Source organism: Onychomys torridus, chromosome 5, assembly GCF_903995425.1.
Source record: "Onychomys torridus chromosome 5, mOncTor1.1, whole genome shotgun sequence".
Classification (NCBI taxonomy): Eukaryota; Metazoa; Chordata; class Mammalia; order Rodentia; family Cricetidae; genus Onychomys; species Onychomys torridus.
The window spans coordinates 82630623-82702462 of NC_050447.1; the positions used below are offsets into that span (position 1 = coordinate 82630623).

General features: G+C 44.7%; 2 protein-coding genes across 5 annotated transcripts in view; one reads left to right on the plus strand and one right to left on the minus strand.

Moving 5' to 3' along the window:
• Positions 1-18114: 18114 nt before the first annotated feature.
• Map3k8 (mitogen-activated protein kinase kinase kinase 8) lies at positions 18115-41490 on the minus strand. Of its 2 annotated transcripts, none has more exons than XM_036188180.1 (8): positions 40816-41132; positions 37003-37361; positions 31038-31205; positions 28495-28756; positions 26308-26414; positions 21255-21407; positions 20401-20647; positions 18115-19242 (listed from the first exon to the last, which is right to left on the minus strand). In XM_036188180.1, the coding sequence occupies exons 2-8, from the start codon at positions 37336-37338 to the stop codon at positions 19112-19114; spliced, it is 1404 nt and encodes a 467-aa protein (XP_036044073.1). In that variant the 5' UTR covers positions 37339-37361; positions 40816-41132; the 3' UTR covers positions 18115-19111. The 2 variants fall into 2 exon arrangements, with proteins under 2 accessions (XP_036044073.1, XP_036044072.1); XM_036188179.1 differs by lacking the exon at positions 40816-41132 and adding an exon at positions 41140-41490 and having other exon boundaries at positions 18173-19242.
• A 25340-nt stretch (positions 41491-66830) lies between these two features.
• LOC118584238 (mitochondrial poly(A) polymerase) overlaps positions 66831-71840 on the plus strand; it is a 21066-nt gene continuing 16056 nt past the window's right edge. Inside the window, exons 1-3 of one of the 3 annotated variants that reach the window (XM_036188340.1) lie at positions 66831-67005; positions 70565-70737; positions 71516-71749. In XM_036188340.1, coding sequence (XP_036044233.1) covers positions 66849-67005; positions 70565-70737; positions 71516-71749 — 564 coding nt within the window. In that variant the 5' untranslated portion in view covers positions 66831-66848. Of the gene's footprint in view, positions 67006-70564; positions 70738-71515; positions 71750-71840 lie in introns of those variants that run through there. The other 2 variants (XM_036188341.1, XM_036188343.1) reach the window with 2 other exon arrangements.

Genomic DNA, 71840 nt, shown 5'->3' on the forward strand with positions numbered 1-71840 from the left:
TAGAGAGCCACAGGTATGCATAGTGTAGATTTGGGGCTAAGGATAGTGTGTGTCTGTTGTGTGAAGAGAGAGCGAGCTAACAGGGAATAGTAATAACAAGCTAATTGGGAATAGTATGAGCTTTTAGAACCTCAAAGCCCACTCCCACTGACATACATCCTCCAATAAGACCACACCCCTTAATCCTTCCCAAACAATTTCACCAACTAGGTACCAAGCATTTAAATATATGAGCCTATGTGGGCCATTCTCATTCAAACTACCACAGGTGATTGGAATAACCTTCTGTCTACCTCCTCTCCCCAGATAGGGCACCAATGGCAAGCCAAAATGGGATTCCAACAAAGTCCAGCTTGACAAATTCAAGGCTTTAGGGGCTTACTCACTGAGCACAGGTGAAGGAAAACTTACAGAAAATTAGGTGTCCTGAATATATATACATGTATTTGAGAGAGAGAGCAAGGGAGAAGCGGGCAAGGAAGGAGGGAGGCAGAGAGGGAGGTAGAGAGAGAGAAAGAGAAAGAATTACATAATTAAGAAAACCCTGATCAAAGTGTGGTTCTGACCATCTCAGGTCCATTCTTGCTGTGGCTCTAACCACCCTATAAGGCAGTCTGTAATGTTGTCAGAGTTGTGTGAAAGTTTTTCTATGGAGACAAATTGTCCTCTGGTTTGGCATCAGGAACTCAGCCTTTCCCTTCCCAGCAGGGAATTCCTGGAAAACTATAGTTCTTTGGAGTCCATTGTTTCAGTAGTATGAGAAAAGGGTCACAAGGGCTTCACTTTAGAAAACCTCTTTTCCTGCCAGGGAAATCATAAGGTCCTAATGTGTCCATATAGGTTAGCCTGCTTAGCAAGCAGGTGGCGGAGCTGGAGAAGGGACATGGAGAGAAACATGTAGATCCCACAGCCTGGAGATCATCTCACGACAAAAGATTCATAGTACATGGACATTCTTCTCTTTTTTCTTTCTTGTTTCTTTTTGTTGTTGTTGTTTCTTTTCAAAACAGAGTTTCTCTGTGTAACAGCCCTGGCTCTCCTGGAACTCACTCTGTAGACCAGGCTGGCCTCAAACTCACAGAGATCTGCCTGCCTCTGCCTCCAGAGTGCTGGGATTAAAGGCGTGCGCCACCACCATCCAGAACACAGACCTATAATGGTGCTTCCCCCCCCCCCCCCGAGGTCCATTCCTTTGATAGGTGCAGGTAGCAAATGGGGTAGTCTATTTTCTTCCAGGGCCTGTTTCAAGCTCAGTCTCCTGCATAAGTATTAAACACATTGAGTGAAAATAAAAAGACACTACTTCTGATGGCTGGGAGAAGGGGTACAGGTGTCTGTCTCTCATAGCACTGTTTTGACTCCTGTCCAGAGTGGGATCATGGTTGTGGTAAGGCTACCATTAGGACCTCGGGAACTGTGAACTATGTCCTTTGCCCTATAGGAAGGCTGCTTATCTAGGGCACAAGCATGCGGGGCTTGGTAGCCCTCAGATCTCTAGCTGTACCTTGTCTAAGCTCAGCCACAGCCACAGCCCTATCATTCTCAGGAATTTTCTGGGATGTTTGGATTCTCCTCTTGAACTAGCCTAGTTTGGGTTGAAATGAGCCTCTCGTCATCACATTAGTACACACAGGCCAGAAAAATCACAGTGCCAGCCTTTGCCAAGCTGAGCACAATTCTGGTGGTGAGTCGCTGCAGAAACAGATGGTTGGCTATGGGTGTTTATGACCCAAGAGCTCTCACCTGGCTTTGAGACAGGTCTGGTGAGTATTGTGGGAGCTGGCAGCAGGATTTCTGGGGTAAGATGTTGAGGGAAAGGTAGAAGGTTGTGGCAGTTGGGGAGGGGCAGATGGAAGACACCAGGGCAGCACTATGTCCGTGAGGAGGGCAGCTGGGTATGAGTGCAACCCCAGTGGCCTTGGCTGTGAAGCCATCCCAGGCTTAACCACTCATCCTGGGAGCTTGTCCTTTAAAGCTTGACTGTAGCTGGTTTAGAATACTGGATGTCCAATTCACAGTGCATGGTTCCTGAGGTGAAACTCTGTGACATGGGGAAATTGTATCTAGGCAGCCAATGACCTTGTGTTTCTTCTTTCTAGTGTATGTTCTTAGACCTGTCTCCTGCAACAGTGGTGCTCAGAAAGTCCTAAGTTAAGCTGAATTTCAGGCCTCACAGGCTGCCAGCACCATTCCCTTAGCTAGTTTCCAAAGGGAGTCCATGCTGAGGGGCTTTCAGAAAGTGTCCTTTACTCCATGCAGCTCTCCCCAGCCACCCCTCCCCCTGGAAAGTGGAGAACCCAAATTTAGATCCACCTCACTGCCTACACAGACAGCTGCTAGCTTCCTTGGTCTCCTTTGCTTCGCCCAAGTGAAGGGGTTGCTCTAAGATGTTCATGTGTTCAGTAACCCATGTCTGCCCCAGAATCAGCACTGACCAATGAGCTCAGATTTCTCAGATGTAAAAGCGTACATCAGTCACAGGCCTTCAGAGTGACAGCTTCCTCCAAGAGCTTGCTAGCAGCCTTCTCTGCATTGATCCAGGCTTTAGTGATCCAAACTCCTTTGTCATCCTCTGCAGGACCCTAGTCAGGCTGTGACACACACTCATCCAATTGCCTGTAGGGACTTACTCAGGCCCCGGTTACACCCAATCCAGTTCGACTGCCATGACTCACTTGGTCTCCATCTGTGACACTTCAGAATCCTCCAAGGTCACCCCCCCCCCCCCCGCACCCCACCCCTGAGCTCACACGCTCTGCCAGGAACATGTGGCCCTGTGGCTCTGAGCTCACCAGACCTGACAGTGGATGCACAGTTCTGTTCTCAGCAGCTTTTCTGATTTCACCTTCCTGTTTTATAAATCCCTGATGGCTCTCTTTTCTGTCCTTCCAGCATGGACAGAGCTTTCTTTTTCTCTCATTCCAAAGCCACCACGTCCATCTCTCTCTGCTCTCTGGACAGCAGTTACCAATCTGCTTCCACGTGGGAACTTTGAACCCAAGGCTCCCTTCGGTTACAACCTATCTTCTTGTCTGTTCACTAGAGGACAATAGATTTTTACCTTTCAAATTGGTATATTTTGAGAGTGAAAGTAAGTGCTGCTAACACTTACACTAAAATAGCAGATGTAAGCCATGCTGGTCCCAAGGGGAACTTAGAGTGGCCCCCTGTGGCAGACCTGTGGCCAGCCTCCTGAGATGCCACAGCTCTCCTTTGTGAGCTCCACTTGCATCCGAGTCTTGCCAGAATGAAGAAGTCATTTGGCCTGCCTGCTACACTCATGTCTTTTTTATCACATGTACTGCAAGTCTCTGCCTGTCCCCTAGACCAGCTACAGTCACGCTTTAAAGGACAAGCTCCCAGAATGAGTGGTTAAGCCTGGGATGGCTTCACAGCCAAGGCCACTGGGGTTGCACTCATACCCAGCTGCCCTCCTCACGGACATAGTGCTGCCCTGGTGTCTTCCATCTGCCCCTCCCCAACTGCCACAACCTTCTACCTTTCCCTCAACATCTTACCCCAGAAATCCTGCTGCCAGCTCCCACAAAGCCAGGTGAGAGCTCTTGGGTCATAAACACCCATAGCCAACCATCTGTTTCTGCAGCAACTCACCACCAGAATTGTGCTCAGCTTGGCAAAGGCTGGCACTGTGATTTTTCTGGCCTGTGTGTACTAATGTGATGACGAGAGGCTCATTTCAACCCAAACTAGGCTAGTTCAAGAGGAGAATCCAAACATCCCAGAAAATTCCTGAGAATGATAGGGCTGTGGCTGTGGCTGAGCTTAGACAAGGTACAGCTAGAGATCTGAGGGCTACCAAGCCCCACATGCTTGTGCCCTAGATAAGCAGCCTTCCTATAGGGCAAAGGACATAGTTCACAGTTCCCGAGGTCCTAATGGTAGCCTTACCACAACCATGATCCCACTCTGGACAGGAGTCAAAACAGTGCTATGAGAGACAGACACCTGTACCCCTTCTCCTACTACTTCTTCAGAAGTAGTGTCTTTTTTTTTTCACTCAATGTGTTTAATATTTATGCAGGAGACTAAGCTTGAAACAGGCTCTGGAAGAAAATAGACTAAAGGCATCTACCCTGGAAGAAAATAGACTACCCCATTTGCTACCTGCACCTATCAAAAGAATGGACCTAGGGGAAAATCACCTTATTTTTTATGTCCATCATCCCATAAAGCCAGACTTCTTCCTTTTTCAAAAATAGGAGATTTCTAAGACATAACACCTATCCCATTTTCCCCAAGTCAGAACTTGAATTTGAAACAACAGCAGCAAAATCAAAACAACAATAATAACAACAAAAGTGTCTCTGACATAGAAAAAGAACATTGGAGGCAACCTGGGCCTGAGTCACCTCCACTCCAGGAAAAGAACCAACTAACCAGTCTCAACTAAATTGACCCATCTCTGGCCTCTGTTTCATGATTATCTGTGAATTTGAAGATGGCCACAGTGTGTGGGGGAGAGGCCACTAGACCTCACTCCTGTTACTAAGTTTTGTTTCCTGATTTCTTTTGGAATACAGAGAAACTAAGGCTGCAAGTGAGGACCAAAGTCACACACACTGTGTGTGTATGACTCATAGTTCATCATTGCTTATGTGTGAACTTAGAATAAGAAACCCCAGTGGCCCTGAGGTCATCCTTGGCTGGGAGGACCCAGCGGTTCTTGGCAACATCTTTGTCTGGATCCCTGTGAGACACCCTGCTTGGTCCAAAGTCTCCCAAGTATGCTGTTATCACTGCATCTGCCAGAAACAGGGCTTGGGGTGAGAACAGGAGCCCCAGTCCCTGCCACAGTCTCTGCTGAAGTCTTCAGTCAGCAATGGGGACCCTGCCTAAAGGAGGATGCTCATTTTGTTCCATGGAGTCATGTGATTATTGTCTAGCACAACAATACCTTTGATGGAGATAACTGATTTCAGCATAAGATCCAAAGCTCTCAGCCAAAACAGGCTTGGTATGTCTCCTGATACCTGCTGAAGCTGATTGGTCAAAACCAGCAGGAGGAGGAGGGAATAGTTTATAGGGGAATGGAGTTGCAGGGCTCTGAGCTCCTGGAGCCTGGCACTGCCCATCAAAGCCAGGGGAACCCACCCAGGGCTCCCTCTGCTTCAGGCCAGCCCACCCTCGTGTTCCTGCCTGCCTGCCTGCAGCATTCTAAGGGTGCAGCTTCCTTTAGCTCCCTTGCTGCTGTTACTGTTCCTTTGAGAAGGTCCTGATAACTTGTCCCCTCCTTACTGTCCCAGCCTCTTAGACAAGAGAGCTGTCCCTCACATGCACCTCCGCCCAGCTTCTTCTAGCACAACAAACAACTTCCCATTTCCGCCTGCTCACTGCCCGTTTCTCCAGTTCTTCCTGGGGTCAGGCTGTTGTGTCTCTTGCTCACTAGGTTAGTCACGGGCATGTCAACTTTCAGCTGAGTTTCACCATGTGAGTCCATTTCCTCATCTTCCCTCTGCCCCCGCATGTCCTTCACCTCTGACACCATTCCTTCTGACACCCTCAGCTCCCTGTCACACTAACTGGCATTCCCTCTGTCAAGGGAAGGGTACCCTTCTCTGAGCTTCCCTGGAATCTTCCTCCAGCACCTTGTCCCCTGCACACCCTGGGAGCCATACTTGTCCCCATGCTAACAGCACAATTGCTGCCATGTGATTTCCATAGACTCTCTGACCTGCTCCCCCGCTCACCACATCCAGGTGTTAATATTATGACCCGCCCCTTGGCGCCGCCCTGTGTCCTCACACAAAAGCCTCATTTTCAGGAAAAACTCTTCCCCTTCCTCTCTCTCATGAGGTGGGCACCCTCTCTCTCTCTTTCTCTCTTCCTTTTTCGTCTCTCCTTCTTTCTTACCTTTCTCTCCGTCTCTCTATTATAATAAAACATTTCTGCACTGATGCAGCATCTGGGTCATGAATAACTGTCCACTGCCGCCCGGCTGCGGTGCCCTCATGGCGTGGGTCCCCCCCCACCCCCCGCCGCTGCATTTGCCCAGCATGCCAGCATGGTTCCCTGCACACATGGGATACCCTGGCCCAGCCAGCTGGGGATCCCCAATACGTGCAAATTCATAACACTAGGAAGCCCAGCCTCCTCCCACCGCATGTTACCTTCTGCAAGCTATCCTTTGCTCCCACCTACACCCACACTCGGGTTATCCTTGGCTACTTTCTCAGCCTCCTAGACCTTTCCTCCAGTTCTTCCTTACCCAAGGATCCTGCTTCTCTCCCTCTAACCCCCTCCTTACCCAAAACAGTTCCTGCAAGCTTTGCTTTCTTTCCCAGGGTGGCCCCTGCCTGCCACTAACAGCATCAGCAACCTGTTTCATTTCCCCACTCAGTGTGAAAGCCTGCCATTGCTTTGGCCTGAAGCAGGATAGTTTATGGAACCGACTTCCCTTCCCCAAACTTCTCTAGCTTTTTTTTTTTCTTTTCTCAAAGCATGCTTACAGGCACTATGCTTGAAGCAGTTCCTAACTGCAAGGCTGAATTCAGATCCTTCCTCTTTTGGTCATATATATATATATATATGATAAAAAAGAAAAGAAAAAAGACTTAGCCACAATAGAAATGTTGCAATGAAAATACTAACATTTTTGTTTTATTTTGTCTGTTGTTCAAAGTGTGCTCTTATTTTAAAAATGTAATAAAAAAAATGTAATCATGCGGTGGTTGTTGATCTTGCATTTTCATTCCAGATTAAAAGTCATTAATTAAGTACTTAACACTCTTGACCAGTGTCTCCTCCTGCCCCATCCATAGAAACAGGGGAGTTGTGACACTGTGAAGAAGCCAGAGCTCTTACTCCCCAAATTAGTCTTATGATGGTGTTAGGAGAAGGTCCAAGCAAAATCTGAAAAATTCCAGGGTTCTCTTGTGCAATAGGGAAGGATATTCAAGGCAGACAGAGAGCTGGGTGAAGCCTCAAGGGAGGGGAAGAGGGAGGGAGGGAGGGAGGGAAAAAAGGAGGGAGGGAGGGAGGGGGGAGGGAAAAGGGGAGGGAAGGAGAGAGGGAAGGAGGGAGGGAGGAAAGGAGACAGGGAGGGAGGGAGGGAGGGATGGAGGGAGGGAGAGGGGAGGGGGGAGAGAGGGAGGGGGAGGGGGGAGGGAGGGAGGGAGAGAGACTTCAAAGGCTGCATCAGAAGGGCTGTAAAGGGTGGAAAGCCAGGCACTGAGCTTATGTTCTGTCAGAACAGCAAGGGAGAGTCCCCTTTAAGCACTCTCAGATTGGCTAGTTAGGCAGCTCTAACAGAGCATCAACAAACCCATTTTATAACTATCCTTCAGGATAGAATTTTTATGTCGGTAACATAAGATCCATATATGTGTGTTTTGAAAGCGACTCCAGTATTTTTCTGTTGTTACCAACCCTCACAACAACAGATAACATGGTGTAGCTCTCTCCACACCAGTTAAAACATTCAGGACACTATCTGAGTAGCCTAGCCTCTTCTGTGTACTCACTCTATCATTCCTTTGTTCCAACCCTAGTTCATATTTCATGTCAGTAATGAAAGTCACAAACTGGTGTCTTTGGTAGAGTTTATTAAGGAAGGCACAAAAAAGATAATGTATGTGAACCTAAAAGACAGTGTGCTAAGTGAAACAAGCTATAAAAAGACAAGTTTGGCATGACCTCACTCAGATATGGAATCTCTCAACACTGGTTCCATGGAAGGAGAGGCTGGAGCAATGCTTACCTGAGGCTGGATTGGGCTTGAGAGTGTTGAGGAGAGGTTGGCCATGGGCTACAAAGTTAAAGATAGATGGGAGGGGGGAAAGAATGAGAAGAGAGGTTCTAAATGTTCTCACCACAAAAAAATGACGAGTTTGAGAAATGGGTTCACAGTAATTACCCAGGTTTGATCATTATGCAATGTACGCATGGATGAAAGCGGCAGAAGTGACTCTGAAGTATGTATGAGTCATACGTATGGTCAGTATGTATTGTAGTTTGAGTTTCCTGCCTGGCCCACAGTCAGGACAAATCTCTCTCACCTGCCAGGCCCATAGACGCTCAGAACCAACCAAGTAAACACACAGAAACTTACATTGTTTACAAACTGTATGGCCGTGGCAGGCTTCTTGTTATCTACTTCTTCTATCTTAAATTAACCCATTTCTATTAATCTATACTTTGCCACATGGCTTGTGGCTTACCAGTGTCTTTACATGTTGCTTGTCATGGCGGCTGCTGGCAATGTCTCTCCCGTTCCAGCCTTCACTTCCCAGAATTCTCTTCTCTCTTGTCCCGCCTATACTTCCTGCCTGTCCACTGGCCAAACAGCATTTTATTTATACAGAGCGATATCCACAGCAATGTATCAGAAATTAAAACATTTTTTCAAAGGAAAAGCTAATATCTGAATATCTGCACATGACCACTGGTGTTCATCCACCTATATCTACTATAGAACTTCCAGAGGAGCCCTCCAGAAACTCTGAGGAACCTCCAAGCACTGCATTACACACCAGAGAGACCCCCTCAGTGCACCCACAGCCTTCCACAGTCAGGAGCAAGCACAGGGGAACATCCATAAGCCCTTGGTCTCCTGAGAGCTCATGCCACACTTTTTTAAGCACTTCCTCTTTCTCTGGGGCCTTTTCAAAGTTATTCCTGCTCGGTTCTTAATTACCATCAGTGAGAGTATAAGAAGAGGAAGGAAGCAAACAGTCCTCCTTCTTGAGTGGCCCAGCTGTTTTTGGTCAGATGTGCTGCTGGATCTGCAAATGAAACTTGGTGCTGAGGTTCCCATGGAGCTAACCAATGCTGTAATCACTAAAACTCACCTCTCAGCTTTGGCTTCAAAGAGCCAATGTGTAGGATTCTCAATGATGTCTGGGGAAAGTGGTACCCTCCATTTCTCTGTCATCTTTCCTGACCATGTGCTTCCTCTTACATTAAACGTATTTTGTTCATTGAGGAAACAGCTTGTTTTCACGGTTTATAATTTCTTAAGAACCAGGCTGCGTACAACAAAAACACCAAAACCCCCATACCAAATATTACAACTCTTCCAGAAATATGACACTAATAAGCAAACTTGTTTTCAGTCTCTTTTTAGTGTGTCTTCAAACCCTCTAAGTCCTATGAGGAATCTTACGTTCCTTTATGTACACAGAGGACTTCCACGAAATAGAGTTCTTTGTGCATTTGCTTATGTGAGGCATGTGGACCATAGACTCCAATACTTGAGACTTTTGTGAGTCACACTCCAATCTACCTGAGTCTGGGTAAAATTAAATAAGAGCAGAGTTCCAGTCCAAGACTCAAACTTTGATCTACAATTAAGAAGTATCCAATGACTTGAGTACCTCTCCAAACAAGGCCCCCCAGCACAGAGGCATGCGTCACATAATTCATCTGCAGGACAAATCATCTTAACACCTCTTTGCTTTCTTTGACAAAGTTATCTAAGATCATAGTTACAGAATGAAGTAGGTTACAATTACAGCCAGAAATGAAGAACAGACAGTGAAAACTTTTTTCAATTGACTTTAAAATAAATGCTAAAGTCAGTTAAAAACCAAAATAAATTAAATAAATATTGCAGTTCAAACAAGCAAAGACATGTGATTAATTTTAATTGCATGAAAAACTATCTACATATATTTGTCTGTGAAGTAAAGAACCATAAATTCATCTCTGTTTCCTAACTCTGATTCCTACAAATTTGTCAATGGCTTTGAGAAATCGTTCTTATTGTATTCATCTATAATAGCTTTGTCCATCTTTACTAGCAGTTGGCTGAGACTATTCCATATCAATTTTAATTTTCATTACATTTTTTCCTCTTGCTTGAAAAGTTAATTTATTTTTAATATTTTGTGTTCCATTTATTCATTTGTATGTGTAATGCTTGAGCACGTGAAAGCCACAGCGTATGTGTGGAAGTCAGAAGACACATGTAGGAGTTGCTACTCTCCATCATGTGGGTCCTGTGGATCGAACTCAGATCACCAAGGCTTAGTGGCAATCAACTTTACCTGCTGCACCATTTTACTGGCCTGTGTACCATAGCTAATAGCTATAAACTCTGTAAAGATACAGGCAGTCATGTGCAGAAGGCTCTGATGATGCCTTCAGTTTCCTTGGTCTCTAATAAATTATACCTTACATTAATGGGATCTTCCCATCTGATGGACACACAAAAGCTCATGCTCAGCTGACCCACATTCAGTGGCTCCAGTGGACATTGGGTACATTAGATATTTACATCCTACAAATAGGAAAGATGCCTCAAAATGAACTTGAACATCACTGTGGACACAGTGGCAGAACTGACATCATCACCCACTCAAGGATTTAACAGCCATTGAACTGCTTGCTGTCTATCCAAAGAATGTCAGTGTGCCTTGCTTTTACTACTATTTATAACTTGATTCTATTTCTCTGAATTCTGATTTTAATGATTTCAATGAATCCTGATTTTAATAGGTAGGAAAAAAAATCATCTTCTAAATGAATAGCAAGTCTTCAGCACTAGATTGAGATGTAGGGACCCAGGGTCCAATCCCCCCATAGCCTTAAAACAAAACAAGCAAGAAATGACCAAAAACCAGACTGCAATTTGACACACCTCCACCAGAACTGAAAAGGAGCAGCGAGGTTCAGACTAGCTAAAAATACAAGTAGGTACCAAAGATGCCATAGACATTCTCAGCATTGGTCATGATTTTTACTTGATAGATTTTATCAGCAGCTTTTAGGACCTTCTGTCCCATTGTCAGATGTTTACATTTTCTTTTTTCTTTCCTTCTTTCCTTCTTTCCTTTTTCTTTCTTTCTTTCTTTCTTTCTTTCTTTCTTTCTTCCTTTCTTCCTTTCCTTCCTTCCTTCCTTCCTTCCTTCCTTCCTTCCTTCCTTCCTTCCTTTCTTTCTTTTTTCCTGCTTTTGTTTTTGTTTTTTTGTTTTTTCAACACAGAGTTTCTCTGTGTAGCTTTGGAGCCTGTCCTGGAACTCAATTTGTAGACCAGGCTGGCCTCAAACTAACAAAGATCCACCTGCCTCTGCCTCCCAATTAAACTTAGGACTTTGTGCATGCTAGGCATACTTTTTTTTTTTATTTTTTTTTATGAAAGTACAAATGTGCACTCCCTTCTGACCTGCTCTTTGGACGCCCACCTCCACTGACTGCCCTTGGTACAATACTGCTCTGTCCTTTTACAGATAACACTGTTGTACATGGCAAGACTGGAGAAGTTTAAACAGTGAGTCTCCTCCCTCTCAGAGTGTTCCCACGGAAACCTGCATCACCTCCACCCACAGCACTGCTGGGAATGACCTGCAACTCTCTTTCTGCCAGTCATTGCTGTGGGTTCAGACAACAAGACCCCTAGATTCGGCCATGCGCATCTCTTCCCACTTTTTCCCTTTGGAAAACAGGACTATTTGCTCGACACTGTCAGCACCTGCACTACCACCAGTGCCCAGGTGCATTTCTGCATTTCCTTAGCAATTTCTCAGCTAGACTCCTGGGATATGGCTTCCCTCTTTTCTAAAGGACTGGTTCAGTCCAAGAGAAATGTTATTGTATGTTGCTTTCATCTCTACATTTAATAGCAGCTAAAGGGAATGTAGCCTACTTTATTTCCAAAGCTTTCAAAATACAACCCCAAATGCCAGTATTTCTCACAATCTTTCTCTTCCGCTAAAAGGCAGCCTCTTTTAGTGTTCCATACATTCTCTTTCCTGTTGCTGGTCATTTCTCTACCATTCTTCTCTAGCCAGCCAGCCACACTGTGCTCACACCTCCTGTTAGTCAGCTCTGTTGCTGGGACAAAATCATCCGAGACAGTCAGCTTTTAGGGATTAAAGGTTTATTTTGGCTGGTGGTTTCAGGGTCCGTGGTTACCTAACCCTGGTGTCCTGAGTTTGTGGTGGTACAGGGTTCCTGCAGGGGCAAAACCTTAGTGCTTTAACTCCTCCTGAAAGTTTCTACCCCCTGAAGGGCCCACTACCTCATCAAGCACCACACACAGGCAGGCAGGTTTCAACACAGCGAACATTACTACCATGTTACTAGGAGCCACGGAAGCTCCATTACCTAGAGCTCATTAGACTCAGGAGGTTCTCAGAAAAAGATTTAGATGAAGTGATAAACAAGGGTCATGGAAACTGGTTTTTCAAGAAACTTCCCAAAGGTATTTGGAGAAAAAAACCCAAAGCATCAAAGAATTAATGCTCCTGGGAAATACTTGACCTATGAGAGTAGACACGGCAAAGAACAAATTCTTTCTCCTTTCCCTTCAATGGAGTGTTCAGTGTTCACTGATCTCGCCTACATCTGGTGTCTATCTGCCTTGTCTTGTGCTATGATTCCCTAGTCCCTGGAACTGACCCTCCTATAAAACACATGCACTTTAGCTCCACTTCATGCTCTGTCTTCCCAGAAGGCCAACCATAGAACAACACTGAAGGAGGGGGTTCTTTCCTGTTCTGTGAGTTGCTACAGCCCATAGCACGTCCACTTCACATTCTACGTAGACGCACACGACGTCGACACCATTCATGTCCAGGCTTACCCGTGTCATGTGACCTGCTCTTGTGGTTCTCAATATCACTGCCTGATGAAATGATACATGCTTGAAGAGCACATTCTCCAGTTACTTTGTTTTAATATGTTACAGCAATGTAATAACATCACTTCTAAAAACTGAATTAACATATCACCATACTTGGATTCCTGTCTTGTTTGTTTGTTGGTTTTTGTTCGTTTTTATTTGATTGCTTTTGAGGCAGTCTCATTAGGTAGCCCAGGCTGGCCTTGACTTCATAATCTTCCTTCTTTAACCTCGCAAGTGCTGGGATTATAGGTCAAGCCGCCTTTGCTCAGCTTGGATTCCTATTTTAATAAGCTTTGGTAAAGAATTTCTTTCTTCCTTTCCCTCCAGCAATTTCACAGAGCAGTACAATTTAGTACACACTTGCTAACTCCAGTGCTAGGCAAGTTTGGAAGAGCTTTCCTTTGAGAATATTAGGACCTCAGATTGCCAAATTCATAGAGTTCTGAGATTTTTTCTCCTAAGTAGAACAGGAACACTCTGGTGTGGCTAACACAAAAAGCTCTGTCTGTGCTGGCTCGTCTTATGTCAACTTGACACAGCAACTAGAGTTACCTAGAAGGAGGGACCCTTCATTGAGAAAATGCCTTCGTAAGGTTGAGCTGCAGGCCAGCCTGTAAGGCATTTTCTTAATGAGTGATTGATGGGGGAGGGCCCTGCCCAGTGTGGGTGTGGCCAACCCCAGGCTAGTGGTCCAGGTTCTGTAAGAAAGCAGGCTGAGCAAGCCATGAAGGACAAGCCAGGAAGTGGCATCCCTCCATGGCCTCTGCATCAGCTCCTGCCTCCGGGTTCCTGCTCTGTTTAAGTTCCTGTCTTGATTTCTTTCAAATAATGAACAGTGACATTAGAGAGTAAGTCAAATAAACCTTTTTCTCCCCAAGCTGCTTTAGACATGCTGTTTCATCACGGCAATGGTGACCCTGACTAAGACAAGGTCCTTGAGTGTCACAGAGTCGGTTCATGAAGTGTGGCCATGGAGCTGCAGACACAGCATCCAAGACTCCTGGGCACACATGGTTTACATCCTCTCCCACTAACTTCAATGAGGAGGCCATGACTCAGTTTTCTGTCCCCAAACACTATCACTTCTCTAATATCATTTGGATTTGGCCTTCCTTCCCACCTCCTCCCTTGGGCCAATTCTGAATTACTATCGGTGGCACCAAGTGCAGCAGGTCTAGTCCTTCATTGTCATTACAAGAAAACCTTGGTCAGTCTAGCCACATAGCTCCTATCAACTCCCCACACCCCAAAGTTAACATGAGGACAGTGTGATGCCTTACTTGCTTCTGCTCTGGGATTTCCCAGGCAAAGGACACCAGAAGAAGCAGTAAGCAGAAATCAACAGTATGTTCTGCTAGTCAAATCCTGAGGTTAGAACTCAACAGCTCTGGTCCCCAACCTTGCTCTCTGAACAAGTAAAACTGGACTGGAGGCAGATTGATAATTTGTTTGCCATTCAATTCTCTTTCCTAAGAAACGAGTCATTGGCCAGATGTAACTCTACTCCTCAGTTTTCCGAAGAAATACAAAACGCACAAGGACAATCAAACCAGAGCCTCCTACTGTGTGCAAGGAATGACTGGGGATATCTTTGCCTCCAAAGGTAGACTCATGCCAAGGGCTGCTCTCAGTGAAATGCTTCTTTCTGTAATAGTTGGCGACTATTCTATCAAAAGGACACATAAATTTATGTAAATGATGCTACTGTGTGTTTGCTGTTGTAGAATCACCGGTTTGTATATTCATAGAAAAACCTGCAGCTACTTCCAGGGGAACATACTAGTGGATAAGGTTTGGGGGTGTAACAATAGTGGGTAGAAGCTGGATAGGCAAGTGCCAAACATTCTGCTCTCTCCTGCTTGCTGGTCAGACCTAATGAAGGTACTTCTTGGGTGTCAGTAAGAAAATTAGAATGATTTGGGTTTTTATTATTCTCCCTCTTTCTGGCTTTCCCAGGCAAGCAATCACAGGTAAGTCTATATAAAGAAGTTGAAAGAAGATGCTGTAAGCATCTCTAGGGCACTATATCACTCTTTAGACTTTCCTATTGGCATAAAAACTTTGGCAAGACCAAAGAAGAAACACCTAATCAGAGAGAGGAGGGGACATGTGAATATACACGTATCCGTGTACGAGTGAGTGTGTTTGCGGGGTGGGGGTGGGGGGTGGGGGGACATGTATCGTGTGCCATGTCCTTTTCATTCACACCTAAACCATCCAGAAGGTTTGAAGGTCACCTTTGCTGCCCTCACTCTTAAGGGCCCAGAGAAGGTTTTAGGAAGCAGATGGACCACGAGTGCCCTCTACTCCTAGCTTTAAGGCTTCAGGGCTGCCCATTAAAACCTTCCTTGTGCTGAAAATAGTCTTCCTTTTCATCTCCTTTGTTGTCTCAGAAGTATGTTAATTAGGCAAAAAAAAAAAATGCCAGGAGTATTTGTATTTATACATGATCCGCTATAAAGACATGTTCAAATAAAATGCTCTGTGAAATTCTACCTTCATGGGATTGAGGTAATGACTAGGTCCATAAAGTGCTTACTGTGATAAGCATGAGGACCTAAGTTCAGATTGCTGGCACTCACACAGAGAGCCAGAGGCATGCCTACAACTGCAGTACTGAGGCTGTAAAGACAAGCAGATTCCTAAATCTCCCCGGCCAGCCAGTGTAGCCAAACCAGTGAGTGCCACGTTCCAGGAGAGACTCTGCCTCAAAATAAGGTGGAATACGGTAGAGGAAGACACCCATTGTCTACCTCTAGCCTTCATGTGCATGAATTCACATATGCATATGTGCCAATATTCACTGTTCATACACATAAATGTTCACACATACATATCACACATGCACACATACACCACACACACACACACACACACACACACACACACTGCACCAAAAACAAATTTTGCATTCATATGGGAAGACGAAGTTTCATTTAATGTTTAGAATTAATGAATTAAAGATGATAATATCAATTCTTTACTCTCAAAATCTTGGGATTTTTTTCCCAGAATGGTCCAATTACAAGGTCAACCCAGGACATCTCCGTGCACAGTTGTACTGAGAGATTGCTCACGGCCAATTGAACATCAGTTTACATTTCCAGACAGCCATCTTCTAAAGTCAGTTACTGCTTTCTGGGTAACCAGGTCACCCGCTGTGTACACCTCTGGTTCTCCAGCTATGGTGGAGCAGATGTCTCTACTTTGGCCAAGGCATCAGAGAAGATCCTAGCATGGAAAATACGTGAAAGACATGCTTTCTTCTTCCAGGAAATACCAACAAGTGGCCCTTATCGCAGGAAATCAGTCACACAGCTTACTTCCTACCTAGGAAGTAGGAATCTGTAGCTCATGGGCCAGCTGGTGAAGAGGCAGTTGTTGCTCTGGGCAGTGTCCTACAGAGCAGGAGCACCATGCTCCCTTCTCATGCTGATCTACCCAGCCTTCCCTCCCCAGTGGCAGGCACAAGCCCTGCTTGTCAGATGGAGGTACTGACAAATGCCTGTCAGATGGATGGACTTCATGTTGGTCCTCTCTGGCCCAAAGAGAGCTGTAAGCGGCCAGCGGAGGTGCCTGATTATGTTGCTGCCAATGGTCATGTTCTTGAGCGTCACAGATGAAAGCTGTTTTTAAAAGCCGCTTTGTAGAGTTGAGAGTGTGGCTCAGTGTTGAGCACTTGCTTAGGGCGTGTGAGACCCTGGATTCCATCCCTCGCATCAAAATAAGTAATAAAAATTAGCTCTAAGGCAAAAATTAGAACGTCAGTTAGCTGCTTGACCAAACACATTTTTTTTTTTAGAGATAGATAATATAAATTGCGGCAGAGAATCCTCTAACAATTCCAAAATGGCGTGTGCTTCCTTTCTACTGGGATTAGACAGTTGAGGTGCCAGGATCTTTTTTAATCCTTGTGTGCCCTGCAGGACCCAGCACAACACTTTGCTTATAGTGGTTCCATCAGACTTCAATTCTCCATTAACAGACCTGACAGCTAACTGGGCACATCCTACCCGGCTGCCAGTGAACTTGGCAGGCAGCAATCTCCTCTCTCTCTCTCTCTCTCTCTCTCTCTCTTAGATTTTCAAGACAGGGTTTCTCTGTGTAGTTTTGGTGCCTGTCCTGGAACTTGCTCTGTAGACCAGGCTGGCCTCGAACTCACAGAGATCCGCCTGCCTCTACCTCCCTAGTGCTGGGATGAAAGGCCACCACTGTCTGGCTTCAGACCTGTAGCATATTCCTCAGGCCCTCCAGCAAACACAGGCTTTTGCCTTGAAGAATTATAGCACAGAACTGTGTCATCAACGGAAGATCAAGTTACTGCATTTTTTTCAGGCAGAGAACAATGCCAGGAGATCCCAGGGGACCTCCTAGTTCAGATGCCCTTAATAGAAACCTCCAAATCAAGGGCAGATCCAAGTCTTTTCAGGCCTCATTTGGGGTCACGGAGGGGTCATGCAAGTGAAGAGTTCTGAGGCTAAAGTTTTATCATCTTCTTGGTACCCACACCTCTGCACTCACTTAGGACACTGCATCCCACAGTGTGTGCCGAGTCTCCCCAGAGACTGTCCCTCACTTGCAGGTGATCACTCCCTGAGCATCAGACTCAAAATGGGCCTGAGTTTGGATTCAGAAAGTTCTAGTCTCAAACACCATCCTCACCTCTTAGTTGCTCTGTGCTCTTGAGAAAAACAAACAAACAACCTCAAAATGCTTCAGGTTTCCCTAAGAAGAGTGTATGTCGTGTGTGTGTGTGTGTGTGTGTGTGTGTGTGTGTGTGTGTGTGTGTGTGTGTGACAAGACACCATGGTATAGCTCTGGCATATTCCCAGGTCGTGGCGCTAGAGGGAGAGAGCAGCCTAGGGAAATAGATATCTGGGCCAGTATTCTTGAAGGGAATATTGGGCCCCAGTTTCTCTCTTCTCTCTGTCTCTCTCCTGGGAGCTTTCTCCACTGAACACTCCTGCTGTGAAATACTGCCTCACCATAGACCCAAAGGCAACAGAGTCAAGCACCTGTGGAGAGAAACCTCTGAAATCTTGAACCAAAAGTGCCTTCCTGAAAGCCGGGCATCTCTTCTCTGGCATTGTTTCACAGTGCTGGGATGCTGGCTAATGTACCCTGACAAGGTGCATTGTATCCAACACCTGTGGGAAGTTGCAGCCTCTCCACTTAGTGAATGAAGTCTCAGGTATTTGGTGAATGTGATTTGCCTTATACAAAAGCAAGTGAGGGATTAGCGTTAGCATTCATGAGTAAATAGCTGGCAAGCCTGCATAAAAGGTGGTCTAATTGTATCAACACAAGATGCAAGATGGAGTGGAATCCCACTTGTCCCACACCAGTGGCTAACGGTTGCTTGTCTGCCTCAGTGTACCCAAGGAAAGAGCGCTTACCAAGTCCCACGAAGGCGGTCCATAACAGCAGCAGAGGAGGCAGCAAGTGACAAAACTCTCGGTGCCTGAGACACATCATTCCAACATCTACCCAACCCCGTGACTCAGCTGAGAGGCACACGTTCTTCAAAAATTAAGACAAAATACTCAGTTCATCCAATTTATTCGACCAGTCGCATTGGACTAAACTGTTGAGTTTCATTTGCATAAATGTAAAAATATATTTTAAATAAGAATGCTCACACTTTACAATGTTAAAATATATATACATACATGTATATGAAAGATTCATGAAGGAATTTGGAATAAAACATACACAGTATGCTATTTTAATATAGAAACACTTTAAAGAAAATAGTCTCATTAATTACAAATGTAGCATCACCAAGAATTTACAAAAGTTTCCACTTTCTTGAAGGTCACACTTCTCATCCTTTGGGATGTACAGAAATTATGTGGTTTGCACAGTTCTATCCACATTTAAAAACATCGGGTTTTAAATGTTTAAGCACAGCATGTACAGTACACAGTGTTTCCATAGGAACATAACAGGAACTGTCACTAGTGACTTACTGTCAGGTGGCTCTGGATGAATCGGCCATTTGTAAGACACTAGTCCAGTATATTGCTATAATATTAAAGTTGGTCTATTCACCCAAAATACAATGAATTAAACTTATACTGGAGCCTACCCACCACGGCTTGAAGAATTACCATATAATACACACCAATATATACACAGAACAGGTCTTCTGAGTCCAATGAAGATCCCATGCTTAAATAAGAACCTAGAATAGGGATTTTAGGTTGATATCTTATGAGGGCTATTTTTAACACGTCCAGCAGAGTGTACAGTGAATGGAATTGTCGTCAGAAATGATCCTTCCCTGAGCTCTCTGCTCCTCCCTGTCCAGTCCCACCACCTGAGAAATGAGAACCTTGGGCCCTGGGACACGCCAGAGTAGCTTCACAAAGGGGGACATTTGACATTCATGTGTCAGTAGAGGCCTCACTGCCTCCCCCCGCTAAAAAAATGAGTAAAATTCACTCTCCAGAGCCCCTGTGTAGGATCTGCAAAGCCAACATCCAGGAGAGAATGTCCATCCGAGTTTGTTGCCGACAAAGCCATCCATCAGCCATATTCCAGGGTTGGTGGCCCCCGAACAATATTGAAGTAGCCGGCCAGAGCTCCGAGGTCTATGTAGAGGGAGCGCTGTCTCCGGAGCACCTCAGACTCCTCGGTGCTGCCCGTGCATGAAGAGTCTGCAGAGGGAACAGGGAAACAATGAGAAAAACCAATGACAGAAAAAATGATAGGGGACCTGCAAGTAACAGCTACAAGTCCCTTCTGCTAGGAAACAACCTCAAGAGACCGTGGCCCAGCTCTGGCTCTGTCACTGGTAGCCTTAAGAACACTATGAGCTATTTATGGAATAGCTCAGAGATCACAGGGTTCCAACGGCCAGCGAAGACTAGGAATTAGGTAGAAACTCTGACATGATTTTCAGTACCTCATCTTTCCCCACTAGATACAGAGAAATTCGACAAGAATAAAGTAAAAACAGGCACTCCAGGCTTGACCTCTGAGTTTGGGTCTACGTGGGTGAATTAAAAGGTGCCTTCTCCAAGTGCTTTCTCTGCACTTCCAGCCAAAACCTAATTATCCAGAAATCCACACATTCCGAACTTCGGGGTCATCACTCTCCATTGGTTTTCAAAGTCAAATGAGAGCCGTTCTTCCAAATAAAGTGAGTCAGAGACTACATCCAACGACTGTGCTACCTCTGTTCACACTGAAACCAGCTAGATTTTGGTGATCGGCGAGCTGATTAAAAGTGTTTTCCTAAGGCTTCTACTTGGGTTCTCAAATACCGACTGTATTGTGCTACTGTCTGTGCAAATGTCCTGTCTTAACCTCCCAAGGCGTGCCTGGTGTGTGTGTGTGTGTGTGTGTGTGTGTGTGTGTGTGTGTGTGTGTGTGCACGTGCAGGTGATGGAACTCAGACCTTGTGCATGCCAGACAAGTGTTCTGCCTCTAAGTTACAACCCCAACATCTGTTTTACATTTTATCTAAAGGCAGTCTCACTAAGCTGCATAGGGTAGCCTCGAACTCACTCTGTAACCCAGGCAGGCCTTGACCTTGTGGTCTTCCGGTCTGTGCCATCACACCCATCTTTTTCTTTTGAGACAGGGTCTCAAGGAGCCGAGGCTGACCTTGAACTTCTAACTGCCCTATCCAAGTACTAGGATTACAGGACAGTGCCACCATGCCTGGTCTTCATCCCCCCACTCCAATCCCCACCCCACACCCAAGTGCTTTCGTGACCCACATCAGAGGTTTCTGTGGACAGGAGGAGGGAGGCCAGTGGCTCCATGGGCACACAGGCACACACCCACATGCACACAGCAGGGGGACCTACCAGCAATGTTCTCAGGAAGTTCTAGCTCCTTCCTACTCAGCAGCCTCTTCCGTTCAAAGAGGGCAGAGTCCAGACTCTGACATCGTGGCTGGTCCTCCGGAGGGGGATTCAGGGCTTCGTGTTTCAGTAGGTCTGCCGCTCTCGGACGGTGGTTGGGGTTCCTCTCCAGGGCGGCTTCTATCAGCTCCCTCATGCCTCGACTGCAGTCACCCGCAATGTCTTCCAGGGGAGGTGCCTGCTTGTGGATCTGCCAACAGAGCAGCTCTGTCAGCACGGATGGCTTAGAGACAGATGCTCAAAGAGTGAGGAGCGACCTACATCCCACTGTTTGACCCCTAGCAAATACCTTTCAGCTTCCTAGCAGCACTTAAACCATCTTTGGTTTAATGTGGCACAAAGTACATGCCGGGTTTGAATTAGCAATGACAACTTCTCATGGTGGGGTCCAGAGGTGGCTGCAGCTAATGCCGGCCTCTGCCTCCTTCCCATGCCCTACTCTAGGACATGCTGTCAGCACAAGGAAGTGAGTTTGAGGGGAGCAGAAAGCAATAACATTACGTTTTCTTTTTTAAAAAGACATTTGAAAGAACATATACACCTTCCTTGGCTGACGGAGTTGTAGGACCCTGGTGCTTCTAAGTATGTTTTATCATACAGAAAGTATAATGGGATAGCATACAAATTATGTCAAGTTCTCATTTTAGTCAGTTTCCATTAAAAATAGACTTTCTTTTTAATAATGGAATTGCAACCACATCTCGTGGGTCACAGTTCTACCATCATCACCTCATCTCTTTGGTGTGCTATGAGATGGTAGGACTCACTGCACCCCAGCCCAGCTGACTCTCACTTACTATGTATAGGTAAGAGGGATAGGCCGATCGAGGGTAGCGCTTCACCCAGGGTGGGGTGCCTGTCTGCATGTGGATGAGTGTGGCTCCAAGGCTGTAGATGTCTGCTTTCGTGGAATGGCCCCTGCACAGAATCACCTCGGGGCTCATGTATATCTGAAAAAGACAAGGAAAGCATCATTTATCTGGCTTCCTTCTTCCCAGTTCTAGAAGCCGGGTCCTCGGCCTCTGAGATGTTTGCTGCATGCTCTGTCTTTCAGATAGAACTCTACTGCTGTGTCCCTCAAGCCAAGGAGGATCCTGAGATGTCCTCTAGAACATCTTTCCCACGCAGCAGATCTGACTTCAAAGAGCCTCGATTTTTGAACCTACTAACTCCCACTGATCTGAGTTCTGTAGACATTCATCAGTTATATACAACTGTCCACTAAAACACCATTTCTTCTCAGACTTAAATGAAACTACACGTACACTTCTCCTGTTTATCATTTAATTGCCAAAATGTGGCAGAATCCTGCAGGGCATTTGCATCAACGGCTTAGAAAGGATACTGCAAAAATGAAGTGCAAAGCTGGGAAAATGACCCTAATGAGTCACTTCTAGCTGACAGGTATCCCAGCAACTAAGGAGCAAAATGCCCGCTGCAGCAACAGTGTGTAAGTTCTGAGGCTGAAGCAAGAGGGTTGCCATAAGCTCAAGGATAGCCTGGGCTACAGACTGAGACCCTGTCTTTGAAAACAAACCACAAGAAAAAGGAATAAACAAAATACAGCATAATTTGCATTTTATTTCACAAGTCAGTGTTGAGTAAGTGGGGCAATTCTCTAAATTTTATTTTTCTAAATATAAGATGGAAGAGGAAAAAAAGAAAGCCCTAGCCACCAAGAATCTGTAGTTAGGGCTGGCACAGACACACAGTGTTAGTATCCTAATTAACAACTCAGGGTGAATAGCTCTAATCTAAAGGTACAAAGGTCTTCAACACTGGAAGCTTTGGAGCAGGATGATGCCACCAGTGGAAAATTCCACATATGACCTCATGTGACGGGCCACAGTTAAAGAGAATACCCTGCTAGCTGTCTTTCAGGCTAATGAACCCTCTGTTTCTACTTGGGTCCCATCCTTAGGATTATCTCCTAGCAACAACACACAAATGTTCCAAGAGTAAATGAAAGAAACAAGGAATAAGTGAAGGAACAGGAGACTGGAGAAAGAAAAGAAAACAGGAAATAAAGAAGGAAGGGAAAGGAAAGGAAGAGGAGAGGGGAGGGGGGGAGGGGAGTACGAAACACTCCTGACCCCCAGCCCTTCAGGTACGGTATTTATCCTGCTTCAGTGTTAAAAAGTTTTTATGCTGCCATGTGAATATGAGGAAAGGGTTAACATTCTCCGAATTCATTTCTGAGTAAATAAGTAGAGAATTAGCTTACAAAAACTGGGGAAAATGCCCAGTTTCCCCATCTTAGCCTGCTGAAGTCCTTCCTAAAACACACTTCCTTGCTGGCTTCCTTTTGCCCTGGGCATGTGGGCACCACTGAGCTCTGTGTCCACCCACTTGCCCTGCAATGAACAGCATGTGTCTCTCGACTTTTTAAAAAAATAAATAAATCCAATCTCAATCACAGGGTTAAAAAATTAAATATTCAACTTTATACCCTCCGGTCAACAAGGAGTTACACATCTACAACTTGCCAAGAGAATGGACTTCCTGTTGAAACTTCTTACCATAATCAAATACAGTTAAGAAAGAAATGATAAGTGCTCACTGTCAGTAGAGGAGGTCTGTCTCCCCTCTCTCATACAGAGCAGGGACGAAACAGACCGTGTGCAATGGGCGGGGGTGGGGGGTATGACAGTTCTATATGCCTGCACACCCAGCCTACGTTTGGAGCTGGCGGTATCAGTCCGGCATGGTGGCCTGGGTGCAGGCCCTTTGGCACACAGCCAGGAGCTTCCAGCTCAATGTTTCTTCCTCCTCAAGCTCCCGGAAGAACCAGAGCAGACAGCTCAGAATGGTTCTGTCGGCTGCCTGGAAGGCTTGGGTCAGAACTGACAGTGCTTGCTCCAGAGACATCTGCCCCATCCCCCAGGAGTGAGGACGGTGCAGGGGAACCTGAAGCCAGAGTCTGGACTTTGTGTTCTATAACAACGAAAAGAGACTGTCATGGATATAGAGAGACAGAAAGAGACATGTGCACATCTTCATTCTATGTTAAGATATAGAAGTTAATACTAGAGTCAGAAGAAAGTAAGAATTGTAAAAACAAAGACCAAAAACCACAGCAAAAATAATTCTAGAATGTTGTTTATATTTCCTATTTTTTCCTCTGAACCATGTAACTAAAACCAAATCAATATATGCCAGATTAAACTTGAGTATATATGCCATGATACGGTATAACTCTCTGAATATGAAGAGAGAGAGAGAGAGAACCAGAGGTGAAGTTTGTATTTGTGAGCTATACTGCAGAATTCTGAAATAGTCATTGGCTTCCCAACTAGCTGAGTAATTGCATTCTAATGGAAAGCAAATCTGCCTGCTTGCCTGGCTAGTGATATCTAATTTGCTCTTTAGTATAAGGAGTCAAAGCAGGCTTGCAGAAAATACTCTTCAGGGCTTCATAATCATTTTCACACTGGTCACAATCAAACTTCAGTTTGCGAGCACACAGTGGAAGAGAGACAATGGGCGGGGTGGGGTTTGTAAGAGCAGACACCAAGACCCATTTTATACCAAGTATGCAGAAATTAGCACTAGCTGAAAAGACTTCATCTAAATACTATTCAGGAGTTAGATGGGTGCTGTACACCCCACAATTCTAGTACACAGGAGGCAGGGCAAGAGGATACTGAGTACAAGCCAGCCTAGGCTATCCAATGCATTTGAGGCCAGCCTGAGCTACCACAAACTCAAATGCAAAGAAACCCTATTGAAGACTAAACTATGTGACTCTCCAACTCCACCCAGCCATCCTGGTAGAGAATCCCAGAAATACAAGCTTTCCTCCAACATTGCATAATTTTCAACTTGACTGCATTGCCAGGAAGCAAAAGGTATTTTTTTCTCTAATACCATTAATAGTGTGTTTCTCAAACTGGTTCCAGGGAAAAGGGTGGAATGTCCCGGATCTGAACTCCTGACTAATGCCAAAAAGTGCTGAAATGTCTTCCAAAGACAATGGCCTAAGCATTAAGGCTGATCAAGACTTTCTGCTGTGGGAAAGCACTCTTAAGAAATGGGGAATAGGGTTGGGGATTTAGCTCAGTGGTAGAGTGCTTGCCTAGCAAGCACAAGGCCCTGGGTTCGATCCTCAGCTCAAAAACAAACAAACAAACAAAAAAACAAAAAAACCAAAGAAGTGGGGAATAATCATTCTTTAATTTTTTTTTTTTTTAAAAAGGTCTACAGAGCGCTGGGGAGGCTGAGGCAGGAGGACTATGCATTCCAGGTCAGCCTGGGCTGCAGAGTGAGGACCTATTTCACAGAAATCAAAATAAAGTAATTCCAGAAGCTCATTTAGACCCAGGAAGAGCTTTCCAAGTTGAGTTTTGTTTTCAATTCACAGATTAGTTAAATTTTATCACTATAGCTTCAAATAAGGTGTGTTGTGTTCATGACTCCAGGCTTAAAACTATCCCTGGATGAAAGATAGACAGGCCTTGGTGGTCAGTCCTCAGTAAAGCTAACAGCCAGGACACTGAAGACAAATTGAACCAAGAGATGGAGTAGTCATCATGGTACTTGGATATCCAACAACGTTAGTTATGTTAAAAAGTTATGCAAAACTTAGAGCTCAAATCCTTAGAAAATAAGAACTAAGAAAATTAGAAACTAAATCTTTATTCTCTAAGAATTCAAGCTCAGGATCTGTGAACTGTATAACTTCAGGCATTGTGTTAAAATCTCTCTACATTTATTACTTTATTAAAAAATAATAGCAATCACCTCTCTGCCATAATAATAGTATTCACCAACAATGAAGTCATTTTAAGGAAGAAATAATTCATTTAAAGTACTAAGCGAACTATTTTGACTACCATTCTGTAACAGTTTAAAAAGATGAATTCTGAATCTACAAGTTGAGTTTCCCATGTCTGAGAAGCTAGGAACCAAAAACCTCTCAGATTTGGGAGTTCATATTTTGGGGTATTTGCATACATATGTGGGGTTTTTTTTTATCCTTTGTGTATCTTTCATCTGTCTGATATGTGCATTCCTCTGTGTGTGTGAGAGAGAGAAAAAGACACACACACACACACACACACACACAGAGAGAGAGAGAGAGAGAGAGAGAGAGAGAGAGAGAGAGAGAGAGAGAGAGAGACTGCTTACTGGTGCATATTGGACACTTTCTACCTTGGGCCAGGATCTCTGATTTACAGCTGTGTATTCCAGCTTACTTTCGAGCTTTGGGGAAAACTCCTGTCTGCCTCTCACCTGACCACAGCTGCACGGAATTACCACACTTGGCTTTATGTGGGGGTCTCAGGATCTAAACTTGGGTCCTCAGGTGTGTGCAGCAAGCATCTTAGAACTCTCTCCAGCTCCTGTGTCATTCTCTAGACTTTTGGATTAGGGATGCTCAGCTGGTCCTCTATTTCAGCACTGGATTGTTTGTAAGTGCTTTGTGTTGTATATATAAACATAGTAATAGATAATGTCTATAAATATGATGAGACATATTTAAAGTCTTATATAAATAGCAGAAAATGGTGAGAAGTAAAATGAACTTGTTCTGGCGACAATGATGAATTAATGTTGTCCTTTTACCCCTTCTTTGTCCTTTGCTGCAGCATTTCCAGAATATCATTTTTTAAAAGATTTATTTTATTTATTATATAAACAGTGTTCTTTCTGCAAGTTTGCCTGCACACCAGAAGAGGGAATCAGATCTCATTACAGATGGCTGTGAGCCACCATGGTGTTGCTGGGAATTGAACTCATGACCTCTGGAAGAGCAGTCAGTGCTCTTAACCTCTGAGCCATCTCTCCAGCTCTAGAATATCATTTTTATTCTTAACAAGATAGTAACAATTTTCACACCAGTACAGTTACCTCTGTTCCACGGAGATCCTTGGGAAGATAGACATCTTCAGTCATTTGAACACTTAGGCCAAAATCTACCAAAACGGCTTTTGTGGACATGAATACAATATTGCTAGCTGCAACGAGAAGGATTTGTAATGTGAGTCAATACATCCTAACACAACATGAAGACATCGTCTAGAAGAATGCGTTCCCGTCAGAGCAGAATGAAATGTTTCTGATGATGACACAGGCGGATCACACCCAGGAGAGAATGCTGGTGAGAGATCAGGAGAAAACCACCTGAGGCCTGTCAAGAGCCCACCCAGTGTGGACATATAGGAGTGTGGCCTGTCAAGAGCCCACCAGTGTGGACATATAGGAGTGTGGCCTGTCAAGAGCCCACCCAGTGTGGACATATAGGAGTGTGGCCTGTCAAGAGCCCACCCAGTGTGGACATATAGGAGTGAGGCCTGTCAAGAGCCCACCCAGTGTGGACATATAGGAGTGTGGCCTGTCAAGAGCCCACCAGTGTGGACATATAGGAGTGTGGCCTGTCAAGAGCCCACCCAGTGTGGACATATAGGAGTGTGGCCTGTCAAGAGCCCACCCAGTGTGGACATATAGGAGTGAGGCCTGTCAAGAGCCCACCAGTGTGGACATATAGGAGTGTGGCCTGTCAAGAGCCCACCCAGTGTGGACATATAAGAGCGTGGCCTGTCAAGAGCCCACCCAGTAGGAGTGTGGCCTGTCAAGAGCCCACCAGTGTGGACATATAGGAGTGTGGCCTGTCAAGAGCCCACCAGTGTGGACATATAGGAGTGTGGCCTGTCAAGAGCCCACCAGTGTGGACATATAGGAGTGTGGCCTGTCAAGAGCCCACCCAGTGTGGACATATATGAGCGTGGCCTGTCAAGAGCCCACCCAGCAGGGACATATATGAGCGTGGCCTGTCAAGAGCCCACCCAGCAGGGACATATATGAGCACGGCACGGCCATCAGTAAAGCTCAGGGCTTGGGCTTCAAATTCTAAGACATAAGCATCCACTATCAAGCTACTGTTAAAAAAGAAAAAAAGTATTTTTTTCTGGTTAAAGTTGTGCTTGTCACTAGGTATTAAAGATTTATAGTGAGTCTGATTTATTTCTATATCATAGCTGAGTTCTAGCAATTTGTTTTTTTTTAAGAGTTTGTTTAATGAATTCTTGCCAAATTATGGCTCAAAATTAAGAAGATATTTGTTCCTCAAAAATATATGCCTGTGTGTTTGCATCAACTAATCTCCCTCCCATCCTCCCCACCCCAGTGTGGTGCAAGTGTAAGTGTGTGGTGTGTGTGTGGTGTGTGTGTGTGTGTGTGGTGTGTGTGTGGTGTGTGTATGTGTGTGTGGTATGTGTGTGGTGTGTATGTGGTGTGTGTGTGTGTGTTGTATGTGTGTGGTGTGTATGTGGTGTGTGTGTGTGTTGTATGTGTGTGGTGTGTATGTGTGTAAGTGTGCGGTGTGTGTGTGGTGTGTAGTATGTGAGTGTGTGTTGTGTGTGTGTGTGGTGTGTATGTGTGTGTGGTGTGTGATGTGTGTTGTGTGTGTGTGTGTGTGGTGTGTGTGTGTGTATGTGTGTAAGTGTGTGGTGTGTGTGTGGTGTGTAGTATGTGAGTGTGTGTTGTGTGTGTGTGGTGTGTGATGTGTGTTGTGTGTGTGTATGTGTGTGTGTGGTGTGTGTGTGTGTGTGTGTGGTGTGTGATGTGTGTTGTGTGTGTGTGTGTATGTGTGGTGTGTGATGTGTGTGTGTGTGTGTGTGTGTGTGGTGTGTGATGTGTGTGTGTGTGTGTGTGTGTGTGTGTGTGTGTGTGTGTGTGTGTGATGGGGATCAAACCCAGGGCCTTGTTTGGGCTAAGCAGGAACTCTACCACCACTGATGCACACTCTCAGTGTTGCATTATTGTTTTTAAAGCACTATACAAGGACAGATGCAGCACACCCAACAGACATGTGCTCCTGATCCCCAAAACATTGTTCAGTCCTCACCCTCCCATCTGACTGCTAACATTCATAACGACTGGCCATAATTCTATGAGTTCTTTCAGGGCACAGAAAAGGAAGATGAGCTGTGTTTGCAAGGAGCTGTACTGCCTGCCACTGATTGTGCTAAAACATCTCATTTGTCTCCCAGCTAGTGAGTCCCACTAAACCATAACAAGGCAGACCCCACTGCTCACGTTTAATATCATGGTGGATCACTTTCTTAGAGTGCAGGAAATCAAGTCCCTTGAGAACATGCTTCGTCACCCAAATAATTTCAAATTCTCTCATGGGCCCACAGCTCTCCAGCTTCTCCAGAACAGACCCTCCCTCGCCGGCTTCCATGAAGAGATGGACAGTATCGCCCCATAGAACGGCACCATATAATTCAGCAATGTTCTCATGCCGGAAGCAGGCCTGGATTTCCACATCCGAGGGCTTAAACTGATCCACAGGAATCTAGCAACACAAAACATGGGTAAGAGTCTAAACAACCTCAAGATGATAAAACAAACAAAAACCAGACAGATCAACCCACAAACCAGAAGCCAAGTTAACACAAGAACACTTAGAGGTGTATGACAGAGCCTTGTGGTATCAAAAATGTTTACCACAGATCCGCTCCCACATTACATCATCTTTTGATATAAATTTTTTTAAACATAAAAAACAAGATGGCGGAAAAACTCATTTCATTTAGAATTTAGAAATCCAAACGAAGCTTAAAATAAATGAGCTAAGAGATTTTCTTATGACCAATACACATCCTCTCCATGGCCCCAGAATACTGTGTTTATTCAATATTTCACCTTATTGTGTGATAATATGAAGCCATTAGTTCCTTAGTTCATACTCAGGCTATGGCTTGAGAATGGTAAGTGCCCACCCATCCCTACATCCCATGAAAACTCAGTCCTCCATCAATAAGAACTGTGATAAAAGGTAGTGTTCATACAGCAGAGACTCTTAAAATGTCTCCAAACATGGTGCTAGGGGAAAAAGGCAAATTGTAGGAGTTCAGATATTATTCTAAAATGATGATATGCACAAATCTGGAAAGATAAGAAGTTCCCAGCAGTGGTTGTATTAAGGAAGGGGACCTCACCCATGAGACTCCATCCTTTTGAGCCTGAGATTTTTAATTGTATATTTGATTTTCTTTAAAAAAAAAATACTCTCCTCAAATATTTAAATATAATAAACACCAAAAGGACAACTAACCCACAAAGCCATTTTCCTATGCTTTTGTATTAAAATTTAAAAATAGGATTTTTAAAAATTTAAATATTAAAAAAACCCTGGGTCTCCAATTTTTATAAAAGGTCTGTAGATAGTTTACAGTTTGGAAGGGTCACTCTAGATAGAAGCTTCAAAAAGCTTACTGTAAGTCTTATTTTCCCTTTAATATAGATTATCCCGTCAATCTTTTTTTTTTTTTTTTCAGAGGGGGGGAAGTTTCACTATGTAGCCTTGGCTGGCAGGGAACTCACTATATAGACCAGATTGTCCTGGAAATTATAGAGATCCATCTGCCTCTGCCTCCCAAGTGCTGGGATTAAAGACTTATCCAGTGAATCATAATGAAAGAACAAATGAAAGATACTGTTGGTCTTGATGTTAGTATGAGAGACGGACTCACGGGATCTGGCAACTATTTTTTATTTTACTTTTTTGCTAAATCAAGAGTAAACACTATGCTAGGGCTAGGTAAGGGTCTGGGTTTGTTTCCAAGCACCACCAAAGAGTAGAAAATGGTACTTAACTTCGTCACACTTTAAAATGGTGTGGTTTTTAAGCCCAAGGACTCATCCACTGGGCTTACAACTGTGATTCCCAACTGAAATAAAAGTACCAGGCTCCACCAGGAATCCCCCTGACTCTTTTCAGTCACTATATTGCAAGGGTGCCCCGTGATCACAGCATCTAGCAGAGGGATTTGCGGTCCTGTTTTTGTACTTACTATGAATGGGACCTCATACAATAGATCTCACTTTGTGTCTAGCTGTCTGAACTTAAGGGTTCTGAGACACGTCCACAGTGCTTTAGCTGTAAGCCATTCATTCTCTCTGTGGTCTAGTGTGGCAGAGCGTAAATATCCACCTAGCAGTACCTGGGAAGAATACTTCAGCAAACCATGCTGAAATGAACAGCCCAAAATAGTCAAGCATATGGACACACCTCTCTGCTGGGTGTAACTAAGCAATGGAGTTATTGGGTCACTCCGGATATGTACATTCTCAGCTGCCAGAGTCTGCCCAGCAGTCTTCTGAAGTAGCAATACGTTAATTTTAAGCAGTCATTGCTTAGTAAGAGATGGAGTCCTTTCAGCAACTGGTACACTTGAATTCAACCCTATGAATCTTCAGTCCTGAGAAACATCTTGTTTTCCTAATCTCTGTTGCCTGCCATGGACCTCTCCCCAGCCTACAGGAGCTACACACAGATCTGCTCTTCTATCTCCCATCTAAGGGAGATGGTATTATCCAAGCTAAACACAACAAACCATTCTTTAATTAGATTACAAACTCCAAGACACCTAAATAGAGATATAGGGGCTGAATGGCCCTAGGTCACAACTGAGATGTAGGAACTGAGTTGCTCCAGATCACCAGCCACTCCAGAAATGACAGACACTTTGGGGCAGGAATCTTAAATAAAAACCAGTGTAAGGGACAGAACCTTGGGTCATGGTATATAACCCAACGCCAGGAAATCAGATACCCAGTGTGGATGAACACACCAGTTTGCATGCCATTCTTTTCTTGGTCTTCATGTCTTGGGCTAAGTAAACTTTTCCAAAGGCCCCCCGAGGAACGAAACCAGAGCCGATGTTCCTATAAGTCAGCTTCCAAGGGACGAGGAGAACATCCGAGTCAATTTGGTAGCGTCCGTTCTGGGGACTGATTACCTGTGAGGAGATACAGATGCTGAAGTGAAGCTCAGTCCATAGAGGCTATTTTAGAAGCATTCAATGCAGTGGTACCACGAGTCATTCTGACATTACAGGCTATATTTAGACCTTGAGCAAGACAGAGAAAGCTTGTAACAGACACAAGTTCCTGGTCCAACCTGCTCATATTTCCAAATGCTTGTGAGTAGTTAGCTGCCAAAGAGAAGCTGAAAAATTATTTATCTAGGGAGTCTGACAACTGTGACCCAAAGACTGAAAATAAAGGATGTGTTTGTGCCTGGAGAGTGACTTGTTTCTATTAAATGCACTAACCTGTTCATCTGCATAGCTATTACTCACACATGATGCACACAGAGAGAGAGAGAGCGTGGAAATTAACTGAGGCTCGGGGAGGATCGTGGAACTAGTGTGTGATGCCAGAGTCATGAGCTGACAATGTTACATAAATAAGGAAGGGCAGAGTTGTTTCTCTTTGGCTTCCTCGCTGAATTTTACAGTGTGCCTATTATGTGCCCTGGCATGGGTTTGGTGCCAAGGAGGCATCCATAAGCAGAGATGGGTGGGTCCAGACTTCTAAGGGCTCCTGGGTAAGAAAACCTTTAGAATCAGGTCTTTCAGAACCAGTAAACTCAGGGTTGGGAGCATAGCTCAGTAATAGAGCACATGTCTAGTGTGCACAAGGTCCTGGGGTTGATGTCCAGCATGGCATACATAAATCAACAACAACAACAACAGGAAAAACCATGCTTAGCACAAAGAACAAAAACAAAAACAAAACCAGTCAGCTAAAACGTCAAGAGCTATACCCTGAGAGCAATGTGGGAATCAGAGGATGTTCACTATGTGGGACACTACAGAAGTACCAGCACGGGGTGGGGGGGGGGGGCAAAAGAATGATGAGAGCCAAGCCAGTCAGGGCTACATGCCAGGCCTGTCTCCAAAACAATGAATAGGTCAATGAAAAGTGAAAATCACAATGGAAATAAAATGGCAGTCCTTGGGAAACATGGCCTGGAACACATGCTTTAAAAAATGTCTAAAAGGTTCTAAGGGATAGTCTCCCCAAATGCCAGCTGTTTCCTCAGTGTGACTAGTGATATTATGGCCTGAAATATCAATCCAGGATTTCTGATTGAAATAGTAGTGAGCTACCTCAAGAGCTGAAGAGAATGTGGAAGCCCTAAGCCTATCCCATAAGAGAAGAACAGGAATCCTATCCTACTGCAGATGCATCTAGGCTTCTGCTCATCATTGTGGGCATGGGCCTGATAACCAAAGGGCTGTTCCCTCAACCTCCATCACTGCTAAGGAGCTCTCCAGTCCACAGACATGTGCTCAGTTCGTCAGGAAATCAAGTGAAGAATAACCCAACACTTGGAAACACAGAAATCACTAAATCTAAACCTTAAGTATTTACGGGGTGCTTTTGCTGAGGGGGACCCATACAGGTCCTTCCAGGAAGTAAATAGAAACCATGATCTTGTCTCATTTAAAATATGATGACTGCCTCTCCATAAAAAGGGTCGCTTCATGTCACTGTGGGCCCCATTTGCAGTGTGCTGAGGATATTGTGATGGTGGTGTCTCCCATATTTAGACAGAGCGAGGGCCCTGTCAGCACTTGCTGGGGGGGGGGTGTCCTCTTCTTGTCATTTACAGAACAACTCTAGATAACCACCACCTCAGGCATAGAGCCATGTTCATGAAAGTTTGGTTTTTGACTGAACTAAGTGTGTGATGATCCAGCTCCACCCCTTATTCTATGCAAGAGGTCAGAGGGAAGAAACAGCCACCACACAGGAGAGCTAATTAGGGACCAGGTGCAGCGCTGCTATTTTGCATGATCTCATTAAAGTCTACAGCCATCCTGAGCTAGGTTCTATTTTTATTTCCATTTCATGGCTGAGGCTGGCTTCCAGAGGTGAAGCAACTCTCTAATCAGTGCCAGAATTAGGATTTGCACTCAGGTCTGCCCAACCCCAAAGCCAGAGCTCCCACTCTTTGTGTAAGAGACTTTGGGGTTCCAGAAGGCTGTAATTAAGGCCATGGTAGGGTGCAGACTCAGTCCTCAAAGCCTCCTAAACTTACCCGGTGAGGCCCAAGTCCCAGCCAGTGTGCAGTTCAGAGTCCGAGCTCTTTCCCTAACACCAGTTCTCCCCTTCTTGAGTCTGTGCATTTCTGTCTTTAATCTCCTCCCTTCTAGGGTCCCCTCTAAACAATCTTGCCTGTGCTATTCATTTCTGCCAATTCTCCAACTCACCAAAGTCACTTTCAAGGGCAGACACTAGACATAAGCGTTCTAGTCCCTCATCCAAATTGCTTTTGTCTATACTAAATGATACAGGGGGCAGTGTCTGGGAAATTTCTTAGGTATTTTATTAAGTGAGCTGTGTGACCTGGTTCCTGCAAAGTAGAAGTGGTCTTCAGCTACACCCATGGAAACAGATTATCTAAACAACAAAGGCAAAGCTATGTCTCTCCTACTTTCCTGGTGATGTGAGTGGACCCCCTGTTCAGTTCTGGTTAGTAAGGCAGGGAGAAAGAGTTTCCATTCCAAAGGCAAAGGACATACCAAGTTCTTAACTCTCAGCTATCATCACTACTCATCATATATACTTACTGGGGATGGGAGTGGGGCAGAGGGTAGACGCTAAGGTAAGGGCCAGTCAGAGATGGATTTGGGTGAATACAAGAGGAAACTTTCTTATGGTCAGGAATTGACAAATGAGGCACTGAATGCAGTATGTGATGGCTCTTCCTAATGGGTCTGGAGGAACAAACCAGAATATTGTACCCAGTATTACGAACTGCCTGGTTCAAACATCAGGTAGAAGGCTGGACTCTTCAATCTGAGAAGTTCTGACTCCTTGACTAAGCCCTGAGGATCATCACTCCAAATGCCACTATTTGTAGTAAACAAATAGTAGAATCCAGGGTGTGTGTGTGTGGGGGGGGGGGGTGTTCAGATCCACATACAACCCTCAGAGTTGAGTGCCTGGGGACTCTTTTAAAATTCTCTCCAGATCACGTATGAACTGGTTATAAATAAATAACTTAGCACTGACATGGAGAAGTTCCTAGGTTGGTCTCTTGGTGTTCTTTCCTTGGATTTTTTTGGACGCTAGTGCAATCTATAACGTAAGGGAAATGGCACACATAAATACACACCCGGAGAACTCATTCAACATGCCCATGCTTTGGGATATTGTTTTAATCTACGGTTCTCCTCCCTGTCTAATTAACTTTGCAGCACTGTGGGTGTTGGCTGCCTAAGTACACCAGGTCTCTCTGCCTCTGACTTTTGCACATGCTGTCTCTCCCTCTGAAACAATCTTCATTTCATTTAGCTGACTCCAGCTTGATGTTTACACCCTGGTATAGGTACCAATCCTTCCTGGAAGCCTGTGCCGACATCCTCCTTTCCCCTTCCCTTCCTCACACTCATGGGTGTGAGAATCTTGTCTGAGCACCCGCAAGGCTTTCAGGGTGTACACAGATTGTGGCTGGGCACACAGTGCTGTGTTACCTGTTAATGCAGGTATTGAGTTCCCTGTGACACAAACTACTCAGAACACTACCCAGCACCTGGAACAGCCTGATACACTGTGGCTGTCCCAGCTATGTCTAGCAAATGAACAAATGGATATTTGAATAAAGGTTTCTACCCCTATATAGGAAGCTTTTATGGATACATTTTACCAAGGAGCCAGTCTAGGTGGCAGCTAATTCTCTAAGCAAAGCTAGCCCAAAGTACACCGCTTTGCCAAGTCCATAGATGGAGGATGAGAAAAGATCTTGACTACAAGATGGATGGCTTCATAAAAGGCACCATGCCAGAATCAATGATATTCAAAGCCAGCCTTGTGTCAGACTGGTTCTGACTGAAGACCAGTGCACAGGCAATCAGTTATAAAGCACAGAGCTGTGACAGATTACCACTAGCCTTAGAGAACAGTTTCATTTTTAATGCCAGCGACAGGGAAGTCAAACACAGTCCCCGGAGGCACAGTCCCCAGGCCTAATGGAGCCAGATCCACAGGCCTGTGGGCTATATAATCCCATTCTGCTCCCCATCATTTCATTCATTTTGGTCTTCTTGCTTTATATTTTATATTCATCAGCATTAAAAAAATACATGTCCTTCTTAAGATTCTTAAGACCCATGCCTTGATGGTATCTTTGATTCTTACATTTTCTTTTTAGTTTGATTTGCTCATTTATTGAGCATGGGCTCTTTGGCAAGGAATGAAAGACAGTACCTCACTGGGGCCTTTGCTGGTCAAGTTTTTACTTCCTTCTAATGACTGTGGTTTCTGGCCCTTTCTGGTTCTACTCCTAAAAAGAAGCAAGAAGCTACTTTTTTGGTATCCTTTAAAAATTTCCCAGCATTCCCTTGTGTACACAGACCATGATCCATCTCTTCTCGGTGAGGGCAAACACAAGAAACAGCGAAGGGAAAAGTATAGAGAAACCTTCGTATCTAAGCAAGGACGATTAGTTTATTCTGCTTGTCTTTATTTATTAAATATGTGGAAAACTGAAAGAACTACATCAGCACCGTATTTGCCACTGACCACATTGTATTATTTTGAAGCATCCTCCTCTAGTTTTACTCTGGCTGAGGAAACCAGGTATGGCCCCTGCTTCAAATGATGAACTCCTGTGGATGAAATGAAGTCATACTCTAAAGACAGAGCCTTTAGTTCACTGTTAAATGCAGCGTGGTAGATCCACACCAAAAGAAGTCACACCCTGATGCTGAATATGAGCTTGCTTCTTTCTGAGCCACATAATTGACTTGCAACAAAACAACTCACTACATAGCTGACCTAAATTACTGTGCTGTTTTTCATTAAATGAATGTGGGACAATTAAAAAATTATTATTATTATTATTATTATTATTATTAGTAGTAGTAGTAGTAGTAGTAGTATTTCCTTTGTCCCAATTCAGGCTTTTCAGCAACAGGTGCCCCAGCACCGGCCATGCTGCCATTTGTATACACCAAGGGAAAGAGCGCTGCCTCCATCAACAGGCGTGTTTGTGACTTACCACCTACTCTTTTGCAAGCTGTCCTTTTTACAAAATTAAGTCACCTTTTAATCACCGCCCACGTGTTCACCTCTAACACACCAAGGACCTGTCAGAATGACAGGCACACCTAAACACTCCACCTGACCAACTATTGTGGCAACAAAGAGTTGTCACAATATTTTGGGGACTAGCTACATACTTGGGATGACTCTGCAACTCCATCACTGTGGGTCATCGCCACTTAAAGAGAGTGAATCTGTGCATAGCTATTTGCTACCTACAAGCTGCATTTCTGCAGGAACCAAGTTTAGCCAAATGTGATAAGAGGGGAAAATAATAGTTTTCAACATTATTAAGGTAGCATTTACTCATCTCTTGGCTGGTGGACTCCCATTAAGACCATCTCTTTTGTGTATATAGTGAAATGTGCCTTTAAGGGATGTATTAAAATACGTCTGTAAGGGCTGGGAGTGTAGTTCAGGGTACAGTGCTTACCTAGCATGCCCTATCCCTGGAAACACAAAGTATATTTACAATTGCTTCTTCATAGAATTACTACTAAATTACAGGCCTCTGCAACGGAGCTTGTGTGAAGATTTCCTTCTCATGGTCAACACAGAGGTGATTCTGACCAATAACTACATTCTTTAAAGCTTGTATCTGGCAGCCATCCTATGCCACGTTCAATGACACTCTGCATGCAATGAAGCCATACCAGTAAAGCTGCACACACAGCACTCAACTGATCAGAAGACACATACCATATTTAATAAAATTCCAGATTCCTGTGGCCGATGTCCATAAAAATGCTTTGCGGTATTAGAGATATGGTTTGCAAAGGCAAGTAGATCCTCCACGGTCCCGTATCTGACAGATGACAGCCAGGGCACCTCCTGGCCACTCCGGAGCAGGGACTCCGAACGGTCCTTGTTTTGATTACTGTCTGGACACATGGTCATCAGACTGGGCTCGTATACTGCTTGCTCTTCACTTGTGTAAAGGTTTTCCATTATGTCTATGACTTCTGACACGTTTAAATGCTTAATTAATAAATCGATTTCTTCTTTCTCGTCACTTCCCGTGCTCATGAACTCCATCACTGTGGTGCCTGCTGGGGAGTCTATAAAGAAACACAAACACTTCTTTCACTACAATGTGTTTGAATTAGAGACCAAAGGGCCTCCGTGCCTCTGTTCATAACGAGGATTCTTCTTTACTCACACGTGTGAATTCATGTGGGCACTGCCACGTTCAAAGGGACCTTAGATAATCTTTAGCCCAGCTCACTTTGCAGGGGGAAACCTGAGATGCAGAGTGCCTGGGACTTACTCACTGTGGCATCAGCTCTAGCTACTGAAAACAAACTTTCACTAAACACAAACACAGGAAAGAGCAGTCCAGGGTTCTCTGAAGACGAAGGCTCTTGTTTTTTAAAGCTACGAACTTTGCACAATGTCATTGTTCACCCGTGGCTTGAAAGAAAAAGAACTACTTGACTAAAATTCAGGAACCAACCTGGCAAATAAGTTAAGTCCCAAGAGAGCAGAAGGAATGTAAAACAGAGTTTGATTGAAGCAAATGGGGTAGTGAGAAGTTAAATTTGTGGGGAAATCTAGTGTGAATAAATCAAACGGCTCTTTAGAAGGGAACAGGGGCCTGGGATCTTAGCTGTGCCCAAGATAAACAAGATGAGAAAAGTGACCAGCTCACTAACCCGTGAGCCACAGTTCCCTCCAGACACCTAAAATTTTTTAATTGCACAAAGTGCACACATCTCGAGGGTCCCAGAAAGCAAAGTTAGTACTTAGACCAACTGGCCTGGAGAAGCTTTAGTAGTGCAAAGAGGCCAGGGAAGCTAAATCTGTTATAAGCAAGGCACAGGTGAAGATCAACTGACTTCACTAGCCAAGGCGACATTTCAGTCCCACACAATCAGGTGCCACACTCAGGAAATGTAGGTGACAAAAGAAGGTAAACACAGTAATAAAAAGTGACACTGTTTCCCCAGGTCTTAAGATAACTCAGCTCCACTACAAAGGAGAAAAGATCAGAGCAGCTAGGAGATCTAAGAGAATTTTAAAGCCTGTCTGCCTTAAACCACCTTGCTCTAGAAAGCATAGCCTCTCTGGAAGGTACTTCAGGTTCTTAAAAAGCACAGGTGCTTGGCACGTATCACAGTGCTGGGGTATGGAGACAGGCGGGTCCCTGGAGCTCACTAGCTAGCAATTCCAGCTGAACCCATAAGCTCTAGGTTTAGTGAAAGACCTGCCTCAAAAAGTAAGGTGAGGAAGACACCCAATTTTGACTTCTAACCTTCACATGCTCCAGCACATACGTGCACCATGCATGTACACCTGCATGAAATGTATACACAAACATGTACATGTACATATATTACATACACCAATCTACATACACAAAGTAACAAGATATTATTCCATCAAAGCCATGCACCTGTATCAACTTGGAGCTTCAGTTCAAAGATCCTGGAAACTTCCACCTGGGGCCACCTGCACACATGACCAAGTCATGTGCCTCTGATGTACAAACTACTCTGAGGAAAGCATCTAGCATCCAGGCCACATTAAATATTCCTCTCCTCATGGCCATATTTCACCACCAACCTCAGTGCCTATGAGATGTTGGGCAAGTACCACAAGCCCTCTGTACCTTGATTTCCCTCAGCTGGAGATAATAACAGCAGCTACCATACAGTTAAAGAAGCTCCTGTGCACATGGTACCCTTGCCTTGGATGTAGTAGGTAAAGCTATGTCAAGTACTAAGATGTGGCCCCTTGCTCAGCAGATGCCACGCCAGCCTCCTTTCTCATCTGAAAGTGGGATTTGCTGCCTCATCCCCAGACTATTCCTTGGTAAGTTTTTAAAGACTGTGTCCATGCTGAAACAAAGGTGGGAGGGGCCAAACCTGTGAAGCATGCTGATGTCTGTTATCACCACACTTAAATCTAGACAATGGTCCAGACAGTGCCTTCTCAGACATCTTACACATCTTTGACAAAGATTGTGATTCAAGTCCCTAGCTTGTCAAGCTACACAGGAAACTTTGTGAACTGACAGGAGAACTTTTGGCCTCAGTTTCACAGAGCTAGTGGTTGCAGTTTCTACAACTGTAGAATTTACTAGGAAAACAGAAGTTAAAAGACTTTAGGGTCCCCTTGAGTAAAGGAAGGACCCACGGCTCCCACACTGAATTATCAAAATAAATGACCTAACAGAAAATAAAGTTTGTGACTCAAGAAAGGGGGGAAATCCAAATAGTTCCAAGTCACTGTACTATTCAGAAAGGAAGACCAGTTTGAGGTTTTAATCCTGCAGAAAATCTCAAACAAAATGTGTGTTCTTCATATAGGTTTCACTTAGACACACATACATATATGTACACCAAATGGGCAGGGAGAGAGACAGAGAGAGAGAGACAGAGACAGAGACAGAGAGACAGAGACAGAGACAGTGACAGAGAGACAGAGACAGTGACAGAGAGAGACAGAGACAGAGAGAGAGATCGAGCAGGGAGATGGAGGTGTGTTTAACTCTGAGACTTTTTGTGGTGGTGCTTGCTCAATTCCTGAGAGGCTCCTGTCACAGAGATCTGCTGCCCAGCAACCCAGATGCCCCAACAGTTTCTAGAACATGAAAAGGCCCTGCACCCTCCTGCCTCAACTAAACAGACCACATACTAACGATGTCTGAGCTACACAAGGCCAGAGCCCCTTTCTGTGCATGGATGGTGAAGGCATTCCAGTTTAGTGACAACCACACTCAGCTTACAAATGACTGCGCGGGATACAAATCTTCATCATAAACTCCACACTTCCTAGCAGAATGGAGTTAGGCCAGCTTTAGAGACAGTTGCTCCGAGTGCAGTTGAAGACTAGTTTTTGTTATTCGACTTCAAAACATTAACTAGAAATTAACAGAATTATTTCAGAAAGCAACTATAAAAATCAAAAACAGGAGTATAAGGCTCTCAGCTGCGTCCATCCACACAAACAAACCTTCCCACAAACAAACCTTCCCAGCAAGTGAATGCCGACTGCAGTCTTGATATTCTGCCCAGCAATGGGGGAATGATACTTTGTGTTACTTCCCATTTTCAAAAGGATTTCCCCCCCACTGAAACAACTCATTACTCCTCAGGACACATTTCTTAATATATTTTTCTTTTGAAAAAGCCCCCAAAAGATGCTGGATTTCAGCCCTGTAGCATCAAATCCACTTCAAAAATTCCAGACACCTCAACTATCCTGTTCCTATTCTCTTACAGGATACTCTTTAAGAACCAGAGCACACTAGCCTCAATCCATCAGTTGGGCACCTCAGCAGGAAGTCTTATAATGTTAAGCAAGTATATTGGCTCCCCCCCCCCTCAGTTTTTATAAAAAAAAACGATGCCCCACCCCCACCCCTTCTAGATCCAAATATGTTTTTCTACACTCCCTCCTGGTCTACCTGGCCCCTTAAGATAACCGAGCCTAAAGGAGCTTGTATATAGTAAAAGTGCCCAGCGACAGAGCGATGGTAGTGAGGTCTTTCAGCCTCCAAGTTGCACTCACCCAGGCTCAGCAACCAGGGTACAGCTGTCCGAGCAGCAGCGTCTCCCGCGGGAGACGCGGAGAGCGCGGGTCCTCACTTCCCCAGCCACAGCCCAGGCGGACACTGACTGGTCACCCGGAATCCGGGAAGAAGGAGGAAGGGGGAGGAGCGGTGAGTCCACACCTCCCGCCTCCTTGCGCAAGGTGCTTTCCAGCCGTACCTGCTTGCAGCAGGCCACCCGAGGCTCCCGTGGTGGGAGGCACGCTCCGTTTCAGAGTGGGAACTCCCGGACACTTAGGAGGTGCACCCCGGAAACACACCCAAGGCACCCCAAACCCTGTTACCTGAGTGTTCCAAGTGCCCGCCCAGAGCTCGGGCTCAGTAGGCAGTGGGTGGCTTGCCTGCGGGAGCCAGGAGTGCTGGTGTCCCGAGGGCGGGTGGCGGACCCGTGCGCTGCGGGAGGACCGTGCGCTGCTGGCCCCAGACTTTCCGCGTCTGAACCGGCCCCGGGGCGGCGTAGCAAACGCCAGCCTCCTCCCCGCCTTTTCCATTTCCCCTTTCTCTCGGTAAACAGAAAGGGCCTGCAGCCTGGCCGGGCACTCGGGAGCCCCCGCGCTGGGAAATTCCGTCCTCCCACCCTTGGGCCCCGGGGCGCGGGGTGGAGATGGAGGCGGGACCGGGCGGAGCGCCCCTGAGGATCCACCCCTCCCGGGACTTCTGCACCCAACCTGCGGCCAGACCCCGTCTTCCCAAACTGAGCCTGCGGTTCCAGACCCTCTCCAAGACCGGTCCGGAGGCGCTCTCACAGTCGCTGCGGGAGGCTTACGGGCTATCAATCTGATTGCCAGTAGCCAGAACAGGTCTTGCCCAGATTCGGTTCAGTTGCACTGTATGAGGCGCAGAGTACAAGTCCGCAAACTCTGACTCCCCGCAGCTCTTTAAAGTCTCAGCGAAAGTCGCCTGCGCTGTTCCCTGCCAGCACAACTAGTTTTGATCTTTAGTCTAATGGAACCGATTGTTCGGCGACACCGCTCCACTGTGAGAATTGCCTGCTAGGATCCCTCTGGCCCTTAGCTCCGGGTAATAATCTAGGGGTTTGCTCCTTAGAAAATTTACTGAAGGCGAGGTCCAAAGACCTCCAAAGAGCGCCACCAGTAACTCCAATCCACCACCGCTTATCCTGCTCCTCCCTCCAAATGCCCCGAGCATCAACAACCTACCAGGAGCTGAGTAATTTGCAAGATCCCAGAGAACAGGAGGAAAGGTCACGTTGACATCATCTCCATTCCAAGGATGGGACTTGGGGGTCCCAAGCTGAGCTACGAAGCCAGCGCCCCTATGACTGAGTTGCACGTTCTGTTCTTTGCAGTCCCCAGGCTCTTCCGCCCTTACCAAGTTCAAAACACCCCTTAAATTGATCTCTCCCCAATTCCTCTATGGACAGTGAATTGAGCTTTCAAGGACGTTCTAAGAAACAGAAAGCTGGAGTAAGGAATAGCGCCTGCGTTATAGAACCTTAAAGTTCATACACGCAAGACTAAATTTACATGCAATTTCTTTCAATGTGAGAGCACTATGTGAGTGCTGTAACTTGAGTGAGGCTGGGCATCACTTTGGTGGTTACAGGAACCTTTCTGTGGCTCGGCTTCTGGATGACTTGGCCTTTCTGTTCTCACAGAAAGGGAGCGAGCATAGTCCGCACCAGCCAAGCAGCCTGCACTCGGCTGTCCTGCGGCCTTACTCCGTGGATTTCATCACTGGTGAGAGAGCCAGCGGATCAGGCGGGGCTCAGGCTGATACAGAAAGAAGTACTGCTATCCTTTAGTTTCTCTGCTGAAACCCAGTTTAGTACAGAGGTTGCCTCTGCCTGCTGTGTGAGAGTCGTCTCTCCCTTGCCTGCTGTCTTTGGCAATAAAGGATGGGCTTATAAACACTTTAAAAATAGAACCATGGAACCACGCCCCGCCCCGCCCCCTTAAGTGAGCTCATAACACCACGTGTAATCTGGGAACTAAGCCCCGGATTTCCCTACAGAAGTCTCCCCAATACAGCTGTACTTCAATGCCTTAAGCAGTAGCTGGTTTTATGTTGTGAGGTGATTTAAAAAACTTACCTTCAAACATTTTATTTATTTGTTTATATTATTTATTTATTTATTTTTCCAAGACAGGATTTCTCTGTGTAGCTCTGGCTTCTGGGAACTCACTTTGTAGCTTAAGATAGCCTCAAACTCAGGGACCCACCTGTCTCTGCCTCCTGAGTGCTATGGTTAAAGATATATATATATATATTCCAGTTACTTTCAGACATTTTTAAAAGTCTAACACAGCATTGAACTTAACGTCCCCGAACAGACTGAAAAGAGAACGCAACTGCAAAGAAAGAAGTTTGCTCACTCTAAGTTTTCTTCCCAGGTGTGTGTGTGTGTGTGTGTGTGTGTGTGTACTTATGGTGGTTGTATAGCTGGGCCTACAAGTATCTGGAACTATAGGTGTGTACCACCATACAGGGCTAAACTTTTGAGATAAGAAGACAAAGTATGGAGAACCAATGGCTGCGACTTGGAGGAATCTATTTTATTTTATGCATGTATGTGCATATGCATGTATGTATTGTAGCCCAGGTTAGCCTGCAATTCACTATTGCAGCTCAGGCTGGCACTGAATTCCCATGGGATACTGGGAATCCAGCTCTTGCGGAGGTTTCTACAGTGACCAAATGCACTTACAAATTGGATTGCAATCAGTTGCAGTTTACCTAGCGCTTCCCCCCACCCTGGGTTGGGACAACAATGAGTTTAGAATCTGTAGTTAGAAAATCTGAATTATTAGCAAATAACCTGACAGTCCACCAACCCATGTAATTGGAAATATGTCTGTGTCTTAGTATATTCATTATGAGGCACCGTTTTCCAAACTTTACCATCTGTATAAAATATAGCCAGGCATGGTGTGCTGGCACATATCTGTAATCCTAGTCCTGGGGAAGTTGAGGCAGGGAGATCAAAACTTCAATGCCAAGATCTGGAGGCACAGCTTAGCTGTTGAGAATGCTGACTGCCCTTGCAGAGGACCCAGATTTGATTCCTAACACCCACATCAAGTAGCTCAGAACCATTTGCAGGATATCCAATGCCCTCTCCTGGCCTCTGCAGGAAATGCAATTGTACACACACACACACACACACACACACACTCAGAGAGACCAACATGCATACCTATAATTAAAATTTTTAAAAATAATTTTTTAAAAGCTCAATATCATCCTGGGTTATATAGCAAGACTCTATCTCAAGAGGGCAAAAATAAAATAAAATGTAGACTTTTGTGAACAAAATAAACTAGAATAAATTGGAAGATGATTATATTCAATCTAGTGAAAACAATGGTTCAGTATTCTCTTTAAGACTATAACAAAACCACAAGGCATTGAGGAAAGAAAACTAAATGCTCCATTGTAAGAAAACTTTAAGATATATTTTAGATTAAGAGGAAGCTGATCTTAATTTGTAAGTATAACCTTTTTTTTCTGTGTTGTTCTATGTTGAAGCAGTTACATTTGTGACTAGGATATTCCAGTAATGATATCTTCACACTCACTTCTGACAGGAACCATCAGTAAGAAACTATGCACACTTGCAGGTTGTTGTAGCCCACTAGGTTTCCTAGTGGCTATACCCAGCAGGACTGCATAAGAGGTTGGTTGGACCACAGGCCTGGGTACCAGGTGTTTGTAAGGGTCTAACTATCAAGGGGGAAGTCTTTTGCTCCACCCCTTGGCATTGCTATAAATAGACCTTTGTAATAAAGTTCTGGGCCGGTGGATAAGGATTCAGGTACACCTGAGTCTATCCTGTGTTTTCTCTCTGTTTCTCTCCTCCCTATTTCTAACTAAGTCTCTTGTCCCTCCATCCTCAAGAGTTCTTGGGGTAGTTAAGTGAGGAGGCTGGTCCCCCACAGTAGGTAATAAATATAAAACCACTATCTTGTTAAAATGGTTTAAACAGTTGGTCTTGGATTTTAAAAATCCATTAGTCATTCTTTGTTTTTATTAACATTAAATTTCTTGTAATCCTGTGTGGATTTAGCTATGATTGAACTTTTTCATCTTAGTGTTTCAACATAACAAATCTCTTTCAAGCAGAACACATACATTTTGTCAGAGTAGTTAGCTAGGATACCCCTAAAAGGCACAGCAACCCCAAGGGTAAAATATCCTCTAGGTACCAGCTAAGAGTCAAGGCTTTCCACTCTGTACCCCACCTCTCGCTTTTAGCCATTTTCCTCTGGCACCCAATATTAACTTCTTTCTCTAGCACATACTGTCTTCCTGTCCATCACCACAAGAAGAGCAGCTGCTGGTTAATGAAACATCTCTTCAGTCACCCTCTGCATCTTAGGGTGGATCAAGGACGCTCATTAGACTCATAGGGACCACAGAGTACATTATTAGATTCTGCTCTGCCCCTGAAGTTCACTAAGACTTTTCAGATGCTACTGGAAAGGGGACAGACCCTGGAGCTCAGCCCTCACCTGCCTACCTTGGGGATGAAAGAGGGAGTCTACGTGGGAACAGTCATAGTTCATAAGCCTATGAGGCATTGGCCTCATCTCCTTCAGATCTGCCCTGGGACTGGCTGTAACAGAGGAGAGAGGACAAGGATGGAAAGGACAACCCCCTCCTGTAGATGAATTTCTAAACGATCTTATTAATAAAAAAACACGGAGCCAGATATAGGGGTGAAAACCTGAGAGATCAGAGGAATAGGAACAGCCACAGCTAACCTCATCTCACCAACTTCACAGCTTCCAAAAGTGAGCTACTTCTTGTCTATACTTCTACCATGCCTATATGCCTTGCTGTTCTGCCCTCTGATTTGCTCTCTCTGTCCAGCTACATCACTTCCTCTTCCTGCCCAGCTCTGTCACTTCCTGCCTGTCTGTACAGACCACCAGACCTCCATGGTTAACTAGTGTTGGAATTTAAGGCGTGTGCCGCCATGCCTGGCTCTGTTCCCAGTGTGGCTTTGAACTCACAGAGATCCAGACAGATCCCTGCCTCCCAAGTGATAGGATTAAAGGCATGTGCTAACATTGCATGACTTTTGTGTTTACTTATAATGGCTGGCTTTTTCCTCTGATCTCCAGGCAAGCTTTATTTATTAAAGCACAAATAAAATATCACCCTCCTTCTTTTGCCTTTTCCTCTGTGAACTCATCAGCTCTTGACATCAATGTGCAGAGTTGGAAGAGCCACTGAAAAAGGGACTCGGGCTTCATCAGAGATGGATTCTTGAGGTTAGGGGGAGTCCTGAGGGGTAGCCACAGGAAGGGAAGGGGGTCCCCTGAATGTGCTCAGTGGCTGTTGTCTGGCCATGAAGGCTGCATAAGAACTGGGCCTGAGTGTGAGCAGAGACCACCTGTTAGCTGCAGAAAGCTAACACGTCGGCTTTCATTTTAATTTTCCTTGTTGAGTGTCACGACTTCCCCAGATCTGAGCTCCTCAAGCCACACTTGGAAAACAGAAACTATTGCTTTGGGCTTCCTTACTCAACCTCCCAATGGAAAGCTCTTGTACAGTGTTTCTTAGTCATGACCTTCCAAAATGACCACAGAGCACAGGGTGCTCCCCAGGACTGTGGATGGCTCTGCCCTCAGACTCCACATCAGCTTTCATTAGCCACATTTTGAGAGGAGAGGAAAACATTGGTGGTGGTCCCCCTAATGTCTGTCTCTGCATGCTGCCTACATGCATACAGAGTTTCCTTTTGGATTTACATGACTCCCCCTACTGACTACACAACCTTCTCTGCTCCAAGTGTATACAGCACCTGCAGCAGATACATACATAGATTATTCCAACAGATTCAGAGTTCGATGTGCTTAGCCTTTTGGGGTTTGGACCTTTTTTTTTAAAGATTTTTTTTTTTTTTAATTTATGTGTGGGGATGTTCTGCCTGTACCTAAGTCTGTACATCATGTGTGTAGTAGCTGAGGAGGCCAGCGGAGGGCATTGGGTCCTGGAACTGGAGTTGCACGTGGTTGTGAGTCGCCCTGTGGGTCCTAGGAATCCAACCCAGGTCCTCTAGGACAGCCTCTGAGCCATCTCTGCATCCCTAGGTGCTTTGGTTTCAACCAAGTGACTGTGATTTTAAAAAAGCCCTGTCTTTTCCTTTCCTGCTCCATTTTGCGTCACTCCCTCACAGTCCAGAGAGTGCGTGATTTGCAAAAACTTTCCGGTCTCACAGTTATGGAGGTTGAATGGCTCAAGATCTAGGTATCGTGGCTGTTGAGGGCCTGCCATCTGCTTCCAAATAGCACTTTGGAAGGCAGGTAAGTTGGTCACTAGATAAAAGCGCCTGCCACCCAGCCTGTCAACCTGACTCAAATCTCTGGCACTCACAAGGTGGAAAGAGAAAACCAGTTCCCAAAAGCTGCCCTCTAACCCCACGGGTGCATTGTGGTCCACACACATACACAAAATAAACCAAATGTATCAGAACTTGGTACCTGCTTACTGCTGGAGGGAGCTAAGGCTATCTACACATGGTGAAGAATGAGGAGTAAGCAGGCCATACACCACATGACACCTTTTATAAGGACCAGAATCCCATCTGTTACAGGCTTGTGAAGACTCTCATGGTTGTCGATTTACTTCTCAAAGGCCCCATTACAGTCCTGGCAAATGCCTGCATTTAAAGGGGATTCATGCAAACATGGGTAGCAAGGCAGGTAACCAGGACAAAGCAAGACAAAAATTGGCGTGTGAAAGAAATTAGATGAGGCCCAGCAAGATGGCTCAGTGAGTCAAGGCACTTGACATACTGCTAAAGACGAAGGGCTAAATTCAATACAGGGCAGAAAGAGAGAACCAGCTCTGCCCTTTAGACCTCAGCCATGACACACACGTACACACAATAATGATAATATTTAGATTTAAAAAACATCTGGCCAGATAGTGAAGAAGAAAACTGGAAATCCAATCCCCCAAGGCCCCCGTGTAGCAGACCATGGGAGAAAAGGACAGTGCTGTGCCAGAGCCAAAGCCTGAGATACTGGGAAATGAACACTCCAAATCCTCGGTGCTGGGAGATGGTTTAGTGGGTAGGAGCATTTGCTGTATGTGTTCATTACTGTTCTGTTCCTGCAACAGAATATCGTGATCATGGCAACTTTTAAAGGAAAGTGTTTAATTTGGGGCTCACAGTGTCAGAGTCCATGACTATCACAGCAGAGAGCACGGCCCCAGGCAAGCAGACATGGCACTGGAGCAGTACCTGAGGCCTCTCCTAACGACCCACAACCAAGAGGCAGAGAGAGACACAGAGGCTGGGAATGGCAGGAATGTTTTAAAACCTCAAAGCCCTCCCCAGTGAGTGACGAACCTTCTCCAACAAGGCCACACCTCCTAATCCTCCTCAAACAGTCCTACCGATGAGCTTATGGGGGCCATTCTCGTTTAAACCACCACACTGCACATGCCCGAAGACACCCATGTAAAAAGCCAGGCATGACCTCAGAGCTGTGAGGGCAGAGATGGGAAGGCTGCTGGAGCTTGCTGGCTGCCAGTTCAGCTCCAGATTCAGTTAAAGGTGTAGTGTGTGTGTGTGTGTGTGTGTGTGTGTGTGTGTGTGTGTGTGTATGCGCGTGCGCGCGCGCCCATATGGTTAGAGTGGTGATGGAGCAAAACACCTAGCATTCTCTTCTGGCCTCCACGTGTGTGCACATTTCTCTGACTATCCATCTAGCTCTTACACACTTACCAATCTCAGTGTTTTGCACAGCATTTGCGAGTGAGTTTCTAGCCTTTCCCAGCTCTGGCACACATCCTTTCCTGATAAACTGTTTCTGTCCTGCTACTTTCCACTTGTGTGATGTTTTGTTGTCCTGAGAACCTGGAAATCCTGGCAAGCACCAGCCAAATTTGGGTGTCTGCAGCTAACAGTAGGGAGATACTTCTAGCCTTTTACCTCCCTGTCCCAGCACATGTGCACATGTGCGCATGTGCGTGTGTGGTGTGTTTGCCTGGTTGTGGAGCAGTGTCAAAGTTGATGCTGGGGATCTTCCTTTGATGACTCTTTCACCTTATTCACGGAGGCAGGGTCTCTCAGTCACACCCAGAGCTTACTAGTCCTGCTAGCCAGTTTGCTTTGGGGATCTCAGAAGCTGGAGTCAGAGACCACCAATGTGTCCATGTGGCATTTAAGTGGATTTGGGAGATCCAAACTTGGATCCTCACACTTGGGTGGCAAGCTCTTTAACCAATGAGCACCATCTCCCCAGTTTATTTTTCAAATTAAGTTTATGTTTCAATGTCCAATAGAACATTTTTTTTTCTTAGACTAGAGATACTTGTTTCTCTGTTTCATAGTCATGAGGTGTCTTTACCGATTTAAATATAATCCCAGCATTCTGGAGGTGAAAATAGGATCATAATGGGCCAGCCTGCGCAAATGCTAACTCCCCTGGGCTGCAAATCAAGACCCTTTCTCAACCAACAATAAAGTAAAATTGCATTTTGGATACTTGACGACCAGTCCAGGCACTCTCCCCGCGCTTTAGGGGGAGTGTCTGTCTCCTCTGCCCCTTTCAGTCATCCTGGGGTGTGAACTGTCCTTTCCTGTGGGATGTAAGTGAGTTTCAAGAAGACTCCAAAGGAGCTTGTGTGCATCTGACCTGAAAATCAAACAAACAACTCCCTGTGTCCACAGGCAGGCACGTGACACAAAGCACTTCTGTGCACAGCTGGTGTTTATCTGCAGCAGCTGTAGAAGGGAAACAAGGCTGTCCTGGGTAGCTTGGGGAACTTGCCAAGGTCAGATGTGTCCTTTTCCTCCTCCTCCTCCTCCTCCTCCTCCTCCTCCTCCTCCTCCTCCTCATGCTACTCTGAGCCTCTTTTCTACTAAGGCCCATCTGATTCCCTTGCCTCTACCTCTCAAGTGCTGGGATTTCAGGCATGTGCCTAGCTCCACTCTTTTTGTTCTTCTGAGATACTCTAAAGGAACACTGGTTCTGTTTGTCTTTGAGGAGGAGACCTGCTTTACTTTCAAAAAGCGTGTATGAAGCCAAAGGGACTGTCTGAGAGGTACTGCAGATCCTTTAGGGTGGGAAGCACAGCTGGATCATGGAGCCAGACCTTAAAGGATTATAGCCTAGCCCCACTCCCAGCATGCTCTCTGCTCCTGATCCACCAAGATGTGAAGGAGTTGTACCACAAGCACCTGCCATCATCAACCAAGCTGCTCCAGTCTCCATGGCTGTGATAGACTCTACCTGGTGAACTTCAAGCCAAAATAAACCTCCTCACTCTTAATCTGCTCTCCAGATATTCTGTTACAACAAGAAAGTAATGAATCAAAACACATTCACTCAGGACTCCACCCCATGCTTATGGCTTGCCTCCTAATGGAATCACCTTGGGTTTGGGGCGCCAGTGGGGAGGCACACTGAGACAGATTGTCCTTTGGGGTAAGATGTCTATTAGAAGGATTAGAAAGAGCATAGACAGACAGACAGAAGCACATCAGGGACTCTGATGAGAGTTCAGGCCCAGGAGTCACAGTCTGGTATTCTTTTCTTATAGGTCTCAGAGGAAAGAGGTGGGCTTCATCTCAGGAACCCGGTCATGGTGTCTCTGATTCCCAGGCTGCTAGGCAAGTGAAGAATCCTGGGGAAGGAGTGTGTGGTTCTGAGGCTGTGAGGAGGTGGGACACATCTACTTGAGGTGTACCCATGACATGACTGGGGAGATATATGGGGTGAGGGGACATGTCACAACCAGCAGCCCTTGGAGTCTGGGGAGTCTGTTGATGGACTCATGGACAGACTCTGGGAAGTGTCTGTCTATCTTGAGCATCCAGGATCCCAGAATTAACGACTGAGAATGGAGACAGAGAGCCTGCCCATGGACCAAACTCGAGCAGTTTCTGGTCTGGGAATTTGACAGTACTATCACCTGGGACATTTCATTCACCAAAGTATAGGCATGCGACTGTGAAACAGGAATTTTTCAGAGTGTGAGCGGACTGGAACTAGAAACTTTTAGCCAAGAGAAAAGAACTCTTTCAAGTTCACACATCACTGCTCCCCTCTTTCCTGACTACATGATCTGGGCAAATCATTCAATCTCATCAAACCTTGGTTTCTTTGTTTCCATAAAGGGGGAAATATGATTTTTGTTTTCTTTTTTCTTTTTCTACAATCTACAGCTCTAACAGCAGGAAGGAAGTGAAATTCTCTCTGTACATGTTCCTATGGAGCTTTTGAAAAGTACAATACTTTCACCTACTTGTTAGTTATCATAATAATATGCTAACCCTGTTTTATCTTTGAGTAGTATGAGAATGCTCAGATAACACACAAAGCCAAAATTCTAACCCACATTTATTGACCTCAAAATTATGTAGCCACTAGCACCTTATAGGTACCAGGCCCTAGGACTCTATATCATTGCAAAGAAGTACCAAATCACCCATGCCTGCTGCACAGAGAGCACCACATCACCCATGCCTGCTGTGGAGGAAGAACCACATCACCCATGCCTGCTGCAGAGGAAGAACCACATCACCCATGCCTGCTGCAGAGGGAGCACCACATCACCCATGCCTGCTGCAGAGGAAGAACCACATCACCCATGCCTGCTGCAGAGGGAATACCACATCACCCATGCCTGCTGCAGAGGAACAACCACATCACCCATGCCTGCTGTGGAGGGAATACCACATCACCCATGCCTGCTGCAGAGGAACAACCACATCACCCATGCCTGCTGTGGAGGGAGCACCACATCACCCATGCCTGCTGTGGAGGGAGCACCATATCACCCATGCCTGCTGTGGAGGGAGCACCATATCACCCATGCCTGTTGCAGACAGGAAGCAGCCCTTGCTCTTCCTTCCCACTTCTGTCCAAGCCTTACTGTCAGTTAGACCTGGCCGTCCTCCCTCCCCTCCCCTTGAACCCACACTGGTTAAAATAGCTGTTGCTCTGAGTCTCCCAGCATCACCCTCTTAGCCAAGATTTCCTCATCATAGTCATGGGGCACAGGCGTCTGGACAGGGCTCCAGCCAATTAAAAGTGGGGAAGTTTCTGAGGTCCCTTCCCAGATGCGACTCATCATTTCTATCCACAGTTCAGTTTGGTTATTAGTTGATGTGGATAGGTCTTCAGCATAAGCAAAGGTCTTTGAGGTGTTTTAGCACACTCACTCTATAAATGCTGAAAAGGGGGAAGGGCGCATCAAGTTCAGCAGCTCATAGAAAGTTCATGCTCTTTTTTTCTTGGAAATGTAAATCTGATTACAAAACAGTTTGTGGTTATAAAGATGTTCTGGAAAATCAAAATGATGATGCTAACTTACTCCCAGCCATTACCCTGTGGCCAGGAAAAAAAAATTCTTTTTAAGCAATTTTATTCTGATTTTTTTTACTATGCACAAACATTAACTTTGCTGGGCTGGCAAGATGGCTCAGCAGGTGAAGGCACTTGCCACTATGCCTAAAGATCCCCGTTCAATCGCTGGGACCCACACGGTAGAAGGAGAAAACAGACTTCTCTAAGTTTTTCTTGAGAAGGGTTCTGTACCACACACACACACACACACACACACACACACACACACACACACACGTGCGCACACATGCACACACGCACACACTAAAAGTATTAAAATAAATAAAATCAACTTTGCAAGTAAGAATTGCCACTGTGCTATTTGTTTTTTGTTTGTTTGTTTGTTTGTTTGTTTTACTTTTCAGACGGTGTCTTGGGCTGGAGAGATGACTCAGTGGTTAAGAACACTGGCTGCTCTTCCAGAGGACCCGGGTTCAATTCCTGAAACCACATGGTTGCTCCTAACTGGCCATGACTCTAATCCCAGAGGAACCGACACCCTCTTTTAGCCTCTGTGGGTATCAGGCACAAATATGTGCATAAATACACACAAAAACAAAGTACCTGCACACATTTTAAAAAGAGAGACAGAGACAGACAGAGAAGTAGGTTCTTAGCATGTAGCTCTAGCTTGCCTAGAGTTTAGTATGGAGATCAGACTGGCCTCAAACCCCTGATCCTATCTCTCTCTGTCTCTCAAATACAAAAACTACATGTGTGAATCCCCAAGCCTAGCTCCCACTGTGCCATCTTAAAAGCAACTTGCTCAGTTACTCATGCGTGAGGTGAAAAGTTGAGAACGAACTGAAAGCTTGTCACCACGCCCAGTACTGGGGATAGCAGTGCCCAAAACTCAGTGGCCTACAGCTGGGTCAAGGATAGAGACTGGACAGATAAACAGCTGTGTGTAAGACTGTAGCTTGAGACCAGTGCCGTGGAGGACGTGGACAAAGAGAAGAAAGTAAAGGGTTGAGACCCATTCTCTTGACCTTCCTGAGGTCACAGGGGTCTTCTGAGAAGATGCCCTTACAAGGAGACAATGTTTGGAGATGACAAAAGTCTGGTCAAGAGTCACTGGATGACAAAGCCTGTGCCTGCTCTGTTACTGGTTGATGTGGTGAGAACCCACAGTACTGAAAGGTCCCAGAGGTGATTTAATTCAATAACTTCACTATACACATGACTAACCTGAGGCCAAGCAGGAGACAGCAGGACTCCCAGTACTAGCAAACAACAGAATTGGGGGCTGGGGTCATGGCTTAATGGGTCATGTGCTTGCTGTGCCTGAGACCCTGAGTTCGGATTCCCAGAACACAAAACCTGCAGGAGGTGGTGGGTGTCTGTAACCCTAGGGCTAGGGAAAGCGTGGGTGGATCGTGGGGGCTTGCTGACCAGCCAGTCTTGACAAAATGGCAAACTCCAGGTTCACTGTTGAAACCTGTCTCGTAGCGTACAATGGAGAGCCATAAAAGAAGATGCCTGATGTCAGCTGTTGGCCAGTATTTGCGTGTGCTAAGAGTGGTGGGACAAGATGTTACTCTGTGGAATTCCCACTAACATACTGGGATAGAGTGCAGTCAACCACCTAGCTTTACACACATACACACACACACACACACACACACACACACACACACACACACACCGTCCCTGTGCCATGGAAAGTCTAGACAACACAGTTTCCAGTGTGAATCCCACAGGGATGCAGATGTCTGCGTGCCTTTCACTAGCTGTGTGCTTTGGGAAAGCAATTTTCTCTTTCTGGGCTCTAGATTCCTTATGTAGGACACAGGACACTGTGTGGGCAGGTTTGCTGTTTCAAGGTTAAATATAAAAAAGGGGAAGATTATGGTTTTAAAATATCACATTGAGAAGACATTTAATCTCTCCCATGCAGGAACACAGTAGTTGATGGGGTTGGTTTCCTTTCAACACATCAGGGCTACAGTTACTAACAGAAACCCCAGCTTTGTGCGTGGAGAAACCTGGTCAGCAATTCAGCAGGCCAAAGCTGTATCAGTGTGGTTTTTCTCTTTAAGATACCCAATCTTCCAGTTTCCTTCAGAGCCTCTTTTACTACATTCTCTTTATTACATCACAAGGTCTGTGGGGGTTTCATTTTTAGCTTGTGAACTGGATTATCCCACTGCAAATCTCCCTTGAGTTCTTGGGAAAATATGTGAGATTGATAAGCAGCAGGACATTTTAAAGGAAATACCCAACTAAGAAAGTGTTCAATGTTAGATGGTTTGCAGGGGCGTTGGGGACCTCGTAAAAGTCAGTTTGAAGTCCATGTTGTTCTGTGTCTCAGGGAACTCCAGTGAGAGATTACTGTTTTAAACCAGGAACAGCTAGGAAAAAAAAAAAATAATGAAAGCAGGCTTTTGATATCTTTGGGCCTTTCCATGAGGTTTCTTAAGCAGACTTCTCTTGTCCTAACCCTGCTAGGACACCACACAGCAACTGAAAGAAGCTGAGCTTAAAATAGCTGGGTTAAAACTGTTGCTAGGGGTTGGCGAGATGGCTCAGCCAGTCAAGTGCTTGTGGTCCAAATATGAGGACCAGAGTTTGATCCCCAAGACCCACATAAAATGCTGTGCACTAAACACCCCAGTTCTAGGAATGGAGAGACAAGAGGGTCCTTGGCCCTTGCTGGTCAGCCAGGGTAGCCAATCCCTGAGAATTAGCTTCAGTGAAAGACCCTATCAAGATAGCTTAGCAGGTAAAGGGACTTGATGTGCTAGTCAGGTGACCTGAGTCTTATCCCAGAATGCATGGAAAGGTGGAAGGAAAGACCTGACTCCAACAAGTTGTCCTCTGACAGCCACGTGCACACCGTGGCTGGTGCCCCTCCCCTTATAAAAAGCTAAATAAGGTGGAGAATGACCAGGAAGACAACCAACATTGGTCTCTGACATCTGTGTACACATACACATGCATACACATATACACAAATATGCACCAATGCACACACACACAGAGTCACAGACTCCAACCCGAGAAGTGGACTGAGACCGCGCCCAGATGGCTGTCACCACTGAGAGGCTCATATTCACTGCAGCTTGCTGGCCATAGCATTTTCTCAAGGAGCCGGTCCCATCACTAGGGGCTCAGAGCTGCAGAGGAGAGGGGCTTAGCATGGGGATTGCAGCCCTCAATTCTGTCCTCCAAGGCTCTTTTCTTTTGGCCAGGTGTGGTGTTGCACACCTATAATCCTAGTACTTGGTAGGACGAGACATGAGAATATCTAGTTCGAGGCCAGCCTGGGCTACATAGTAAAACCTAGTTCCCCAGGTTAATTAAAATTGTGTGTTTGTGTTTACATGTGTTTGTGTGTAAAGGGCACAAAACTAGAAAGGGGATTGTGCTTGGAGAGGAGGTGAACTTAAGGGAAGAGGGAAATAGGGAGTGGAATGGAATGCATGTGATGAGAAAGCAGGAGATGGGACTAACTGGGGAAGGAAAGGGAACAGACAGGCTGTGGGGGAGGATGTGAAGGGGAGGGCAGTGGGGGAGGGGGGAATGAGACTGAAGTATGACGAAAATGCCATGACGCAACTCAGTGCTCTGCACACAAACTTCAAGCAATACCTTTTATAAGAGAAAAGACACAACAAAATATCAATGTGGCAAGAATGTGATATGAGCAATTCCTTACTGCTGGCTGGGCGTCCAGTTCATGGCCATGGCCCAAGTCCAAGCACTCGTTATTATAAGCTGGCTTCCCGTTAAAAGTGAGCACTTGGGGTTGGGGATTTAGCTCAGTGGTAGAGCGCTTGCTTAGCAAGCGCAAGGCCCTGGGTTCGGTCCTCAGCTCTGAAAAAATAAAGGAAAAAAAACCTGAGCACTTGCCTAGCATGGATCTGGGTTTCATCCCCAGTACCTCCAACAGTAAAACCCTGCTTGTCAGCATGAAGCCTGATCCTCAGAGGATAGAAGAAAGTGCAAGAGAGACAGTGAGGCAGCCTCTTCAGCCAGTGGAGAAGAGTTCTCGGGATCTGAGAGCTGTTCCATTCAACAGCTTTTCCTTTGGAGTTGTTTATTCTGTTTATTCTTCATGTACTTCAATTCTTCTCACCCAGAGAGTGAATTGATAAAGTGACTATTTTTATAATTTCAGATGTTTACATTTTTATAACAACAGTTACCAAGCTACTGCGATGGCTCGGAGGGTAAGAACCCTGGATGAGCAAATATCAAGACCTGAGCTTGAATTCCCGACACCCAGGTAAAAGTGAGGCCACGTATGCCTGTAACCGGGTGTGTGTGTGTGTGTGTGTGTGTGTGTGTGTGTGTGTGTGTGTGTGAATGCCAGAGACAGGCAGATCCCTGGAGCTTACCAGTCTAGCTGAAACATAAGCCTCAGAGTCAGTGAGAGACCCCATCCCCATTCCGTTTCCAAGGGAATTTCCTCCTTTGGCTTCCACATACAGATGCTCGTCAATGTATACAACACACACACACATACACACACACACACACACACACACACACACAGAGAGAGAGAGAGAGAGAGAGAGAGAGAGAGAGAGAGAGAGAGAGAGAGAGAATAATATCCATCCTAAGACATGGGTTTTTTCATATTTTAATGTCTCTAAATCTCTTACTATAAGTTTTTAAAGCAATTTTTAAAGCTTTTGTGTGTATCTGTCTGTGCCTGTGTGGTGGTCTGAATGAGAAATGTCCCCCACAGGTTCATGTATTGAAACGTTTGGTTCCCAGTTAGTGCTACTGTTTGGGGAGGCTGTGGACTTCTCTGATAGCAGCCTTCTGAAGGAAGTCCATCACTGGGGATGGCTTTCAGGGTACAGCCTCACCTCACTTCCAGTTTGTTCTCTCTGTTTCCTGTGTGTGGCTGAAATGTGATCTCTCAGCTTCCTGTTCCTGCCACCATGCTTACCCACCGTTGTGGCTATCCAGCCTCTTAACTGTTAGTCAAAATAAACTTTTCCTCCTTAAGTTGCTTTTGCTCAGAGTGTTTTATCACAGTAACAAAAAGTAACTAATACAGCCTGCTTGTTGGTGTGTGCATCACCTGTGTGCAGGTGCCATTGAAGGCCAGAGGATGGCTTCGGGACCCCTATAACTGGGGTTTTACATGGTTGTAAGCACTTTTGTGGGTGCTAGGGACCAAATGCCCATCCTCTACCTGAGCATCAAGTTCTTTTTGTTTGTTTGGTTTTTGTTTTTTTGTTTTTTTGAGACAGGGTTTCTCCATGTAGTTTTGATGCCTCCACTGTTTTTTGTTTGTGTGTTTCGTTTTTGTTTGTTTGTTTTTGAGACAGGGTTTCTTTGTGTAGCCTTGGCTGCCTGGAACTCACTCTATAGGCTAGCCTAGCCTCGAACCCACAGAGATCTGCCTGCCTCTGCCTCCAAAGTGCTGGGATTAAAGCAGTGCGCCACCACTGTCCAGCTCCCACACTGTTTCTTAACCAGCAACACATTTTGTTTTCTTAGATACCTACCATATTGGGAATTGAACCTGGCACCTTGTGCATGCTGAACAAGTGATCCATCTGAACTATGCTCCAGCATGTCCTTAGTGGCTCAGAAGAAGAAAAAGAGTGACAAACACTGTGGATGTCCTAGTTAGATGGAATGTGATTCTGTTTGGGGGACTGCTTAGTGAATGAGTAAACAAATGCTTAGATCTATGATCAACTAGTATTGTCAGTCACTTACTAAGTGGAATCTATGTTCTGATTTGTGGATAAACTGCTTTCTAGCATCGAAAACTCTTGTGTGCATGCATCTCTAATTGGGTAAGTTTTCAAAGGTGGAATGACTGTATTGTGAACATTCTTAAGGAATAGCTCTGAGAAACTCAGTCAAACCTAGTTTAGAACCCTCCCTTTAACCCTGGTCATTTAATCTTTTTCCCATAATAACAACTGCAGGCAGTTAGACACAATATGGTACTGGTGACAATCAGTTCAAGGGAAAAGTAAGTAATCTTTATCAGGACAGCCCTGCTGAGCTCCCTCCCAGCTTTGGATGGGAGCACGTGGACCAAATAAAACCACCATGTCAACAGCGACCCCGTGTGGCCCTAACAGACACAGGCATGTGTTAGTAAAAGGGATCAAACTTTTCATTTTGTTGGTTTAAGAGATTGTCCATTAGATGGCAGAAGCTGTGCCTGAGATCCATAAATAATCTGACATACTCAAACCTCAAGAAATGGAAAACTGGCCTCAAAACTTGCATAAGGAGGTCCAAGCCACTGCTTTGAATGGTAAGGTGGCAATCACATTAGGATATGTTTATAAACAAACTCATCAACAAACAGACACACAGGTAGGTAGGTAGCTAGACAGACACACACAGAGTAGTCCCTCTTGATTCATAATTTCACTCTCTTCTGTCCCAGTGACCCATGGTTGTAGCATGAATCTTAAAAGGTCTTATTAATAAAAACAAACCTGGAGCCAGGTATTGAGGTGAACGCTGAAGGATCAGAGAAACAGAACCAGCCACAGCTAACCTCACCTCGCCAACTTCTCAGCCAATCCTGTTTCCTCAAACTGGAAGCCTCTGAGTCCTCATCTGGAATGAATCTCAGCTGAACTGCTGCTAAAAGCCTAAAAGCTTAACCAGCCCCTAGTTCCTGGTCCTCACGCCTTATATACCTTTCTGCCTCCTGCCATCACTTCCTGTGTCACCATGCCTGGCTGTTTCCAGTGTGGCTTTGAACTCACAGAGATCCAGATGGATCTCTGCCTCTGGAATGTTAGGATTAAAGGTGTGAGTGCCACCATTTTCTGGCTTCTATATCTAGTGGCTGTTCTGTTCTCTGACCCCAGATAAGTTTATTAGGATGCACAATATATTGGGAAACACAATATCACCACACATGGTCAATCTCAGTCTGAAAATATTAAATGGAAAGTTCTAGAAGCAAACAATTCATCAATTTAAAGTCATGTGACATTCTGAAATCTCATACCATTCTGCACCATGCACCACCATCTTCTCTGGATATGAACCGCCATCTTCATCTTCATCTGTCAGTCTGCAGTCTCTAGGCTGTGTACTCCACCCCATCAGTCGCTTAGTACTCTCTCAATATTGGATTTTAAAATTTTTTAAATTTTGAGATTATAATATAATTATATCATTTCCCCTTCCCTTTCCTTCCCCAAACCTCATACACCCCACCTTGGCCTCTTTCAAATTCATGCTCTCTTTTTTCATTAATTGTTATTGCATTCCTGTGTGTGTGTGTGTGTGTGTGTGTGTGTGTGTGTGTTATTTGAATTTGATACTGAACAACTAATTGGTGTGCTCTTCCCCTGGTAAGACTTTCTCCTACTCTCAGCAGCCCTTAGCTGCCTGTAGTTCTTTGTGTCGGGTTAAGACTTTACGGTCTCACTGTGGTGTTTGTGTTCAAGCAATCCCGGTTGACCTAAAAATGGCCCCAAAGTGCATGAATACTGAGTCTGTCAACTTGGATATGCCTCAACAAAAGCAAAACTGGAAAACTTTCTCATAGTGAGTATGTACTGGAAAAACACAGAAGACACAGTGGATGGTAAGATGCTCTCTTGCAGGTTTCTACTGAGGGCTCTTGGACTGTACCCCTGCCATGGATGGAGAGGTGACTTCTGTACCAACAAGACCCTTCTTGGTAGGAGAGTAGAGACTCAGTGCAATGCCAAATACCTCTTTGTCGTTTTATGCGAAGACCGTGCTCCCCCTGCAGGTCGGCGTGAGTCCAGAGAACTGATAGTACAGCTCCGTTCTCCTAAAACGATGCCCCAGCGTCTGGTATTTGCAAACAGCCACAGAAAGTCACTTAGGCAGTTTCCTTTTTACCTGTTATTTCCCCCCAATCTCCCTCGCCGTATATTTTAGTGTGTGGTTGGAACTGGCATAGCAAAACCCAAGATGCCATTCCAGGAAGGTCTTGTGGCATGAGCTGCTGCTGGAGTCGGGAGGCCCCAGGATGTACCAGAGACAGTGCACACTTTGAACACACAAAGGAAGTGGCTTGCCGGCTGAGAAACAGACACAGTTGGTAAATTTTATTTCGTAGCACACCATATCCATCTTAAACAATTTCAGTTTACCTAATACACCCAACAAGAGCAAGAAAATTTGATTTTTAAAAATTTTAAGCTTTTAAAGTACAGTTTGGGTGTCTGTTACCTGAAATGAAAGACCATTACTGGTTTGAATTTTTTTTAATTTCTTTTCATATTTGGAGAATTTGCATATATAAGATGTTTGAGGAGGAGACCCAAACCTAAGCATAAAAATTCACTTCTGTGTCACGGATATTTCAGGCAAAGAGTCTGAAAGTTAATTTATACAGTGTTTTTCGTGCCCCTGCATCTTGACTGTGACTCATCCCATGAGGTCAGATGTGGGACTCCCGACTTGTGGTATCACACGAGAGGGCAGAAGAGTTTCATTTATAGAATATTTCATAATTCAGATGTGTGCGTTTGGGTGCCCAGCCTGTACATGGACATCTACAGCTAATAGGTTCATGTGGCAGTTTAAAAATTCAGGAGAAAACCCGTAACTGTCCAGTTAGAATAATGAAACAACTTCAATATGTAAATATAGGCTTTCATGATTTTAAAATGCAACTTGAGCACATTATTTATTCATTTGTTCACTTGCTTACTTAATGTGAGACTGAACCCAGCGTTATCACACATGGTAAGCATGTGTTCTATCGCAGAGTTATACGCCAAGCCTGATGACATGGGTTCCCAGGCCTAGAACTATGTAACAACTGACAGAGCACACATGTGTAATCTCTGTGCTTCTAAGGGAAGATGGAAAGCAAAGGCTGAAGAATTTTCCGAACCTCATGGAGCAGGTAGCTTGGTGTGTGTAGTGATGAAGGATGAGAGACCCCATCTCAAACAAGGTGGAAGATGAGGCCAACACCCCAAATTGTCCTCTGACTTCCACATGGGTGCTATGGCACACATAAGTCTATACAAACCTATTACAACAGACAGAGGAAGCTATGTGGAAAATATACAGTGTTGAAACGTGTGTGTGTGTGTGTGTGTGTGTGTGTGTGTGTGTGTGTGTGTGTATTAGAACACTATCTTTTGAGCTGAACAGTCCATATCATTTCATCCTATCAGCTGTGACTATTCACAAGTGACCCCAAGATTGACAATCCTCACAGAGGACGGGGGTTGGAAGTATTACTAGAACTCACCTGAGATTTCAACCACTCCTTCCTCTACCTAATAGTCTTCCTGTGGTGCATGTGGCCTCGGGTCTTAGGAGACACTAGAGAATATACTGTGTGGAGACTGACTGAAGGGGGACTATGGAGAACTCATCATCCATGCTAGCATGGGGCTCTTTGGTGATGTGATTGCTTTGGGGTCACCTGTGCTCCTCCTGTAGTGACCCCTCCCCCATCTCTGTAAGTCATAGTAAACTCATTGGTTCACTAAGCCGGACTTGGATTAAATAGTTCTTTGGTCTGTTGTTGATTCCCTGACAGGAATAGATGTCTCTTCACATGTCCCCTAGAAAAGCCCATGATATTGAGCCTGTCTATCTGTCTATCTATCTATCCATCTACCTAGCATGAATAATAAAAAAAAAAGCTGGAGGACTCCATGGTGCAGCTTCCAGAAAAATCATCATCCATGATGCACCAGACTTTGTGATGATGTAGCTGTTTGGAGGTCACCCATGCTTCTGGCTCCCTGATATTCAGGGATGCGACTGTAGACTTTCTCCCAGGAAGAATGGAAATGGCTGGATCCCTCTCAGAGGCTTTTTTTAAAAATGGGGATGTGATGTTGTAGAGTTATAGCAATCTGGTCATTAAGCAAGCAAAAAAAGAAGCTAGGGGTGGTGGCACATGCCTTTAATCCCAGCAGTTGGGAAGCAGAGGTTCTTTGAGTTTGAGGCCAGCATGGTCTGCATTGTGAGTTCCAAGATAGTCAGAGCTGCATAGTGAGACCCTGTCTCCAAAACAAAAAACAAACAAATTAATTAAAGAAAGTGATAACAGGAGGTGGGCAGGAGTCCTTTGTGAGTAAAGGCATTTGCTGCCCAGCCTGATGACCTGAGTTCAATCCCTGGTATCCATATGATGGAAGAAGAGAATCAACTCTTGCAAACTATCTTCTCCTTTCCACATGTGCCCCCCCCCCACGTATGCTGAATTGTTTTTAAAGTGAAAAACAACCACAGAACAGAATTAAGTATTTACAAATCAAATACAAAAGTCTTGTATCCAAACTAAGTCTTTTCTCAGGAATAGATAAAGAACGCTTCAGGAGCTAAAAGTACAGTTTGGTGTACAGCACTTGTATAAAGGTACAAAATCTTGGGTTCCTGACCTTCACAGGAACATATTACAACTCTTAAATACACAGGGCCAACCAACCCCTACTCTCCCACAAAAACCCTCTTCCAGATCTGTAATGAAAGAGGAATCAAGCTTTTTGTTTGTGTATTTTGTTTTTATTTTTAAAACAAAGCATAGAAACAGGCTTTTCTCCAGAGAGAATACACAAAGACCAAGAATTACATTAAAAGATGCTCATCCTCCATCAAGGAAATGCAAATCAAAAACCTGAGCATCATCTCAAATCCACTAGGATGGGTGATTTAAAAAAATGCAGTGGTTTGATTGGTAATGTTACCCATAGGCTCAGATGTTTGAATACTTGCTCCCAGTTGGCAGTAGGTTTGGGGGTGGGGCATGGCCTTGCAAGAGGAAGTGTGTCACTGAGGGTGGGCTTTGAGGTTTCTAAAGACTTGAGTCATTTCCAGTGCTTCTTCTCTGCTTTGTGCTCGAAGTTCAAGATGTGCACCTTCAGCATCCTGCTCCAGTCATCATGCTTGTCTGCTCCGCCCTACCATTCTGGGCTCTAACTATCTGGAGCTGTAAGCCAAGATAACTCTTCTATAAGTTACTTTGGTCATGGTGTTTTATCACAGCAACAGAAAAGTCACTAATATCACAAACCAAAAATTAACAAATATTGTCAAGAATGTGTAAAACCTCAAAACCTTGTGTATTGCTGGTGGCAATTTTAGGACAAGACCTACTGTTGCAGAATGTTTCTTTACATGGTAAAGATGTGTCTCTGCCTAAGGTGCCTTCTGATTGGATTAATAAAGAGCTAAATGGCCAATAGCTAGGTAGGAGAGAATAGGTGGGACTTCCAGAGAAAGAGAGGAACTGAGAGGGGAGAAGATTCTAGGCATTCAGGAGACACCAGGAAGACACGAAGAGGTTAGACATATAGCACAGAGTAGAGATAACCAAGCCAGATGATAGAATGTAGATTAAGAAAAGCAGGTTAATTTAAGTTATAAGAGCTAATGGAACAAGCCTAAGCTAATGGCCAAGCTTTCATAATTAATAAGAAGTCTCTGTGTTGTTATTTGTGAGCTGGTGGCCAACAAAAAAGCTTACTACAGCCTAGGTGTTCCTTAAAAGTTTAAAATGGAGGTTGGAGAGACTTGCTGTTCTTGCAGAGGACCCTAGTTCAGTTTCCAGTATCCACATTGAATAGCTCACAATTGCTTGTAATTTCAGTTTCAGGAGATCTTATGCCCTCTCTGGCCTCTGTGGACATCCATATATGTATGCATATTTATTCTCTGTCACACATATATGCATAAATAATAGCAAAATAAATATTACATTTTTAGTGTTAAAACAGGGGCTTGGTTGATGGCTAAACAGTTAGGAATACATACTGTTCTTGCAGAGGATCCAAGTCGTTCAGTTGCTCCAGGTGAAGGAAGACAGAGATAGGAGTATCTCAGAGGCTCCAGACAAAACTATGAGCCCCAGGTCCATGAGGGACTCTATCAAAAAAATAAGATAGAGAGCAATAGAGGAAGACACCTGATGTTGACCTCTGACCTTCAGATTCACACACTCACACATACAAATCATACCTGAATATTCTTAGCTTCATTAGTTAAACAGTCAAAAGGTAGAAACAATCCACCAAGGTCCACAAACTGATAAATGGAGTATATTTGGCACATCAACATTGTATTGTTTGTATGTCATTTTGACACAAGCTACTGTCCATAAGATCCAGCTGTAAGGCATTTTCTCAATTAGTGATCAAGGGGGCAGGGAGGCAGCACATTGTGGGTAGTACCATCCCTGGCTGATGACCCTGGGTTCCTGAGAAAACCAGGGGAAGCAAGCCAGTAAGTAGCACCCCTCCAAGGCCTCTGCATCACCTCCTGCCTCCAGGATCCTTTGAGATCCTGTCTTGACTTCCTTCAGTGATGAACAGCAGCAATGTTGAAGTGTAAGCCAAATAAACCCTTCCCTCCCCAACTGGCTTTTTGGTCATGGTGTTTTGTTGCAGCAACAGAAACCCTGACTAAGACAGACACTATGGAATGTCATTTGTCTATGAAGAGGATTGGTGTTGCAGCAAGGGAGGAAGATTGAAAACATCGTCTATATGAAAGAATCTCTTTGTGAGAGCTTGCATGCTATATGATTTAAGTTAAACAAAATAGTCCAAATTGGCCATTCTACAGAGAAAGAAAGTCAGTACATAAGGTTGTGGTGGGGCAGATGGGTAGGTGGAATTAAGAGCCAAAGGGCTTAGATAAAATGATTTAAAATGTTATAAACATGATCAGGGACATAGTTACAAAACTGTAACTCTACATAATAAAAACAAAGAAACAATTCTATGGGTCACTTGGATTTAGCTCCTTTCTGGGTGATCTTATGAACAAATAAAATTTGCCTGAAGATCAAAGGACAGAGCAAGCCACTAGATTAAACATAGAGGCCAGGCAGTGGTGGCACACACCTTTAATCCCAGCACTGGGAAGGTTGAGACAGGAAGTGATGTGGCTGGGTAGAGAAAGGAATATAAGGCAGGAGGAGACAGGAGCTCACTCATGCTCTTTCAGGCTGAGGAGTTGGTGAGGTAAGAGGTGGTGGCTATGGCTTGCTCTGCTTCTCTGATCTTTCAGCTGATACCTGGCTCTGGGTTTTTATTATAAGCCCATTTAGAATTTGTGCAACATGTGACTTCAGGAGTGTTACTTCCTCCATAGGCAATGGATGGAGGTAATAGTTTTCACCTCATGGGCTGTAAAGACTGAAAGAGTAAATACAGATTAGAACAATGCCTGAAAATAAAAAATGAAATCTGCTTTGTTGTTCATCCCAGTCACTGTACAAATATCTTACTCCAATATGTACTGGAGTGTCAAGGATAAGGTATTTGCACAGAATATATACATATACATATGATAAAACCTTTGAAGCTATCTTTTCCTTGGAATAATCTTTTATTTATTTGAGACATGGTTTGATGTAGCCTACCCTGCCTTGAACTGTCTATGAACCTAGACTTTCAATTTCTGATCCTCCTAACTCCATCTCCAAGTGCTGTAAGATTACAGGGCTGACTTGTAGCCAGCTTTTCCTGTAGTAATTTTAAGTATACCATATTCAGTACATTTTAAATATTAGGCATTATATTTATTTTTTTGTTTTTGTTTTTTTGGTTTTCTCGAGACAGGGTTTCTTTGTGTAGCTTTGCGCCTTTCCTGGAACTCACTTGGTAGCCCAGGCTGGCCTTGAACTCACAGAGATCCGCCTGGCTCTGCCTCCGGAGCACTGGGATTAAAGGCATGAGCCACCACCACCTGGCTATATTTATTTTTATAACTCACATTTGAAAAAACTTTTCCAACAATTTGACATTTATAAAAAATTTATTGAAGGTCTAGAAAGATAGCTCAGGAGTTAAGAGCACACATTGCTTTTGCAGAGTCCCACAGTTTGATTCCTAGTACCCATGTGAGGGGGCTCACAGTTTTGGGTAACTCCAGCCCCAGGAGATCTAATGCCCCCTTTGGCCTCTTTGGGCATTGCATGCACATGCACAAACCTATATACAAACACATACACATAATTTACAAATAAAGAAAAGTTGAAAATTTCCTCTGTTGTGAGGTGAATGCAGGAGTATGGGTCAATTAGTAAAATCTGCTTAGAAACAAATGGAAAGTTAGGGGGAATACAATTAAAATTTGAGTCAGTTATAGAAGTAACTTAATATTCATACAAACCTAGTAAGATTAGTAGCACTTAACATTTTAAGAAAAGATACTGAAGTGCTTATTTTGTGTCAAAACAATAACATTGGAAGTCTGATCTGAGTCTGACTCCTGAGGCTCATTCACTTTCCTTCTCAACAAAATGTGAATAAAGCACAAGTTTAACTCTGTATAATGGAGTAGTAACACCTTACCAGAGTACAGTGAGGCAGGCAGACAGACAGTTAAATTCGGACCATGTAAGAATATGCAAACTTGTCTGGCGGTGGTGGCCACGCCTTTAATCCTAGCGCTCAGGAGGCAGAGGCAGGAGGATCTCTGTGAGTTTGAGGCCAGCCTGATCTACAGAGCGAGTTCCAGGGTAGGTTCCAAAAGCTACACAGAGAAACCCTGTCTCAACCCCCCCCCAAAAAAAAACCCCCAAACAAACAAGCAAACAAACAACAACAACAAAAATCACGGCTTTCCATTCTGGCATCCATGCTTTTGTTTTCAACGAGAAACTTTTTCCTAGTTTGACCCAAATGGGCTTCCCGTCGTCCCTGTCTCTACGCGCGCATGCTCAGAAGCCCGCTAACCTTCGCCGCCGTTTACTTCCTGCTGCCTTGACAATGGCGGCCCGCGGCGTGGGGCTTTTGACCCGTTTGCCCCTGCATTCCCAGAGAAGGAGCCGAGTCCAGCGTTCTATTTCCAGGCACCTCAGTTGCCCCGGGACTGTAGCCGCGAACTTCGGGAGCGAAGAGCAGCCTTCAGGGGGTGCGGAGACAGGTGACAGGGTCGGCCGAGGCGGGCGGAGGGCGAGCGGCACGGGCCCGGGGCCGGGTCTCTGACCTGGTGGAAACCCAGGTGGAAGTTTCGGCGCTGTTGAGGACGGCTCCCGTGCACAGCAGTGAAGTTGTTTAGGCCAGGATCACAGCTGGCGAGTGCTTTATAGGTCATCACAAAAAACCGTGTGCGGTGGTGATAATAGTCCCTGTTGCTTCATCCCTGACCCCAGTGTATCTGATTTTGATCATCTGTCTTAGGGTTACTAATGTTGTGGTTAAAGACCATGACCAGAGGCATCTTGGAAAGAAAAGGGTTTATTTGACTTAGAAATTTCCACTCACGGTTCACTGAGGGAAGCCAAGGTAGAAACTCAGACTGGTCGGGAATCTGGAGCATGAGCTGATGCAGAGGCCATGGAGGCATGAATGCGCTTACTGGCTTGCTCAGTCCACTTCCTTATAGCACCTAGGACCACCGGCCCAGGATGGTACCACCCACAGTGGACTGGTCCCTTTGACATCAGTCACTAATTAGGAAAATGCTCTACGGACTTTCCTGTAGCCCAGTCCTGATAGAGGCGTTTTCTCAATTGAGGTTTCCTCGGCTCAGATGACTCTAGTTTCTGTCAAGTTGACATAAAACTAGCCAGTGCAATGCCCATAAGATGTCGCTTAAGGCTGAATACACCAAAGCCTACTGAGCAGCCAGTTTTCCTGACTCCCAGAACCCTCTGCCTATGAAAATATTTGTTTGTTCTTTTGGCATTTCAGCACAACCTGTTTGGTAACAGATTTTTGTCCGCTGTTTTAACAGGGACCTTCTACATGTATACACCTTGTCTATTGAGATCCCAGTCTCACTGAACCTTTCTTGTGTCCCAAGAACCTGTTTTCAGAATTCTTAGAACAGCCTTGCAAGAAGTTTGCTGCATGTTGAAATAGTGATTGGATTGGGTTTAAAGAGAAGCCGCTTCTGTTGAAAGTTTTTAAGTAACCCTGAAAATTCAAATAAGGATTCTGCCCAAGTCTCTTGTATGGTGGCTTAAGTTTGAGAGCACTTTTATATGTTCTTTGGGACACAAAGCAAACCTGTAGAGTAGAGCAAAGGCAATTAGTAATACTTCAGTTTTTTCTGTTTTCATTTTCTCCGTGTGTGGTACATGTGTGTGTTCATGGTAGCCTGTGTGTGGGCACATGTGTGAATAGAAGTACACGTGGGTCCAAGTGTGTGGTTGATGTGGAGAACCATCAGTGCTGCCCTTCCGCCTTGTTCATTGAGGCAGGATCTCTAAATCAAACCCCAGAGCCTGAAGAAGCGACTTGAGTCAGTAGTTGCTCTGGGAACCCTTTGTCTCTTACAGGTGGGCCTGCATGCCTGGCTGGCATTTACTTGGGTTCTGGGGATCTGAATTATGGTCTTCAAACTTCTGTGGCAATCGCTTACAGCACTGGGCCACCTCCTCAGCCCTATGACTCCGTTTTATAGATGAGAAGAAAAACAAGCAAGTCTGACTTTCAAGTTCAAGCTTTCCATACAGTGGCAAAAAGAGCAATCAAACTCTCCTGACTTTGAAGCTGTCCTCTACCTTTACTATAGATTTTATTGCACATTTGCATCATTAGGATAAGACAACTAAATAAATATGCAGGGACTCTTGAGGGTCATAGCAAGTAACCAGATGGCTCAAAAGAGACGTAAGTGTATCTTAGCTTACTAAAGTAAGAAGTCAAGAAGAGATTTATGCTTCCAATTTGTACAGTCTTACACTGTTGACCTTACTTTTATAGCAAGCAGTTGAACACCAATTTAGACTCCGAGTGAAGATGAGAAGCAAGAATGTCTAAGGTAATTACAACCAAAAAAGTGGCGAGGTGGTCCAGGCAGAGGTTACTGCATAAAAAGAGATGAGAATGAGGACTGAGGAAGAACAAGAAGTAGAGTAGTCTCTGGCCTTAACATGGAGGAAGATGGTCTTGCAGACTGTTAAATATTACATAATGATCCTATGAATTGCACTCCTTCATAGATACTGAAGTGGGGAAATACAGAGGTAGAAGACAGTCTACTGTGGAGTGTCAGAAGTCTTCACACACCTGAGCAAAACTTGAAGGCTGAATGGAGGTTGGCCAGACAGAAAGTGAGCAGGTGGGCATTCCAGCAGGGGATGAAAGGCAGAAAGTTGTTAGCATGTGATGGTATTGTGTGCTCAATGCCATGTGTGAGAGCAGAGGTGGAGGATACTGGCATTGAGGAGAGGAGGCACCTTGGGCTGTGGTGTTTACACATAGAAGAGGTCCTGTGGGCAAGAGTGTGGAACGTTGAGCAGGGGACAAAACAGGAGTACCTGAGACCAGTTTTGGTGTCAGGCTGTTGTGAGGGCACAGGCCAGAGAAGAGTGTTAGAATGATGTGGAGTGGAGAGAGGGCACGTATGAGAGACTGTGTCTTCGGCCATCTAGTACAGGAGGGAGAAGAGTGAGTTCTACCTGTTTGGTCCCTCATTAAAAATGATGAGCAGCTCAAGGCCAGCATTCTCTGTGCCTTAAGAGACTTGGCTTTGTACTGGCTCTGATGAGGACAGTTTGGATCCAGCAGCTTACACTGTCATTAACCCAAATCTCCCTCTTTTCAATGAAAATATGAAAATGTACTTTTCAGACCCATTTTATGTTGTAGTGAGCATTGGACCCAGGGCCTTGTACATGCTAGGCAAGTACTGTACTAACTGAAGTAACATCTCCAGCCTTCGATTTTAATGTTTAAATTTCCCTGTGATAGAGTTCCTAATCAATGGAAACTAGGTATTAGTTGTTTTGAGCCAGATCAAGACTTTAGATGGAGAAAAATCTTTTTAGTAACTTATTACATTATGTTAAATGCCTTAAGATCATTGTTTGATTGCACTTAGACTTGTGTTAATTTTCTTTAGGCTTTTCAATATTATAGATTGTACAGGTTTTGTATGTATGTGTTTGTGGAAGTGTTGAATGAATGGTTTCCTTTCTCATTTTGCTTTTAGGATTTTGAAGAACTGTTTTCAGCCATATATCTCAATTTTATTCCAAATCACAATTTTAATAATAGTCACAGAGAACAGTAAAATAAGCCAAATGTAGTAACACATATCTTTAATCCCAGCACAGAGGGAGGTAGAGGTAGAAGGATCTCTGAGCTTAAGGCCAGTCAGGGCTACAGAGTGTCTTAAAAAAATCACTAGATGAATATTGAAAGCAATCTGTCATAATAAACCTTAAAAAGAAGAGAGGATTAAAACATGCAGCTAGGCTAACAGGGGCTCATGGCTGCCAGGTTTGATCACCTGGGTTTGGTCCCTAGAGCCACATAGTGGAAGAAGAGAGTTTACCCCAAAAGCTGTCTTCAGACCCCCACATGTGTGCCAGTGCATAGGCGCACATGTGCACACACAGTAAGTAAATACATTTTAGATATGTGATTAGGATAAAATTGTTTTAATCACATGTATAATCTTCATATACTTAAATCAACATATGTTTTAAATTTTATGTGTATTAATAGAAATGTTTTTGTCTCATTTGTAGGCTCTGAAGATAAGACCCCCAAAAAGAGATTCTCTGAGGTGCAGAAGGAGAGAAGAGAACAGGCCCAGCGGACTGTTTTGATACATTGCCCAAATAATATCAATGAGAAAAAGTTTCTCAAGTATTTATCCCAGCATGGACCAATCAATAATCATTTCTTCTACGAGAGCTTTGTATGTATCTAAATACCTGTCTAACTTGGAGGTTATGCTTTTTAAGGTAGTTTTTGTTGCTATTTGTAGTGTATGAACAAAGATCTCTTGATATTCTACCTGTTCCTTGATTTCTTTAGTGAGCCTTTCTCTCCTTGTATATGAAAAAAGAAACCCTATTGCAGTGTTTTAGAATTGTTCCTGGGATGTAGCTCAGTAATGAAGCATTTATTTGACATACTGGAGACCCTGAGTTCAGTCCCCAGCATTTCGAAAACAAAAACAACAACATCAAAGCAAGCCCTAGTTGTTAGTAACTTTGAATGGAGTGATTCCATAATCTGAAGACCTTAGTGCAGAGGTTCTCACCCTTCCTAATCCTTCGGTCCTTTAGGACAGTTCCTCAGGTTATAGTGACCCCCAACCTTAAGATTATTTTGCTGCTACTTATGAACTGTAATTTTGCTGCTATTATGAATCAATGTAACTATCTGATATACAGGATCTGATCAATCCATGATTTGTGAGATGCTGCCCTAGAGTCTAGTTCTGTAGATATTGACAGAAAAGGGATCTAAGCTTTGCTCTGTGCTGTCCTGTAACAATCTTCTTTTCAGGGCATTATAATGTTCCTTCTCCTAATTTACTTGTAATGAGTTGTCTTAGAAGTATATCATTTATAAAATTTGAAATGTAGTATTTTGTAACAATATAATTGTTTTGGGAATGCTGTGTTAATGTGTTGAATATAACATTGTGGAACATATTCTTTTTTCCTTTTCTTATACCTTTCATACAGGGTCTCTATGCTGTTGTAGAATTTTGCCAAAAAGACAGTGTAAACTCATTGCAGAATGGAACACATACTCCAAACCAGAGAACAGAGCCTGCAATTCCGTTTAAGTCACGTTTTTTGAACTTAAAGCTGAAGAATCCATCTAACCAGATGCCTGAACAGTCATATGCACAGATAAACAACCAGTCACCTCCTTCAAGCAAGAAACTCTTTGAATTACTGAGTTATGCAGAAAGCGTAAGTTTACATGTATATTTGAGATTTATCAAGTGTATATTCGTGCATTAGAAAAGTTCTGATACTCAGCTCCATTATGGTTTAGTTTTAT

Bases quoted from the DNA above. Each gene is read 5' to 3' on its own strand.
- Map3k8 (XM_036188180.1), bottom strand. From the start codon at position 37,338: ATGGAGTTCATGAGCACGGGAAGTGACGAGAAAGAAGAAATCGATTTA. The intron at 26,415-28,494 runs GTGAGCAGTGGG...TTCTCGTTGCAG, and splicing joins GATCCACCATGATATTAAAC to CTAGCAATATTGTATTCATG. The intron at 20,648-21,254 runs GTAAGTGAGAGT...CTCTGTTGGCAG, and splicing joins ATCCCTCTTACCTATACATA to ATCCACAAGCAGGCACCTCC.